The 72,089-nt window shown below is 38.6% G+C and overlaps 1 long non-coding RNA gene across 1 annotated transcript; it reads left to right on the top strand.

Annotated features, from left to right (window-relative positions):
* The first annotated feature begins 28,707 nt into the window (after nt 1-28,707).
* Nucleotides 28,708-67,674, top strand: LOC140524615 (uncharacterized). The gene is made up of 3 exons (XR_011973779.1): nt 28,708-28,790; nt 65,197-65,280; nt 67,356-67,674. It is a non-coding gene; the product is annotated as an uncharacterized lncRNA (long non-coding RNA).
* The last annotated feature ends 4,415 nt before the right edge of the window (nt 67,675-72,089 follow it).

Here is a 72,089-nt window from a genome sequence, read left to right as displayed (position 1 = left end):
GTCCTCATTGTACATAATTAAGTAACTATTGGTATCTACTGATCTGAGTGTGCTGTTATTGTAACAGTTTACTAAAAGGGTCGATAAGTGAGTCTATGGTTCCCAGGAGGTAGCCACAAACCCTTGGCAGGGTGGCAGCAAGGCAGGCAGCTAGCAGACACACGTATGTGTCAGAATTCTGAGCAAAGAAGCTAGGGGTCTGTGAAATACTAGTGACTCAGCAAGCCACTTATCTCCCGAACATCAGACTCAAAGCCACAGCCAGTTAACTTGGCTACGCTCTGCTTTTTGCCTGAAGGATCCAAGAGTTTCTGCAGTTTCACTCCCAGGACATTGCTACCAAAGCAGAATGAAGCCACTTACTTTGCTTAGGTCTGCAGAACCCAAGCCAAGCATTCTTGATGAGAGATATCGAGACATTGGAGGCCTTACTGGGTTGGACAATTAGGCTCCAAAGGAAAACCAAACAAGTCCAGGATGGATCCCATCTCTTTCTGTTGCAGTTCTCTCTTGTTCCTTCAAAATGCAAACTGTGAAATCTCCAACAAAGAGATGTAGTAGCATTGGACTTTTCTTAGAAACAGCCATGACTCCTCTGAGAATTTATTTAGCCCTTTATAGGGCTTAATGGGACAGGCAGTGTGAAAACGTGGGAGAGGACTCACCTTGGAACAAAAGAAGACTTGGGTTCTAGTCCTGATTCTAACATACTGGCTCCATGACTGAGAAAATTGCTTAACTTCTCAGTGCCTCTAGACAAGTCTAAGACACAGAATAGTTGCTAATCTGCATTGCATAAAAAAGGAATTTCTTCATCAGAAGTTCATAACATGTTTGACATTTCTAGATAACTCCCTAAAACTGTAGGTTTCAGAGACGGTACTAGCCTTCTGCCTCTGACAGAAAGAGAGGGAGAGGGAGAGAGAGAGAGAAGGAGAGGGAGAGGGAGAGAGAGAGAGAGAGAGAGAGAGAGAGAGAGAGAGAGAGAGAGAGAGAGAGAGAGAGAGAGAGTGAGAGACAGAGACAGAGAGAGACAGAGACAGAGAGAGACAGAGAGACAGAGAGACAGAGACAGAGAGACAGAGACAGAGAGAGACAGAGAGAGAGAGAGAGAGAGAGAGAGAGAAGGGGGGGGAGGGAGAAGGAGAGAGAGAATCTTACCAGGAGCTTGTAAACTGATGAGATCCCAGGCCTAGTCCTTAATTCTGCTAAAGGCCAAATGTTTCTCTGCACACAGTATCTGATCTCATCCTTAATAACCAGATACCCATTTTGCAGATGAGGAAACTGAGGCATAGAGCAGTTAAACTTCTATAGAATGTACTGTCTTTATTCATTGCCATCTGTTAGCAATAAAAAAAGAAATGTTTATGGACATTGCTCCAGGAAGAAGTCTCAGCAATCAATTGATTCTACTTCCCAGTCAGTATCAATCCTTTAACCTATGGAATGTTATGGTAGACTGGCTCTCAACTAAGAAAAAATAGGACTTTACAAAGGGGAGGGGAAAGTGTATTTAACAAGGTCTTTTAAAACACATGAGCTTTTGAAAAATGTTCTAACTAAAGTGCAGTCATGTAAACCAAACAAATGATTCTTAACAATGACTAAAGATACCCACATGCAAATACTCAGTCACGTTGGATGGAATTAGATTACAAATATGTACTATGCTTGTGGTCTATGGGGCCATCTCACATAACATGAGGCCTTGCAGATCAGTGCCTTGAACCAAGCAGAAGAGACGGGGAGAAAAAAGGGAAAGTATAGAAAGAGGGGGAGTAAAGGAGTTTTGATCAGTTCTGGCCAGCGAGGAAGATGCAAGACAGATGGAAATGGGCTGAGTTATCTCTGCTCAGAAGTGAAGGAGTCCAAAAGAATAGTTAGATGGTCAATAAGGATTTATCACGCACTTTCTGTGTATGGACCAGTCATTGCGCTAAGCCCTTGGGCTGTAAAGAAAGGCAGAAACATGGAACTCACATTAGAATGAGGGAGAAAACATGCAAACAGCTATGTGCATACAAGAAGTATAGTGTAAACAGGAGATTATTTGAGGGGGAAGGGCTGCATAAGGTAGTATTTGAGTTAAGTCTTTTTGCCTCTGTCTGCCTAAGAGGCAGTCAGGTGGCTCAATAGATAGAACACTGAGCCTAAGGTCAGGAAGACCTGAGTTCAAATCGGACCTTACTCTCTTACTAGCTGTATCACCCTGAGAGTCACTTAACTCTGTTTGCCTCAGTTTCCTCAGCTGAAAAATGATCTGGAGAAGAAAATAGCAAATCGCTCCAGTATCTTTGCCAAGAAAACCCCAAGTGGGGTCATGAAGAGTCAGTCTTGAATGAATGACAGAGCAAGTCTCCCTTGGTGATTTCATCAGCTCCTATGGGTTCAATTATACCCTCTATGCTAATCATTCCCAAATCTATATGTCTAGACCTCACTACTCCTTGAGATCCAGTCTTGCATGCCCATTGACATCTCAAATTCAGTATATATAAAAGTAAACTCGTTGTACTTCTCTTTCAAATCATCCAATCTTCTGACCTTCCTTATTACTATCGAGGGTACCAGCATCCATCTTCCCAGTTACCCAGACTCACAACCTTGATGTTATTCTTGAATCCTCATTCTTACACTTATCCCACAAAATCCAATGTCTTACAGCTTCTACATTTATAATAGCTTTCATATACATCCAATTGCCTTCAGTCCTACAGTCCTACCACCATCATACGAGCCCTAATCAACTCATGCCTGAACTATTGTAGTAGCCTTCTAATTCTTCTCCTTGCCTCAAGTCTCTCCCTACTGCAGTAGATGGTTTGGAATGGAAATCTAATGAGTTTATTTTTGGATATATTGAATTTGAGATGTCAAAGGGACATCCAATTTGTTCTGTTCAGGAGACAATTGGTAATGTAAAACTTGAACTTAAGGAGTAGTCAGGGCTAGATATATAGATTTGGGAATTATTTGCCTAGAGATGATAGTTGAACCCATGGGAGCTGATGAAATCACCAAGGGAGGGTTGTTCTGTCATTCAGTCATTTCTGACTCTTTGTGACCCAATGTACCATATTGTCCATGAGGTTTTCTTACATAGTGGAATGATTTGTCATTTTCTTCTTCAGTGGACTAAGGCAAACAGATGTTCCTAAAGCATAGGTCTGACCATGTCAACACTCCTCCTCAAGAAACTCCAATGACTTCCTATTACCTCCAGGATCAAATATAAAATCCTATATTTGGCATCTCGAGCCTTTAGTAAACTTCTTCTTTCCTAGACTCACCTAGACTTTTCTAATCTTCTTGTACTTTGCTCCCTTCCTCAGTGTCCTCCCTGCTCCTGGTACATGACAGTCTCTTACAGGCTTTCTTCCCATATGGAGAGTGTTCTCCTTCCTCACCTCTGCTTCCTGGCTTCCTTCAAGTTGTTGTTGAGTAATTTCAATCATGTTTGATTCTTTGTGATCCCATTTGGTGTTTTCTTGGCAGAGATAACGGACTGGTTTGCATTTCCTTCTCCAGCTCATTTTACAGATGAGGAAACTGAGGCAAAAGGGGTTAAGTGATTTGTCCAGGTCACACAGGTAGTAAGTGTCTGAGACCAGATTTGCACTAAATGCTTCTTGACTCCAGACCCAGCATTCTATCCACTGAGCCATCTGGCTGCCCCCAACCTTAGTGAAAGAGGACAGAATAAAAAAAAATAGGGTGCAGGCCATACCCTTGGGGGATATTTATGGTTAGTGAGCATTGCCTGAATGAAGGTGAGGAACCTGAGAAGAAATAGGCAGGAGAAGAGCTAGAAGAAAGGTGTCATAGAACCATGGAAAAAAGAAATTGAATCCAGGAGAATCAGATGAACAGTGTGCATGGTTGAAGATTAAGAGGATGCCACTTACTTTGGAGACAATAGTTTCTATTGAATGATGAGAATGGAAGTCAGATTGCAGAGAGTTAAGAAGAGAGTGAGAGGAGGGGAAATGGTAGCACCAAGTAGAGACCATCACAAAGGGGAGGACAGATGTAGCTAGCAGGGATGGTCAGATCAAGTGAGATTTTTTTTTTTCATTTTTTGAAATACATTTCTTAACATAATTTATTTATTTTCAGTTTTCAACATTCACTTCCACCAGATTTTTTATTCCAAATTTTCCCCCCATCTCTCCCCTCCCCAAACCTCAGGCCAGCATGCACCCAAACCAATATGCCTTTCCCAATATGCCCTCCCTTCTATCATCCCCAGCCCCTTTCCCATCCCTCTCCTCTCTATTTTCCTGTAGGGCAATATAGATTTCTATACCCCATGACCTATACAACTTATTTCCCAGTTGCATGCATAAACAATTCTTAATATTCATCTTTAAAGCTTTGAGTTCCACATTCCCTCCCTTCCTCTCTCCCCACTCACCCTCTTTGAGAAAGCAAGCAGTTTGATATAGGTCATACATGTGTAGCTGTGCAAAACACTTCCATAACAGTTACATTGTGAAGGACTAACCACATTTCCCTCTATCCTGTCCTACCCTCCATTTATTCCATCCTCTCCCTTGACCTGTTCCCCCACAATAGTATTTGCTTCTGATTATCCCTTCCCCCAATATGCTGTCCCTTTTATCATCCTCTTTCTCCTATCTACTTCCTGCAGGGTAAAAGAGATTTCCATACCCAATTGAGTATGTGCTATTTCCTCCTTAAGCCAAAAGTCAAATTGAGAGTAAGGCTCACTTATTCTCTCTTACCTCCCCTCTCTATCCCTCCATTGTAAGAGCTCTCTCTTGCCTCTTTTATGTGAGATGATTTACTACATTCTATATCTCCCCTTCTCTTTCTCCCAGTATATTCCTCTCAACATTTAATTGTTTTTAGGTATCTTGCCTTCATATTCAACTCACCCTGTGCTCTGTGTATATGAACAACACCCACGTATGCATGTATGTATGTTGTATGCATATATATATAGATATGTGCATATGTATATACACATGCATACATATACACACAATATATAAAACACATACACATATACTTACACATGTATAACATATGCACACATACATATGCACACATGTATATATGTTTTGTATATGTGTATATGTATATATTCCTTCTAACTACACTAATGTTGAGAAAGGTCTCATGAGTTATAGATATCATGTTTCCATGCAGGAATATAAACAGTTCAACTTTAATAAGTCCCTTATGGTTTTTCTTTTCTGTTTATCTTTCCATGTTTCTCTTGATTCTTGTATCTGAAAGTCAAATTTTCTATTCTGCTCTGTTCTTTTCAACGAGAATGCTGGCAAATACTCTATTTCATTGAAATTTCATTTTTTTCCTTGAAGTATTATGTTATTGGTAATAATTGGTTTTAATCCTAGCTCCTTTGACCTCTGGAATGTCATATTCCAAACCCTTCGATCCCTTAGTGTGGAAGCTGCTAAGTCCTGTGTTATTCTGATTATGTTTCCAAAATATTTGAATTGTTTCTTTCTGGCTGCTTGTAGTATTTTCTCCTTGACCTGGGAACTCAGGAATTTGACTATAATATTTCTAGGAATTTTCCTTTTGGGATCTTTCAGGAGGTGATCAGTGGATTCTTTCCATTTCTATTTTACCCTCTGGTTCTAGAATATCTGGGCAGTTTTTCTTGATACTTGTTTAAAAGATGATGTCTAGGCTCTTTTTTTGATTATGACTTTCAGATAGACCAATAATTTTTAAATTATCTCTCCTGGATCTATTTTCCAGGTCTGTTGTTTTTCCAATGAGATATTCCACATTGTTTTATCTTTTTTTTTCATTCTTTTGTTTCTGTTTCATAATTTCTCGATTCCTCATGAAGTCATTAACTTACATTTGCTCCATTCTGATTTTGAAGGAATTATTTTCTTCTGTGAGCTGTTGGACCTCCTTTTTAACATGGCCAATTTTGCTTTCTAAAGTATCTTTCTCTTCATTGATTTTTTTGGACCTCTTTTGACTTTTGGGTTACTCTATTTTTAAACATGTTATTTTCTTTGGCATTTTGGGGGGGTCTCCTTTAGCAAGCTGTCAACTCATTTTTCATGATTTTCTTGCATTGCTCTCATTTCTCTTCCCAATTTTTTTCTACTTCTCTTACTTGATTTTCAAAATTCTTTTTGAATTTTTCCATGGCCTGAGACCATTTCATATTTTTCTTGGAGACTATGAATGTGGGAGCCTTGACCTTATTGTTTTCCTCCAGTTATATGCTTTGATCTTCCTTGGCCTCAAGGATAGAAGAAAATATCTTTTCTATCAAGAAAGTAACCTTCTATAGTCTTATTCTTTCCCTTTTTTGGTAATTTTTACAGCCAATTATTTTGGTAAGTGGAGGGTGTACTGCCTCAAGTTTTGGGATTCTTTTGCAGCTGATATCTCTAAGGACCTGTAAATCTAAGTTTCTCCAAAGTGGCATGATCTAAAGCCTCTCCTGGCCTGTCCTCTGGTCTGTGAGCAACCGCAAGCACTCTTTCATGCCCTGGAACTGCAAGTAGGATTCCCTCTCCACAGCTACCATCAACTTTGCCACACCAGCACTCCTCCTTGCCCCAGGATTGCCACTGAAGACTGCAACCCAAATCAGTCACTCATTTCCCCCCACTGTCTATAGGCTGAGAGCTTCAGAAGCTCCAGAAGCAGCTGTTGCTGTAGCAGTGACTGCAGCCGCCCTTGGGCTGGGACCAAGGCTGGGGCTGGACCACATTCCTCTCTCACCTAGGTGAGAGAATTTTCCCACTGACCTTTGAAGCTGTCTTTGCCAGCAATTCAGAGCCTGGTGCCTGCTCCAGTCCCATCCACACCTTTAGCCTGGTAGAATAGACCCTTCCCACTGGCCTTCCAGATTATCTTGGGATGGAAATCTGTCCTATTCCATCATTTTGTGGCCTCTGCAGCTTTGGAATTTGTTTAAAGTCATCTTCTATAGGTATTTTGAGGGGTTAAGGGGGAGAGTTCAGGCAGGTGCCTCCACCCTTTTGACTCTGCCCCCAAGTGAGACTTTTTTAAGGATAGAGGAGACATGAGTATGTTTGTAGGAAACAGGCAAGGAGACAGCAGGTAAGGAGAAATTGAAGATTAGTGACAGAATAGTGATGACAGAGGGGGCAGTCCACCAAAGAAGATGATAGGGAATGGGGTAGAGTTCATGTAGAGGAATTTGCTTTGGAAAGAAGGGCTATCTTACTGTATGGTACAGGGTGAAGGGCAGTTCAATAGAGTGCTGGACCTGATGTGAGGAAGACTCACTTCATGAATTCAAATCTGACCTCAGATACTAGCTGTGTAACCCAGGACAAGTCACTTAACCCTGTTTTCTCAGTTTTCTTATCTATAAAATGAACTGGAGAAGGAAAGAGGAAACCAGTCCAGTATCTCTGCCAAGAAAACCCCAAATGGGGTCACAAAGAGTCAAACACGCCTGAAGTAACAACAAAAAATAGGGCTAAAGCAGGAAATAGTAGTAGAAGCCATATAAATGATATAAATTTTTTCTGATAAAGTATGAGGTGAGGTCCTCAGCTGAGAGAGTGAGGGGAGGATGTGTCTTGGGAGGCTGAAGAAGTATAAAAAGATTTGGAACTTTTACTGTGATAAGTAAGAAAGCAAATTGATTAGAGAGGTATAAAAAGATTGCCTTGCTGATGTGAGGGCCAAGTTGACATAATATAAAATAAATTTGTAGTGGAACAGGTCATCATGGTTTTCATTCCGTTTTCATTCAGTAGCAAGTAGTAAAGAGGAGTGAAGCTGGATGGCAGTTATCCAAGCTTGGAGAGAAGGGAAGAGCTACAGAGGATTCCTTTTTAGCTCTGAGAATAACTGAGGAAGGGGTGAGGTTCCAACTGTTTTAAGGACCCAGTGGTAATAGGGCAGAATTCCTTTGTGTGTCCTTCCTAATACTTCTATTATATGCTTCAGTGCTTCTCAGTTTGCCTTGAGAGCTGAGGGAAAAGCTACCCTTTCAGACTTTTAAGATTTGTCTCATATCTGAAAGCTACTTCATATATTGTGCCCCTTTAAGATTTAAATCACGACCCCGTTAAAAATAGATAACTTTCTTCATTCTGTTACAGAAACTATCACTGTGCCCCCCCTTTTCAAAATATATTAGTTTGATTGGATCTGAGTGTTAGCAGGTTATTGTTTCTCATCTCTTCCATAGACTTAAAATATATCGATGGGAAATTTCCTTAATAAAAATCTAGCAGCGACCACTTGTCCAAGGCCTTGAACAGAACTCTCCTCACTCCAAGTTCAGCATTCTTTCTATTAGATATTACAAGGACTCAGAAAGCCTGACAGTCAGAGAAGAAAATTAGAAGGAGGAAAAAAAAAATAAACTAGGGCTAGGATAGCTTTGAAAATCTAATAGCAACAAAGCAAAACTCTGGCATCCTAGCTCTCTGAGCTAACATCAGACTAGATCTGGGTGTTTGGTTTGGTTTGTTTTGTGCCATAGCCCCCTTTGCTAGTCTGATGAAGGCTTCTCAGAGTAGAGTTTTCAAATGCATTAAATAAAATACATAGGACTATAAAGAAAGCCAAAGGTTAGTGAAAACAAATATGTTAAGATATTCTATCCCAGCGTATAGACTCCTGGTTAAGAACCTCTGGTTTAGTCAGTCCTTATGAATGAAAGGAACCCATGGCTGCCTACAGAATATCATAGGAGGAGTGATGCATAAACTCACTTTCTCCAAAGCACCCACACTGTCTTTTTGCCTTGCTTGAAATTTTTACCTGCTATGTAACATAATATATGATGAAAAGAGTATTGAATTGGGAGTCAGGAAATTTGAGTTCCATTCCCAGGTCTGCTGATAATTAACTGAAGGCAAATTACTTCATTCTCTTGGCATCAGTTTACTTATCTGTAATATGAAGGGATTAGTCTTCAGGTCCCTTCTAATTCTAACATTCCTATGAGCCTAACTTACTCATTTTGGTACAGTCATGAAATTAGGTTATTGTCTTTAGAAAACCACAGTTAAAATGTTCATGGTACCTACTTTTGAAGGGAAGGTCTGCCCTAGCTTTCTCAGTAAATTAGCATGAACCAATTTAGTGTATTAATGATCAGTTTTGGAAGTCAGAAGACTAGCTTGTATTTTAAGAACGATATGTAGAGTGGGGCAAGAAGTAGGGCACAGTAGTAACATGCCCTTAATGAAAAGATAAGAAATGTGGGAGTATGGGGCATGAGGCCAAGGTGAGCAAGCCAAGATGGGGTCATGGGTACTTAGAAGACTTTCCATAGAGATATCCCTTAAGGCAGAAGAGGTTTCAAAGACAGGAAGACCTGGGTATGCACCTGGTAGTCTGGAAAAATGTATGGAACATGTGGGGAGGATGTAGAAAGCATCCCTCACTTCCTTCCAGTTTTGCCCAGGATCTGCCTTGCATCTGTCTCACTTTTTCACAACTGGCTCATGTCAGTTCAGAGCCCCTCTCGACAGCAGCAGATGCCAAGCTTATTCCAGGCTCAGATTGCATCAGGCCTTTGACTAAACCCACAGTCTGAAATCTGCGTGGGAAATCCTGAGAAACCTTCAAGTCCTGAAGCCACGTTAATCCCTACTCAGGAGTAAGAGCCTAGAAAAACCGCAGCACAACCACAGAGCTTTCTCTCTGAAGGACAGGCTGGATTACTGTTTCATTTAGAAATGTTCAAATGAATCATGCCCTTCCCCAACACTGTTTTAGAAGACCACCACATTGACATAGGAAGGTAGATGCTGGGCATGGGTAAGGGTCTGTATGCCTTATTTACAGATGCATTTGAAAATACACAGATGTCTGGTTCACTTTTGATCTCCCTCCTTACATCTGTCTTCTGGTTTCCTTCAAGGCTCTGCTCAAATCCTGTCTTCTGTAGCAAGCTTATCCCAATCCCTCTCACTGCTGATGCTTTCTGAGCTCATCTCCCACTCACACTGTATACATATTCTATATACATGTCTATATACATTATGTGTTGTGCCCCCTACTAGAACGTGACCTCCTTGAGGGCAGGGGCCATGTTTTCCCTTTTTTGTGTCACCAGGAGTTGGCACATTGCCCATCAAATAGTTGGTGCTCGATAACTGTTTGTTGATTGCCTGGAGTTTGATTATTCAGAAGATATGAGAAATGGTTAAACAAAGCGAGTAGCAATCTGTCCCCCAATCCTCTATCCACCAGTCCCTCCCCTTTGCGCTAAATAGTAGAGCATCTTTTAGGGCTGCTCCCTTCACTACTGGAGACATTATATCCTCAATCCATGCACAAAGGAACTGCTAAAATGGTCTCTAAAAGCCACACCTCCAGTGCCTTCTCTTAATTTCAGAAAATTCTTGGGCTATAGACAAAGCTGTTTTTTAGAGACTACATCTTTTTATTTTCAAATAATCGCTGTTTTTTTCTTATTTTCCTCTTCCTCCTGCCTCTTCCCCAATGGGGGAGAAATGGAAAAACATTTTTTAAAGTAATATGCATAGGTGAGTATAACTTCCTCTTTTAATTTTAGGAGGTCATTCTGACAGTTCTCTGATAAAGTTCTGGTCTGATTAACTTGCCTGGCAGGTAATGAGCCCTGGGAAGCTAACTCAAAGGTTATACCAGCATCATACGCATTTTTCCAGGGCCTAATCCAGGTGTTAACACTTTAAATACTGGCTCAATGTTGGCCTTGAATTTACATCTGTTGTCAGAGACTCAGAGGGGAGGGGAGAGAGGAGTCATCACCAGGTGGGTTGTAGGCAAAGGTGTACTGGGGCCAGTTGAGGAGAGCCGATTGTTAAATTTTCCGTATGAGCAGGGCTTGATTTATTGTTTTGTTCATTTCTAGACCTAATAAAATGATACAGAAAATGTTAATGATTCAGATGACCCTTAATACTGTGTCTACCTCCATTTCCCACTCCCCACCCCAGACTGGGTAGTTAAACATTTACTAGAACACCACTGGGATTCAAGGGGAAAGCATTTTCATCTGGATAAACTTGCAAAGATCATTAACTATGTCATCTGTTTACTATCAGCACTCATGAAACCGAAGATCCTTGAGTTATTGTGAGAAGCATAATAGAGAGCTATCCTCAGAGCCAAGAGGATGTACATTCAAATCCTGCCTTTGGTTGGGTGACCCTGGGCAAGTCATTTTACCTCTAAGTGCTCTGACCTACACTCTTAGACTACAAGTTACAGAAGAGGTGCTAACCTTCACTGGCAAAGGCAATTTCTTCACCCAAGAGTTCTCTATATAAAGGAAATCACAAATCCAATTACAATCCCCTATTGTAATATTATAATAACTTAACTGTAATAGCTTAAACAATATACAGATTTTATACAAAGAAACTTATGCAGATTTGTTCATCCATTTCATGAACATCTACCATGTGCACAGCGTTGCTGATCTTTCAGGGAATACAGAGATGAAGAAGACATGGTCCTGCCTGAAAAGAGCTTGAAGCCAAATGAAAGAAGTAAGACACACAGAAAAACTACAAAAGCTGTAAGAGAGATACAAAATGTTATGATAATTCAGGGAGGGAAAAAAATATAAGGTGGAGGGTATGGGAAGCAAAGAAGGTTTCCTAAAGTAAGTGGTCCTTGAGATAAGCTCCAAAGTATAAGTATGGGCAGGACTCCCCACAGGGATAGGCGGACATTAGCTGGGTGAGCAAGAGCAGGCAGAGTACTCTGAATTCAGGGAATGACAAACTGAGTTCAGTTGTTAATGGTTGATAATGACATAATGAGTCACCCTACTCGGAGATCCTTCCCAATGACATTGACATTCTAAGTGTTTATATTTATTTGACCCTGAATAAATACATTGCATCAGTCGCTTATAGAAATAAGATAATCAAAAGTAGAAAAATCACTTCAATAAAAAATTCAGAAGAAATGGGGATAAGGGAAATCTAGAACTAAAAGTCCTAGAGCTTGTCTGTAGAGTTTGTGATCATACAGGTAAATGAACATATTTGAGGTGGGTGGGGAGAGTACCTACTTCCTAAAAAAAAAACAAAAAAAAAACACTCCGGTGGCTCCCTATGATGTCTAGAAGGAAATATTAAATTATTTTTCTGTTTGATTTGTAAAACTCTTTGCAAGGTGTCATCTTTCTATCACTTTAATTTTATTATAAATAACATCTTCTGGCACCAGGTTTTCTTGCTGTTTTTCACGCATGATGCTCCATTGTCCCATCTCTATGCCTTTGTACTGGCTGTGCCTCCCACCTGTGCTCTTCTTTCTTATTTCTGCTTCTGGGAATCCCTGGCTTCCTTCAAGATTCAACTCAAGTGGCACCACCTTCTGAAGGAGGTCTTTCCTGTCTCTGTCCTCCCCTCTCACCCACCCCCACCCCCTTAACCTTAATTGTTAATGATTTCTCTTTGGTTAGGTTGTTTTCCCATTACGTCAAGGCCAAATCTGCCTCTGTGACTTCTACCCCTTGTTTCTAGGTGGGCTTTCTAAGGACCCAGCAGAATAAGGCTAAGCTCTCTTTTTCATTAGAGCCCCTTAAATGATTTAAGGTGGCTTAAGTGCTTTAAGACCAAGGTTAGTGCAAACCCCTGTAAATACCAGTCTCTAGTTTGATGCTGGTCCTGGTGCTGGTTTTCTCCTCCTCTGGTCTCAAGCACCCCCAGGGTGGTCAGCTCCCATCCTCCACCCCCACCTCCAAGTAGTACTGGTGAGTGGCAGCAATGGAAGTATCAGGTGTGTATGACTGAAGGATATGGAGGAAAAGAGAGATGTCCTAGCTTTCTAAGTGGAGATTTTAAGGTCATTGCAAGGGGAGTGGGAGGAGTACCTTCCCAGGCTACAGAGTAGGAACCATGGGTATTTTTGTGTAGTATTCACACACAGAGGATAGATGAGCATATGTTTGCATTCATCTGCCTACTTTATCCTACCATGGGTTTCATTTGTTTCCAGTGTGCAAATAGCTTGGCCTTGGCCTTGGCCATAAAAAGGCTATGCTTGATCCCCAATAGCTGAAGGATTTCTGTGACCCCCAAACACATTAGGATGCTGACAGGAGGAGGGGCACATTCAGCCGCTGTCACAGGTAACCTTCCGCACCTGCCCTCTTTGAAGACCAAATGCTATCATAAAATAACGTCATTTCAACTCAATCATGTTTTCCTAAGAAATGAGACTTTTAGACAGATGAAATAAACATTTGCTGATCACACAAATAGTTAAAAGAATGATGCGTTATTCAGAGCAAGACACAAAAATATTAATGTTTAGGTACAAATCTTGTGTCTCATTTCGTTGTTTTTCAGTCATTCCTGACTCTTTATGATCTCATTTGGGGTTTCCTCAGCCAAGATACTGGAGTGGTTTACCACTTCCTTTTCCAGATGATTTTCCAACTGAGGAAACTGAGGCAAACAGGGTTAAGTGACTTTCCTGGGATCCCACAGCTAATAAGTGTCTGAGGCTAGATTTGAACTCAGGAAGATGAGTCTTCCTGACTCCAGGTCCAACACTCTATCTGCTGAGCCACCTAGATCCTCCTTGTATCTTATTTACTAATCTTTAATAAGAGAGCCACTAAAACACAGAAGATTGACAAAGGCAAGGTCCAAGCTAGCCTGAGTCAAAATGCAAGAATAATAATATAAGGGAAAAGTCAAAATCAGGCTCTAAGCTGAATAAGTCTAAAAGCCCAAACTGATGGACACTTTATTTGGGAGCTGAACTGATAAATGTGTTCTGATGCTTTGGAATCAGTGGAAGCATTAAGTATTCTTGGATGAGTGCAGGGCCAGCTAAGTTCTTTCTTGGTGTGCGTGGACTGCTTGGCTCTTATCCCAAAGGGAATAGGGAGCCATTAATAGTTATTTTAATCTGGGAAGTGACATGATCTGTTCTAGGAGTATCATTTCAATAACTGTGTGAAGAATGCTTTGGAGAGGGAAGAATGTCCACTAGGAGCCCTGTCTTCTCTATCATTTCTTTCTCCCGTCTTTGAATAGTCTTTTCAAGAAGAGATTTTTTTCCTGGATATTTTATCTGTTCTTTCTCCTGTCTCATGAGTGTTAGGCTGCTTCAAGGGCTAGTACATTGTTTCTCAGTGGAGATCTCCAAGAGAAGGCACTGCTTGCCAGAAATGCCGTACAGCAGTAGCATCAACCTCAAATAGAAATGGATCCCTACAGCCACATATTGACTTAGAAACCCACAAATTAACATTATTTATGTTATTTTGTATTTTAATTTGTTTTGTTAAATATTTCTCAATTACATTTTAATCTGGTTCAGGCAACCCTCCAGAATGTTGTTGGCCAATTGTTTGGGACTTTTTACAGTATATCCTTAGTCAGATGTCAGTTGGACAAGATTACCTGTAAATTCTCTTCCAACTTATAAGTCATAAATTTATAGCTATAAAGGTGATGTTATGATTCTCTCTCTGATTCCTATCAACTGTTAGCTCTTTACAGTTATTTTTCAGCATCATTTCACCTGGATGCACTTTACCCTTTACAATACCTCCATCCAGTCATTCCTAATAGACATTTGCCTGATAGAGGCAGATCCCACTGATATCCACTAACTGTGAAATACCCAAAACTCACACTAATTTACTTCAACCTAGTTTAACAAATATTTATTAAGTGTCTGTTATTATATACAAAGTATCATGCAGTCATTAGAGATAGATGAGAAATGCTTTTGGTTAGTAAGAAGACAGAGAGCATGTGAATCCAAAGGACAACGCTGAGGCCAGCATTCAATGTCGAGCCAAACCATATGGAACAGGATCAATCTAGAGTCTGAGTTAAGTAGACCATGATCAAGGCCTAGAGACTCAGAATGAGTAAGTGGGGATGACTAAAGTTCAAGATCTTGGATTCAAATACAAAAGAATAGGTATAGATCAACATTCTGATTAGGATACCATGAAGCATCTCAGGTTCTAATCCCAATGGATGGGGCCACATAATTGTACAACCAGGGCCCAGAAGATATTATCAAAGATGCCATCAACTTAATTTCTACTAAATTAAAAAAAAATTACAAATTTTTATTCTGAACTTAACAAACATCAAATAAGAGGGACATTTGCACATTCATAGAAACATAGAAAAAAAGGATTGGAACTATAACTGTATGTATATAACCATTTGAACCAATAGCGTTCAAATCTGTCCTGCCTACCTGGCCTTCTTTAACAAGATGCTTCAGTGATACTCTTTTTGTTATTTTTCCTACCCCATTCCTATCTCCCCTTTGAGCTCTCATTCCCAAATCTCCATTGGAAAAAGAAAAGAAAACCCTCGTAAGAATTATACATAGAAAAGCAAAACAAACTCTCACACAGGTTATGTTCAGAAATGAATGTCTTATTTTACTTCTTGGGTCCATCACTACTCTGTCAAGAAGCAGATAGCAAGCTTCATCATTTGTTCTCTGGAATCATGCTTAGTCATTGTGTTGATCTGATTTCTCAAGTCTTTCAAAGTTTTTTTCCCCTTTTTTTTATGTGGTTGTTATTGTATAAACCATTCTTCTAATTGTCATTTCACTCCTCATCAGTTCATAAAAGTCTTCTCAGATTTCTCTGAAATTATTTCACTATTTTCATGGCACAAGTAATATTCCATAATATTTATAGAACATATAGAACTTTAGTCATTCCCCAATAGATGGGTGACCCCTTAGTTTTCAGTTCTTTGTGATTATAAAAAGAGCTGTTACAAGTATTTTTATACATACAAATCCTTTCACTATTTCTTTGACCATTTTGAGGTATATACCTAATAGTGGTGTAGATAGCTAGGTAAAAAAGGATACATGCACAGCTTAGTGATTTTTTTTTTTGGACATAACCCCAATTTTTTTCCAGGATGACTGGATCAATTCACAGCTTCATCAACAGTACATTGATATGCCTTTCCATCCTTGTCCCCTTTAATTCCTGTCAGTTTTTTTTCAATCTTTGACAATCAAATGGGTATGAAGTAAATGCATCAGAGTTGCTTTAATTTGCATTTCTCTAATTATTAATGCTTTGGAACATTTTTTTGCATATATGTTGATAGCTTGAATTTCTTCTTTTTGAAACCTATCTGTTCATATTTTTGATCATATATATGTACTGAAAAGATACCAGTAATTGCTACTAAAGCCACTTTCATTGACCTTGCATCACAGAGATACCACTGTCTAGCCTGTATCAAAGGCTTAAAGGCATTTAAGACACAGCCTAGGGCATGAGATTTCACAAACATAAAAGGAAAGTCATCTGGGTAACTATACTGCTCTGCCACATAGAAGTTTTAGGTGGTTTCCTTGTCCTTTTTTCAACAAAATCAGCTCTATAGTCACATTATGTGAACACCAGAGAACACCAGAGCAGAAGCCTGGGCTCTTTCTGGTTTTATATACTACCCATGGGGAACCTGAGTTGGGGGAGAGACTCATATTCTTGCTAGTACTCCTGGTAACAATAACTACCTTCCTGCTCTCACAGTTCCATTGTCTTGTCTCCTCCACTGTTTTAAGCACCTTTCTATTTTGGTGGCTAAAAGTTGGTAAATATGAACTGTTCCTTTTTCATTGTGGAGCAGAAATATATATACAGATGCCTTACTTATGGATAAGAATCTATTTCTGTAGAATACTCATAGTTCTAACACTTATGATAGACTGACCAGTGAATTTCCTTGAAAATAAATTTCACAGCTTGGGTTAGGGTTTGAGAGACATTTTGGAAGCAGAAAGGATCATCTTCTCAGGGCTGGTTGGAACCCAAGTGTCCAAAGGAGGTGGGCCTACCAGTTTCTTAGCCATCTGAGCAGTTTGTGCATAGAGACAAGGATACCCACATAAGTGTTCATTCCTTGACTTCAATCTGCTTGGCTCATCTCGTACATGGATTTGAACCAATTCTTTGGGACGAGCACTTATATTTCACTTGTCAGCTGTGGTCACGTAGTCATGAATTAAAATAATTAAAAGTTGCAAACTCAGCCAACATACAAGGTCTGATTTACTATCTCCTCTGAATACTCTTGCTGGGAAAATCTGTTGACTGGAAGATGAACTTTGCTCATATAAGTATGCTTGGCTCTTAAGCAATCTTTAGATTAAATAAGGGACTGAAAGCAATTGAATAAGAATCCCTATCAGTTTTAGATGTAATGGTGGTGGTGACTTAATGGTAGAATAAAGCCTACTCAATCTAAATCCAACTCCTTTACTCTTCTGAAATTCAGAACAGAATGTCAGCTTGTCTGGTTTGGTTTCTTCTTTGCTGCTGGCAAAAGTTGACTTTCTGGTTTAAAGTAGAAAATTTTAGCTTTAAAAAAATGTCTTATTTGAACACCAACTTCTTCTGGCAAAAATGGTCTTCTGATGAGTTTTGATGTCCATGAATCAAACATATGGACTATATTTCCTGGAAACAAACATCAGTTTTAAAGCAAAAGGGAAAATTATTTGGCAAGAAAATAAATAAATGTAATTCGAGTTTTGCCAAACTGCAAGTGTTGGAAAAGTAACTTGAGATATTTTGGTGAAATCAAGGAAGGGAAAATCTATCCCTCATCAGGAATTCTGGTAGTTGTCTTTCTTCCCTACGTTCTCCAGATTGAAGCAAGGCACAGTTATAGTTCACAACCAATATGAATGTGCTCTTCAGAGAATTAGGACCACCAAGTTTACAGATGTTTGTTTTTCATTTTGTATCCATTTTTTAGCATCATGTCCACCCAATCTAGATCAATCTGGCACTATTTCAGTGACTGGAATTCATTCATTGATTCAGCAAGCCCATACAACATTCCAAGCACTACTAGACACTCAGATTGCATAGACCAGAACGAAAAAAGACCCTCTCTTCAAGGAGTTTGCCTTCTATTGGATTAAAGCAGGATGTACACAATAAATAGGAAGTGTTTCGGGAGATGGCATTATCCACTAGGAGAATAAGGAGAGGACTCACAGGCAGCTAAGTGGTACAGTGGATAGGGTGCCACGCCTGGAGTCAAGAAGACTTCAGTTCAATTCTGGCCTCAGACGTTAACTGACAAGTCACTTAAGCTTTGTTTGCTTCAGTTTTCTCATCTGCTAAATGGACATAATATAGCACCTACCTCCCAGGGCCATTGTGCCCATCAAATGAGATAATAATTGGAAAGCCCTTAGCACAGTGCTTTACCACATAGTACACACTTTATAGCTTGTTAGTTATTACTTTTCATCTGTGAGGTAGCCTTTTAGCTCAACTTTGAAAAAGAGCTGTTTTCTAAGAGGTAGAAGTCAGGATCCCAGGCATGGAGTGCAGCTTGCCTATCGAGATTAAGTCTAGCTATCATGGAGGCCTGAGCTTCACTAGGACAGCTTGAGCAATGCTCCATACAAGACAAAATAATGACTCAATTCCTCTTTAGATTTATTCAGGCTTAGGTTAAAAACTTTTTGTGTACACTTAAGCAAATTATATGACTTCAGTCTCAGTTTTATCTGTAAAAAAAAAAGTAGAGGTTGGCTAGGTGATGGCTGGGTTTGGGTTATAATTGTCTAGGTGATGACTGGGTTTGGGTTATAATGTCCCATGATGGCATCGTTTTAGTCCTGACAAATACAACTTCCTCCTCTCACCTACTGAGAATGGTTTGATGTCTCAACAAAATTTGCCCTGAGGATCATGACCAAACATTAGAAATTTGCTGAAAACCTTGAACCAAGTGGGAAAAAGAAACAAACAAAAAACAGGTTTCATGGAGGAGAGTAATTGAGCCCTTATAAAAGTGGGAGTAAAAAAGTGGAGAACAGCCTAAAGAAATGGATAGAGAGACAACCTTGGGTCAAGAACATCTTGGTTGAAGTCATCATTCTGACATGCACTGGCAGTGTGATCCAGGGAAATTCAATTACTTCTCAGCACCCTAGGCAACTCTCTAAGACCATAAGTTGCAGAACAGTCTCCAATTTGCTTTGGAAGAGGGAGCTTCTTCACCAGGGAGTCCCTGGGAAGCAAAATCTCAGGTCCAGACCAACAAGTAGTGATCTCCATTCCTTTGATTTAGCATGGCAAAAAGTAGTGAGTTTTGAGTAGTGTCATCTCCCCAGAGGCAAGAACTGTGTCTAATTCTTCTCTGTCCCCTGCCCAGGGAAGGCACTCAACAACTACTTGTGTAAGAGAAGAATCTTAAGTAAAGCAAAAGGTACTCCAACCCCTGCAGAAACCCTCATCTTTGGACAAGAGTAGTTTCCTATGATCATAAATTCAAAGATGGAGGAGAACTCAGAAGTCATCCAGTTTGACCTCCTTGTTTTACAAATGAGGAAACTGAGGCTTAAGAGGTGAAGTAATTTACTCAAAGTCATACAGCAAATAGCAGAACTAGGATTTGATTCAATTTTCTTTTCATTTCAAAGCCAGTGACCTTTCAATTGTACTATACTGCCTTTACTTGAAAGAAAGTGTATAGAAAATGCTGAGGAGCCACGAAGGAAAAGAAAATCAGACCGAGCGTGTGTGTGAAGCTTGCCTTTGATCTCTGCAAACTAAAGAGCATCACATCCCCATGGCGAGAATAGCGGTCCTTCCAGTTGGCACTCACACCACAGTGCATGCTGTTCTGGAGTTGTGTTACACTGTTACTGAATGTGATTCTCCTAGACCACATTTCACTTTCACTTTACATCACTGTCACACAACTCACTGAACAGCTGTAGGGGTTGAGAGCTAACCGCCGAGTCAAAAGCAACTCATCCTCAGGACTTTGTAATCATGGACCCCTGGGCCCAGTGACATTTCCCTACACCCCCTCTAAAATGATACAATAGATTCTGTGATCCTGGAAATGGTTCATCCTGCCTCTGAACCCCAGTTTAGAGGGGTTTAGAAGGAAATCTTTGAGTCTCTCTAGCCAAAGTCCTATCTATGTTCAACGGAGTGCTCTGTTGACTGACATGGTGATTCCATGACATACCTGGCCAACCAAATTTCTGGGTTTGGCTGAAACCCTTCAGATTTTGGCATAAATTTGTTTCATGCAATGGAACATTTTGCTGACGACAGTGGAGCGTTCCACTGTGATTACTGGGGGATAGGGGTCGTTGGTAGAGGGAGAGTTACAGGAAACAGGTTCATTTGAGCCCAATTAGTGGATGAACTCTTCAAGCTCTGGGTTCCACAAATAGATTTAGCTATTTTTCAAATATTTCGGGTCTGGCAAATCTGAAATGTGTTTGGCTAAGCCCTTTCACTCCTTAATTTTTTAAATCCTGGTCTATTTTAAGGGAAATGTAAGCCGTATGTTTCTGATTCATTTGTGCTTGATTTGTCAAAACACTGTTTTGTAAGAGGGATTTAATGTCCAAAACCCCCTGTGACCCCCTCTAGAAACATTTTTTTTAAAGCACAGGAAATTGTCTATTGTTAACTCTCCCCAAATTTAACTGGCCACCACCTCCATTTCAATTTAAATTCAAAGTACAACCCTGTAAGAGTTCCAGGGTTCTAAATGTGGTCAATGTGGCTTTTCATCTTCGGGTACTAACTAGGGATCATAGAAAGAGACGGTCCGTTCTGTTTTCTGAAAGCGCTAAACCCTATGCCAGCTTGTCCCTAGAACCCAACTTTAGAAGACTAGCCACGAACCTTGGACAAAGAAGAGACTACTTAGGTTCTTGTAAAAGTGTGGGAGGGGTGTGTTCTTTTAACTTAATACTGTACTTTAAAATGCAGTATAGTAGATGAATATTTCTATGTGGTTTACCTCTATTTGGCCTGTGGTACAAGGAACCAAATCCTGGAGGTAGCCAGACATGACCACTCATCTTTGCCTCAATGTCTCTTGTTGCTTGTCATCACTGTGTGCCCTCCAGTTTTCTTGGCACAAATCACTGGAGTTTATAAGAATAGGGATATGGGATCTCTTGCCTTTGAAATTGTACCCAATTTCACTGTTGTCATGAAAAAGAAAAGTGGAAAACATTGTTCTTGCAATGGAACTAGTCCAGCCCCAATTCAGGAGACCCAGGGAAATTCTTACCACTTCACTCTCTTTACAGGAATCACCCTGAGCATCATTTTCTCCAGTTATTATTTTTTTCTTTTTTCACATCCTAGCCCTTAGCACCTTGCCTAGCATATAGTAGGAGCTTAATAATGCTTGTTGCCTTAACTGCACTCAAATATCATTTGATCCAATCCATACAAGATTCCCTCTGCCACATTCTCAACAAGAAGCCATTCAGCTTTTGCCTAAATACCCTCAACAAAGGGAAACACACCATGTCTCAAGACATTCCATTCTGTGCTGGTATAGACATATTTGTTAGGAGAGAGGCAGCTGAGTGTAGTAGGAGGGGAGCTGGCTTCAAAGTCAGGAAGACCAAGGTTCAGGTCCCTCATGACACATATAGGCTGTGTTACTCTGGGCGAATCACATAATCTCTCCATCTTCTAGGCAACTTTCTAAGACTGTAATTTGCAGGCTCTAAGTTGCCAACTTGAATTGGTAGAGGCAATTTCCTAAACCTTCTTCTCTTGTCATCCCCATCTGTTGGTCCTTGTTGTGCTACAGCCAGAGTCATGGGGAGTGAGCTAAAGCTCATGTCTTTCAGCATTTTCTTAAAGCACTCTTGAAGATTGAAATGCCTTGAGATCTTCCAAGATCCAAAGTATTAAATTTACAGCTTCAGGGAATGGACAGAAACACCTGTGGAGTGTAGGAAGGAGGGGTTTCCAGATGCTACTGAAATGATTACATGTAAGACACCCTGGAGACAACATAGAGAGCTGACCTTTGGAGGCAGGGAGACTTGTGATCAGATCCTGCCTCACACACAAGCTCTTGGATCAAAAAGCTGCACAAATCACTTAACCTCTCCTTGCCTCATGCAACACTCAAAGTGTAGGGTTCTTAGTTGTTTTCTTGACAACCTACCCTTATTTTTCTTTTATTCTGCAGACACTCTAAAGAATAACTCCACAAGAAAATCTTTAAACCATAAGTGCTCCCCAAATTTTATTGAAGTTTTAACTTTTAATAAATTAAAATTGCACTATGATTTTAGGGACACACTATAGAGTCTCTCCATGGGGGTCTGTGGATAAATTTCCGGAGGAGTTATGAATTTGGATGGGAAAAATTACATTTCTATTTTTTTAACCAAACTTTGATTTCCTTTGTAATCTTATACATTTTGTTTTATAAATTTAAAATTTGAAACCATCATTCTGAGGAGGGGTCCATAGGCTTTACCAGATTGCCAAAGGGGTCTAAAGAATACAAAAAGGTTGAGAACCTGTAATCTAAATCAATAAAATACAGAGAGAGTCATCTTCTCACTGAAATCACAGTTCTGGTCCTAAAATAAAGCAAACCAAAAATCCACTGCCATTCAATCCCACTGGGAACCAGTGTGGTTCAGTAGGGCCTGGAAGCCAGGAGACTTAGATTCTAATCTCATATCTCCCTACTAGACCTGAAGAGACCCTGGTCTCTTCATCTGTGAAGTAAAGGATTTAGTTTAGCTGTCCTGAGATCTCTTCCAGCTTTGAGGCTCTGAATCGAATTTCTAAATTCTTTTAAGCCAACTTTAACATTTACTTCCAGTTCTGAAATTCCACAATAATATATTCTCAAGGCTAGTATGGTCAGACAGCAGCCACATCAAGCAGATCATAGACCCTGAACTTGTCCAAGTTGAGCAGGGAAGGCTAGGGAGGGAGGGTTAACAGAACCTGCCAGGATGTGTGCAGTGAGGCCATAGTTCCCCCTTTTCAGGTTTACCCTGACTTATGTCATACCACTTTTATTTCCAAGTAAGGTTAATCATCAGTCTAAAATAATAGATCAGAGGAGAGCTTGGGATAACCCCAAATCGTAAATAACACAAAATCATTTACATTTGGCTTTGAGGTAAGATTTTGCAATTATGGAAGAAAATGGGGGTATGTGATGTTCTGGGAATTCATGTCAAACCAAAGAATGAAGCCATGCTCCGAAGACCTGTGTGAAGACAAACTGAGGTGGGGGGAGACTAGCCCAGTCCTGACCCTTGTTCAACCCTTCCTTGTAGTCAGTTTAAATTCACAAATACTTGTTAAGCATTTACACAAGGCAGTCCATGCTAGGAATAGATGGATTATTTTTTCAGAGTGATGCAAAACACCTACCTAAGCAGAACCGGTCCTTCTCAAATCTTCCCTGGACAAGTTCTATAGGGTGTCCCAAAAGTCTTAGTGCAGTTAAAAATTCTTTAAGTTTAAAACTGTTCTAGGACTTTGGGGGCACCTTGTATCTTATGGTCCCAAGGTTTTCCCACTGAGAGATCTAATAGGCTAACTAGAAAGTTAAAGAAAAGGATGACGTGTCAAGAAAGCAAGTTACTTAGTGGTAAGCCTTGTGCTACCATTAAACTTCAAAGCAGGGTTCATTCAAGATGAATCTTAGCCGTCTCTAGGGCAGGGCAGAGGGAAGAAAAAAATAGAAATTTATGCCTATTTGAAAGAAATAGCAAGTTATGTATAGTAGATTTGCAATTTCCTGTATAATCAACTTCTTTATTGTACTATGTTATAGAAATGCTTGTTTTATTTCACAAATTAAAAAAATATGTAAATCTAACATTTATCCATGGATAATTAAAAGCAAACCTCTAGTTACCTGCTGTTTGGCCACTAATAAGCTAGAAGTGGCCATCAGATTATCAACTCAATAGCCCTGACCAGGTAGATTACATGAACCATAGAATATAAGAACTGAGAGGGCCCTTAGAGCTCAGTCCAATTTCCTTTTCAGAGAAAAAAACTGGCCCAGCAAGGGGAAGTGATTTATGTGAGGCCATAGAATAAGCTAATAGCAGAGTCAAAATTAGAGCCCACATTTCAGAAGAGAGCCTCTTCTACCACACAATGCTGTTTCTCATGCAACCAAGATAAGAGGACTATAATAAACCAGTCAACCAAAAAGTCTTTATTACATGCCCTGTATATACCAAGTCTTGCTCTGGGCATCAGAGATACAAAGACAAAAGATGAAATAGTTCCTGGCCCCCAGGATTATGCATTCTATCATGGAGCTGGGGGGACACTTTTTACATAGATAAGTATTTATTTTATATGTATACTAGGTGGGTAGATAGGTAGTCCAGTGGATAGAGTGAAGAAGACTCCTCTTCATGAGATCAAATCCAGCTTCAGATACTTACTAGCTATGGGCAAGTCACTTAACCCTCTTTGTCTCAGTTTCCTCATTTATAGCTGGAGCTGGAGAAGGAAATAGCAAAATATTCCAGTATCTTTGCCAAGAAAACCCCTAATGGAGTTGTGAAGAGTCAGACGTGACTGAAAATCACTTAAGAACAAATAGTATTTGATGCTTTATCTAAAAGATGAAGGAAATCAGGGATCATGAGAGACAGAGGCGAGGAGGGAGAACATTCCAGGCATGGTGCAGCGTCTGTCATAAAGTAGTGAAACAGAATATGAATATCATGTGTGGGAGACGGTTAGAAGGTCAATTGGATTGAACCACAAAGTTTATCAAGAGGGTTAATGCCTAATAAAGTAGGCAAAGCAGTATGTCAACTCAGATTACAAAGAGTTTTAAATGAGTTGAATTGAAGCTGAATCTCTAATCACAATGGAAGGCCATTTACTAGTACAGAAGGCACTCTATATGAGCAAGCACATAATATGGGCAAAGTACTATGTGACTTCCCTCCTCAGCAGAACTGGTTCCCAGGAATCCCCCATCACCCCTCATGAGGCATCAGAAGCTCACGGGGCTCTAGATCCTCTGGAGACAGAGGATTAACCACTGATTTATATCTCCTCCAAATCTGTAGCTGCAACGAGTGTTCAGGAGGTTCTCCATTGTCTGATCTCTTCCTACCACTCCCATCTTTACATACAGTTACTTATGAAGCATTTTCCATGTACTTTCCCACTTCAGGCATCACAAGGTCTGCAAACAGCCTTCTGATCTGATCAGGTTTCCCATGTAGACTTTCCCACTGATAAGTTATGGCTGTTCAGTCATTTTATACTTGTGTCTCACTATGACCCCATTTGGGGTTTTGCTGGCAGAGATACTTGGAGTGGTTTACCATTTCCTTCTCCAGATCATTTTACAGATGAGGAAACTGAGACCAACAGAGTTAAGTGACTTACCTAGGTTCATGCAGCTGGTAATTACCTGAGGCTGAATTTGTACTCAGGAAGATGAACCTTCTCCATCCCAGACCCAGCACTCTATCCACTGTACCACCTAATTGAGAATATAATTCTGTAATCAAGTGATACCAGTTTGAATCTGTTTTTAGCTTTGTGACCATGGGCAGGTCATTTAATCTCTCTAAGTCTGAGTTTCTTTACCTGCAAAATTAGAATAAAACCAGAACTGTCTGGAGGAAAATGCTAGTCAAGTCTTAAAGTACTCTGTAAATGTGAATTACTATTCCTGGGAATGGAAAAAAGCTGACCTATCCCTTTGGCAGTTATGACTCTTGTAAATGGTTAAGTACAAATTGGTCTCATATGAGTAAATGTGATCTGGAGTCGTTTTAAGAAGGACATCGCTTCCAGGAATGAGGAAATGATACTCAATGTATTCTGCCCTGTTAAGAAAAATCATCTAGAGCCCTATGTCCAGTTTCTGGCAGGCCACTTTAGGAAGTATATCAATAAGTCAGAAAATATAGACTGGAGGCAACCAGGATGATGAAAGATCTCAAATTTTGACATATGAGAAACAGTTGAAGGATCCTACAGAAGAGTCAGGGGTTAAGTTCAGTCAATCAATCAAAATAAATCTTTATTAAGTACCTATTCTGTGCCAAGGGATACAAAAAGCTAAGTTCTGTGGATACAAAAAGAGGCAAAAAACCCCAAACTCTGCCCTCAAGGAGCTTACGATCTAATGATAACTGTCTTCATGTATTTGAAAATCTGTCGATATGAAGATGAACAAGACTTGTTCCCCATTGTCCTGCTGGACAGAAAGAGGCACAAGGGATGGAAGAGTCAAATAGATAAATTTAGATTTTATACATGGAAGACTGTCCTACCATATAGAGGTATCAAAAAGTGAAATGGGTTGTGATGGGAAATGGTAGGTTTGCTTTTAGTGGAAGTCAATAAGAAGAGGCTAGATGAAAGCTGTGGAGAATTGTAGGGAGAATTCTTTTGGGTGTGAATTGCATTCGATGACTACTGAGATCCTTTCCAAATCTAAAAGTGTGATTCTGTGAATTTAGATGGATGGATCCAGTTTTCCAAGACATAATCGACTCCTGACAAAGTTGACCAAGATATATCAAGTTATAAGATCAGTCCTAGGATTAACAAAGAGGAAAGTTCCTTGAGATTTTTCCTGTCAATCAATTATCAACCATCTCATTGCTACATAAACAATCAGTCATGGAAATTTCCTCATTTCTAGGTGGAATGATTTAACCATGTCAGATCAAGAGTTTGTATACAATGCATCCTTTACTGAGCTGTCAAATTGATCTTCCCAAGTAAAATAGATCATTTTGACTATATGAAATTAAAATATTTTTTATACAAACAAAACCAATGCAGCCAAAATTAGAAGGAAAACAGGAAAGTGGGGAATTTTTATTTACAGCAAGTTTCTCCTATAAAGATCTTATTTCTCAAATATATAGGGACTTGAATCAAATTTATAAAAAAATAAAACCTTCTCCCCAGTTGATAAATGGTCAAAGCACATGAACAGGCAGTTTTCAGAAGAAGAAATCAAAATCATTAATACTGATGTGAAAAATGTTCTAAATCACTGTTGATTAGAGAAGTACAACTTAAAACAACTCAGGTACCACCTCACCCTTATCAGAATTGCCAACCTTACAGAAAGCAAAAGGACAAATACTGGAGAGGATATAGAAAACTACATGGTAGAGTTGTGAGCTTGTTCAACCATTCTGGAGAACAATTGGAACTATATCCAAAGGGCATAGAACTGCATATTCTTTATCCCAGCAATATCATTACTAGATCTGCATCTCAAAGAGTTCCAAGAAGAAGGAAAACGTCCTATAAGTACAAAAATATTTATGATAGCTCTTCTTCTGGTGGCAAAGAGTTAGAAATTTAAGGGATGCTCGCTAGTTGACTGAACAAGTTATGATATATGATTGTGATGTAGTACCATTGTACCATAAGAAATGAGGAGGATGGTTTCAGAAAATCCTGAGAAGATATATAAACTGATGCAAAATTAAGTGAGCAGAACCAGGAGAACATTGTATACAGTAATAGCAATACTACAATGATGACCAATTGTGAAAGACTTATCTATTCTGAAGAAAAAAATGATCTAAAATAATTTTGAAGAACTAATGAAGAACTCTCTCTCCAGAGAGAGAACTAATGAGATTTGAAATAAAATTGAATTACATTTTATTCACTTTATTTTTCTTGCCTTTTTTTGCAACATGGTTAATATGGAAATATGTTTTGCATGATTTCATATGTATTGTTGATATCAACAGCTTGCCTTCTCAGTGGGTGGAGAAGGGACTGAAGGAAAGGAGTGATTTTGGAGCTCAAATTTTTTTAATGTTAAAATAAATAAATAATAATTTCTAAAAACGAACAAATCGATTTTCCTAAAGTATGTCTGGCCATTTTAACATCTCCCTCCTCACTCATTCAATAAACTCTAGTGGCTTCTTTATCACATACAGGATCTAATACAAAATTCTATTTAGTTTTTACAGCCTTTTATGACCTGGTCCCCTCCTATCCTTCCAGCCTTATTACATTTTACTCCTCTCCACATACTCCAGTGATCCTCCAGAGGCACTCAAGTGATACTGGCCTACTTGTTGCTCCTCTACATGAAGCTCCATCTCCCAAATGGGCACTTTCATTGACTGTACCCTGTTCTTGGAACTCCCCTCTATCTTATTGCTGTCTCCTAGCTTCCCTGGATTCTTTCAAGCATCAGCTAAAGCTTCATTTTCTGTAAGAAACCTTCCATAGCCCTCTCTAATCTTAGTGCCTTCCTATTGCCCAGTTTATCCCATCTATACTTTGTTTATACCTAGTTTGCACGGTGTCTCTCCTATTAGACTGTGAGATCCTTGAAAGCAGGAATGGATTTTTGCTTTTTAGTGTATTTCCAGCCTAGCACACAGTAGATATTTAATAAATGCTAACTGACTGACTGGGTCTTCCTGATTCTGAGCCCACTATGCCATGGTGACTACAGCTCATTACAAAGACTTCTCTAGGACGATTTATTGAATGCTTCATTAGATGGTGACATTTCAGCTGCCTTTGGGAATCATCCACACATCTGTCTCTTGTCACGTAGATGCAGTAGAAACTTGACACACAAAGCAAGCAAAGCAAAGTAATTTTATTTTTAATGTTTTCATGTCCTGGCCTCCTGAGTAGAGCTTCTTTCTTTGCCTGAATTCTGTACAGTGCAGAGCACCCTGTCAGCACTCAATAAATCCTACTGCCAGCCCTGAGGAATATGGGTCAAGAGCTTTACATGAAAGGGGTCAGTTGTTCAGCTTCTTGGCTCTCTTCTATGTCTTTAGCCCTATGGCCAAGCAAAGCTCATACTTCAGGGCACAAACCGATTGAGAAGTCAGATTTTCCACTTGGCTTTTTGGCCTTGATACAGGCTGAAAAGCCTCTGCCTCCCTCTGCAAAATAAAAATACAAGATATGGATGTCTGCTCAGAGGAAGCTCCATGCCTTGCTGCCAGGGAATAAATCAATACCAGGGAATCTGATGGAGCAGGGAGAGGTCACAAATAAGTATTGTTTTTATGATTTGTTCTTTGATTCACTTATTATTTAGACTTTATTGTTAAATGCACATTTGGGTCTCTGTCTTTTGTTTGTGCTCCCTGAACTTATTTCTATTTTCATTATGTTTTAATCTGTGAAGGATTTTTGCTTACTATTGTTGTCTTTTTACATTTAATTGTAATATCTTGGCACCATAATACATGGTCAATGTTTCTAAAAACTCATGTAATGCTGAGAAATATGCATATTCTTGGAGTAATAGTTGTAGCCCTTCTGACAGAATTTTATTTTGATTTTGAAAATTTTTGTCCATTAATTATTTTATTCTATAATTCTTTTTTGGTTTGTCTTTCCATGGTTTAAGAATTAGGACTATATTTGCCTCATAAAAGGAGTCTGGGAGAGTGCTTGCTTTCTTTGGTTTTTGAGAGTAACTTTTGTAATGTTGGTACTAATAGTTCTTTAAAAGTTTGATAGAATTCTCTTGTAAATCTATCAAAATCAGAATTTCTCAGCACCCATCTCCCCACCGCCTTCCATCCCAGTCCTTGTACAGTGCTTTTACAACTAGTTCTATTTCCTTTTGTCACATTGGATTGTTTAAGACCTCTATTGCTACAGCTATTTTATATTTTTGAAAGTTTTCTTCTATTTCTCCTTTCTTGAGTTTGTTAATATTTAACTTTTCAAAAGAGTTTCTGATCATTCTTCTTTTGCTTCCAGTTTTGTTTCATTCTACTCTTTTGTTGATTTTATTTTCTTTCCTTTTCCTTTTGATCAGGTTGGCTAAGAGTTAATCAACTTTGTTATCCTTTCAAAGGACTAGCTTTCAGATTTATTTATCATTTCTTTGGGGTTTTTTTGTTTCCAGTGTATTTATTTCCCCTTTAATTTTTAATATCTGCCTTTTAGGGCTATTTTGAATTTTTCCCTTTCTATTTAAAAATTAATATTTAGTTTATTTATCTCCTTTTTATTTTCTTAATGATTGTTTTTAAAGCTATATGGGTGAGGGAATTGCTTTAGCATTATGAAGAAATAATGAAGATTGCTTTAAGTAGCATCCCATAAATTTTGGTATGTTGTTTCATCATAACCAGTTTTCACATAATTATTGTTTCTCTGAATTGTTCTTTGACTCACTTATTATTTAGAATTTATTGTTAAGTGCACATTTGGGTCTGTGTCTTTTGTTTGTGTTCCGTGAGAAATTATTTCTATTTTTATTAGATTTTAGTCTATAAAGGATTTGTGTTTGTTATTTCTGCCTTTTGCAATATCTTGGCACTGTAATACCTGATCAATTTTTCTACAAATCCGTGGAATACTGAGAAATATGTATATTCTTTAGCAATCCCATTTAAAAGATGTCATGAGGGGTTTTTTAGCTTTAGTTTCTTTTAGCAATTTGTCCAATTCTATGTTTTTCCCTTTTCTTTATCTTTCTGGCAGACCACAATATCCTAAAACTATCCATTAATCAGACCTCTAAACAGTCCTCTGTCATATTCTGTGTCATTATGCTGTCATTATTATCAAATTTTAATAAGTAATAATTTTTTCTCTTTTCTCCTTTAAACTATCAAACTTTACATACAAATGATTTATCACTCTACATCCTTTACAAGATCATTTTTCTTATATATTTATTCTGATCATTTTCTGCCCCAAACTGATCAAATCCAAACTGAAAGTTATATTTCCTCAAAGAGATATTTGTAGCAGTATTTTCTCAAGCCAAAGTATTTCCCCTACTCTTTTTTAGGCTTATCATCTTTGAAAGAGTCACTATCTTATAGCCTTTGGCAGTTTATTTTTCTTTATAGAAAAGCACATTTTCTGTCCCTTCTAGCACTAAACTGTTCATATGAAAGGACAATATTTTACATTTAAACTATATCAACAACATTTCCATCATCTACTAATATGGTACGCCTATCAACAAAGGAAACTATTTATATGGTGTGACTTGTTGTTGCTAAAGCTATGAACTCTGCCTGTGCCTTGTGATCATCGATTTATAGATTTCACTAACTATACCTTTAATAATATTTTGTCACATATCTCCAGAAATATGTCAAGTTTACTATCCTCTAGTGTGAAAGCTTAATTTTCCTTCCTTTTATTCAAATAAGTATAATGTTTACTTTTTTTTGATTCATGTATTACATTTCTATTCTGTATAATCACTTCCAAGATCCCCAATAGTGGGTCAATAATCGCATCTACCAGTACTTTTTAGCATCCATGGATGTAATTCATCTGTGTCTACTGACATGAATGAATTCATGAAGGGTTTCTACATTATTTCTTAGTTTTTCCAGCAATTTTTTTGTACCAAATCTCTTTTAGCCATTTTTGCAAGATCATTCTTCAAGATCAGCAAAAAGACTTGAGCAGCTATATTTCTTTCTCTCCAAAAACCATCCGTTTTGGTCAGCCTTCACTTTCTTTGTCAGACACTGCTTGCTCTGATCTTGAGTATTGCTAACACTGTTCTTAGAGGACTCTGCCATATTTTTGTATTCAGTCTCAACTGAATACTCTTGTTTCTATTTTCTGTACATGTCTTTTAAAAAATCTAAATTGATTGATGAGTTTCTTCTCCTTCAACATTGGTCCCTTGAGGAAACTCCTCCCCCTTCCTTTTTCCTTCAGTGAAATTGTCTCTCATTGTTTCATCATAATGGCTAGTCATAAGAGTTTCTTTACAGTAGACAAGGGTCCTGCCTTCACTTCCTCTGTAGAATTTTAGTACATGGGATGCTACTGTACCCATTCTTCCTCTAAACATTTTAGAATCTGTCCTATTGGAATCTAAGGTACATATGAAATTATTTCTGACATTTCTTCTATTTGTCTAGGATGAATTCTAAGACAGACTGATTCCCTTTCTCTCTCTCCACTAACAAGAGATTTTTTATTACTTCCACACAGCAACCAATTCTTCTTGGTAAGTGAAAATTGGATCTAAAATGGAATTGTCCCTTGTTAGTTCTCCCTTTTGAAGGATGAAATTTTCTTGCATTATCATTATTTTCTCTGCTTCTGTTATTTGGAGAGCTCTAGCAGATGGCTAGATGACTGATATTCTTTGCCAGTATCATATCATGCCTCTTAGCTATGCTGGTAGTAAATTCTGAAATTCATGAAAATCAGGAAATTCAGATTCCTGAAATTCCCCTCTATTTCCTATTACTTTCCACATGTTCTATGGTATACTATGGTGACAATATTACATCTGTTCCCGTCTCCATTGCTCTTGACCCAAGTCCCCTCAATGATGTTTCACTCCTCAGGTTCTTAGGTTTTCTCATGTGAATGTATTTTCTTGATATTCAATGAAACTCTGCACTACTACTACTCCTTTCTTTTAACTTGTCTTTAACTTTTGAATAAAGTATAGTCCTCTAGGTCCATGTCATGGCTTTTATCCCATAAAACTGCAGTGACATTTATAATCAGTATGGGTCAATCAGGCTTTGTCCCCAGAGTGACAACCTTGGGTGTAGATAGTCCTGCCTAGGAATGTTTATTTCTTCTCAGGAGCTGACTGACTATACAAGTCACTGGACCTCCTGTCTCCTGGGTCAGTGAACCCTCAGGGTCTCTTTTCCTGGATCTGCCTTTCCTACTACCCACATGGATGAGCTAGTCCTCCCCCTCTCCCAGCACAACTGTACTCATGATTAGACTATTCTCCACACCATTGTTGAGGTGCATGTCCCCTCTTCACAGTGAGTTGCCCCTTTTACTGCCTTTCTGGGATCTCTAGTTCATCTTTCTTATTATTCATAGCATATACACATGTTTATAGACATCAGAAGGCATAAATTTTATTATATATTTCTTTCTTGGGTTTCCTCTCCTGTCAGTTGTCTCTACTATTATTCTTCCTTCCTTCATTATAGATTCTCTTTTTGATATTCAGCTTGGCAAATTACATAGGCAATTTTCTTTCTCCCCATTTCGTTTCTGCTTGAAGTGGTTTTCATTAGTTTTGCAAGATCCTAGGCAAGTATATTCATACCAACCGTTATTAGGTATGTTCCATCCTGGGTCTTCTAGGAATCTGTCATTTCTGAATTTTAAGCACTGATCCTAAAATCCAAATCCTATTCTTAGGCACCATCTTCTAAATAAACTTTTCATTTCCCAAATATGTCTTTCTTTTCTGAAACATTTATGAGGTTGTTGTCATAACATGGATTTATCCCCTTACAATACAATAAACCTATATATGTTGTTATTGCCTTGATGAATATCTGCCTCAATCCTTCTCAGTTCCCCTCAACAAAGAGTCACCAACTACCACTACTGGTCACTTTTTTTCTCTGACCATTACTGGATGAATATGCTCGACACAAATGTGCTATCAGCAACTTAAATTCTTCAGACTTGTTCCATTGCAATGACAAATAGAATTGGCATGGGAAAAATAAACCTGACAGCTAAAGGTTCAGCAGTAAGCTTTTTTCACCATCCTTTAGTCATTATTTCCTTACCCTATCACGATGTAGTTAATGAGTTGTCTCTTAGTTATCCATTCTTCTGAACTACTCACTTTGTTCTTTGAAGGCACAGAAGGTTACCCTAGTGAGCCAATCTTATAATCCAAATATTTATAGGATTTATTGGTGACTTGTCTCATAACAAGATGACTTTGCTTTGCCATAGAGGTAGAGCTGGTAGGGATCTTAGAGATCATCTAGTACTCAGCTTTCATTTTACGAAGTTTGGGATTCTCATCCACAAAGAAATGGCATGTGAGGTGGTGGATACCTGGGCGATTAAAATGAGAATGAAAAGTTAGGGTGGGTGGAGATAGTCAGTTTAGGAATCACAGGAAATACTTTTTGAGGGAAGAAAGAAATCAACTCACAAATCATACACCAGAACTAAGTCTGAAATAGATTGTATTTGAAACCAAAGAGATAAACTCTGAAACTCAAACTTAGAGTGCTTACTCCAAACCCATTTCAGCCCAGCTTCCTAAGAAAGCCACTCTAATCTATCTGGTTCTCTTGAGTGGGACTAAAACCAAACTGAGCCATGCTGAAACATTGACAAACCTCAGGAACTGTGGACAGAGACATCCACCCTCCCCACTCTAGCCAGAGTCCAATTCTGAATCTGTAACAAAGCTTAGAGCCAAGGAAATTTTGATTGGTCTCATATTTCATTACCAGAATGCCTGTGCACCTCAGTTTAATTGTGCTGGTAAATCGGCTTTGAAGATGACTTTTTCAAAAAAGCCAATGCAATTACTCTTGCTGAATCACTCCTTCAAAGAATCATGGGATCTTAAAAGAATGAACAGTTACTATTAACAGAGTCTTACTTCTTGGAGCTTTGTGCCCATTGAGGCCTGATCATTTTGGGGCTTTGAACCATTCCCAAGTGTTGGAGCTTGGTCATTACCCGATCCATGCACAATGTAGCTTCCTTTTCCTAAGAGAGAAGACATGAAATGACTTGCAAAATAATTTCAGTAACTGAAGGGTAAATGAATCAGATATATAAGGATTGCATTTCTTTGACATGAAAAGGAATTTTATAATTATGAGGGGCGAAATCATTGAGAAAAATGGACTTTGATGAGTCTGACTTTATTTTGTTGGAGTTCAACAAACCCAAACACAACTGGGTATAAGCCCCTTGACTTAATATGCAGTAGATCACACTTGTGAACTAATGGATATTCTTTCCATCTAAGGAAATAAAACAGGCTACAATCAAGTGTAAAAGAGCTATTGGAAAGAATTAGCAGAAGCATTTTCCTTAACATTTTCCTCTTAGGAGGGCAAAAGTATTAACATAACTTGCTGTCATGGCACTTTTGGGTATCACATGGAAGGATTTGACTTCAGGTCACAAGACCCAGAGAACCACAGGAAAAGGAACAATTGGTCCCACTGTGCCAACCCAGGAAAGGCAGAGCAGGCTGTCTATCAATGATCACTGTCTTTTTTCACACAAGAAACTAAAAAACAATTAGCTCAGGTTTCAAGTTATATGGGGATAAAAGAGTCATCGAGACACCTGCTATTTAGTAACCAGTCACAGAGTAAAATGCCTTCTGTCTCTGTGTGGTCATTATCTTCCCCGTTGGCCAAAAATCTTTCAGCACATGAATTTGTGTGTTACTATTGTCTATCCAAGCTTTATGGTAGGTTTCAGTGGCCTGAAAGTAGACATGTCATAGCTTGGTATCCAGTGACTACTACAATCTGACTCTGAACTTCATTTTCAATTTTGTCTTTTACAAATCTCCTGAACATATCCTATCTGACAGTTAAATTGAACCATTTTCCATTACATAGTAGAATTTTTTAAAAAGGTGATTGTACACGAAACTACAAATCTATTGTGTACAAGTTCCTGCTCCTTTGAAATATACAATAGAGCTATCATGCAGCTTTCTTTTTTTTCTTCCCTTCCCTCCCACCCCAAAGATGGCTACCCTTAGAAACAAATGTGCATGTATGTATGCATGCATACAAGTGTATATGTAAAATCATTCTTCTATACACACTTCTATTTTTCAGTTCTTTCTTTGGATAGAGATAGCATCTTCTTTCATATGTCCTTTGTAATTAACTTGGATATTTATAACATTTAAAATTATTTAGTCTCTCAATGTTGTCCTTGAAACAATATTGGTATTACTACACGTGACATTCTCTTGGTCCTGCTCATTGCACTCATTATTTTGTGTAAGTCTATCCATGTTTTTCTAAAATCAACAGGCTCATCATTTCTTACAACACAGTAGTGTTCCATCATAATCATATACCACAACTTGCTCAACCATTCCCCAGTTGATAGGTATCCCCATAGTTTTCACTTCTTTGCCACCACAAAGAGAGTTGCTATAAATATTTTAGGACATATAAGTTCTTTTCCTTTTTCTCTAATCACCTTTGGAAACAGACCTGGTAGTGGTATTGCTAGTCAAAGGGTACAGTCAGCTTAATAACTCTTTGGGCATAATTACAGATTGATCCCCAAAATGGTTAGATTAGTTCACAATTCCACCAACAGTGAATTAGTGTCCCATTTTTTCCACACTTGCTGCTTTCCCCTCCAATCATTTTAGCCATTCAGATAGGTGTAAAATAATCCCTGAGAGTTGTTCTTTTTGTATTTTTCTAATCAATAATGATTTAAAGTGTTTTCCCATGTCATTATAAATTTTTCATACATGACCTAGGTATAACGAAATATTACAAGAAAATTTAAAGAACATGGAACATATTACCTATTAGATTTGCAGATAGGAAAGCAATTTATGAACAAAAAAGAGATAAAGAGCAGTGTGAGGTATAAAATGGATGATTTTGATTACATTTAATTAAAAAGTATTTTATATAAATAAAACAAATGTTTCCAAGATCAGAAGTAAAATAGAAATTGGGGAAATTTTTAGTTTCTCAGATAAAGGTTTTATATCTCAAATATATAAAGAACTTTATCAAATCTATGAGAATACAAGAATATTCTTTATATTCAAGACACCCAGAAGCTTCATGATGGAGAAATAGTTCAGGGAGTCGAAGGAAGTACCTGAACTCATAGAAAAGATTTAAAATATGTGCCTCCATACCATTCCCTATTAGTGAAACAGCCAGAGTAGGTATAGAGTAAGAGCTCACAAATTCCTATGGATAAGGCAAGGAATGGGGGGAGAGTCAGGAAATGAGAATCCCCTTCAGTCCTATCCATGAGGATTTATAGGGAATATACTTCTCTAAAACCTAAAGTCATCTAGGTTAGAAGAAGTGGGAGCAAAGCTTACTAAAGAGACAAATGAATGTGAAGAACACTGTAGAGTAGGAAAAGGGAAAGTGAATGAAGCAGAGAAATGGAATCAGGTAGAAAAGTAAAAAGAAATTTGAAGATGGAATCTCCCTGAAAAATACTGTCCTCCCAATTCACTTAATGACAAGAAAGTGACTTAGAAAGTAAACTCAAGAAGGAAGAGAGAGACTGTTCTCCAAACTGGCAAGATTCATGGATCCAGGAAAAACAGCCTGCTTATATTCCAGTTATTGAGGGCTATAATCAGTTAACCACACAGTGAAGAAAGATGCCAGTAGGATAGACATAGGGCAAAGGACCAAAATGGAAGGAGTCATTGGATCCAAGAAAGATGGATATAATCTCTCTCAAGGCTATTTTTCTGATGATTATGTGACAGGAGACAGTATATTTCCCATCAAAATGGCACCAAAAAACATTTTCAATGAATAGTAAGTGACTTTTATTTTGAGGGTATAGTACAAAGGAAATGGCAGAAGAAGTCATGAGTAGGACTGTTGATAAAGAAAGAGAAGAGACTTGATTTTTCCTTAAGGAGCCCACTGTGATATCAAAGAGAAGCTCACTTTGGAGAATATAGAAAAGGTACGGGAGACATTGAATAATATCAACCTGGAACCATGGATTTGAAAACCTGACAAAAGGCCAAAATGGTCTTTGTTGGAGGAGTTATGGGGAGATGGGGAAAGCTGTAATTTGGTCCAACTCCTTTGGAAAACAATTTGGAATTATACTAGGAATGTCACTACTCTGTAAGTTCCAAATGCCCCAGTATGCTTAAAGACAGAGGGAGAGATCCCATATGTATACAAAATACAGCAGCATATTTTGTGGAAACAAAGTGGATGTCCGCCAATTGGAGAATAACTGAACAAAGTGAATTGTATGAATTTAATGGAAAATTTACATCAGTAGTGGGAGTTTCCTTCTGAGTTGGCTATATATGGAAACATAGGTCCAGCGCAAAAAACAAACAAAAATTAAATATGAAAAATTCAAAGGATTATGAGAAGTCTTGTAAGATTAAGGGAAAAGTAAGCAGAATCAAGAGAATAATTGATACAATGTGGTTGGAGAACAGACCTGTGATTTCATTGGTATAGAAACTCCAGGAACTCCCAGATGAGGAAATTTCCTTCACCAACATAAGTCAGCACCTTCTGATCTGCACTGAGATCAATTCTCTGCAACTTGGACTTTCTCTACAACTTCTAATTCTAAAATATGGCCCAAAATACTGAAAAGTTAGGTGACTTCACAGGACCATACAATTAGTACTTTCCAGATGTGGGTCTTGAACCCAGAAATTCTCAACTCTGAAGGTGACTTTCCTCTGTGCTAAACTCCTAATTTACACAATAACCACATTAATAGAAAGAAAAAACAAGACCAAAAGAAATCAGAACTGTCAAAACAAGTCCTTAACTACCCCCCTCCCCATCTTCCCTGTTTCTGTGGAAGACAACACCCTTCTCCCAGTCCCTCAAGTTCCCAACCTAGAAGTTATCCTGGATTCCATGCTATCTTTCACTCTCCCTCCCCACTCCCTTCCAAGCTGTTTCCAAGGCACATTGATTTCATCTTTGCAACATCTCTTACAAGAAATATTGTGGTGGTAGAGTAGATAAGAGTTTCTGACTTCAAATCTGGCTTCTACTACTTTTACTTACTATCTATGGGACCATGGGTAGTCACTTAACTCTGCCTCAGTTCCTCATCTGTAAAATGAACTGAAGAAGGAAATGGCACATCACTACAGTATCTCTGTCAAGAAAACCCCAAGTGTGGGGTCACAATGAGTCAGAAATGACTAACAAATGATTAAATAACAACATCTCTTCTCCCTTTTGACACTGCCACCTCTCTGGTCCAGACCTTTATCACCTCATGTCTTGATTACTGAAGTAGTTGCTGGTGAGTCTACCAGCCTCAAGTCTCTCCCCACTTCAGCCACTGAAGTGTTTTCTCTAAAATGCAAGTCTGATATTGTATTGGCCCCCCTCATCTCCTACTCAATAAGCTTTAGTACCTTCTCATTGCCTCCAGGACCAAATATAAAATGTTTTGTTTGGCATTCAAAGCCCATCACAATTTAGTCCCTTCCTACTTTTCCAGATTCTTATGCCCTACTCCCCAATGGGTAAGAGTCTTTCACCCAGTGCATTGACTTTCTGTCTGTTCCATCAAAAAGACACTCACTTCTCTGCTCTAAATATTTTCTGACTGTATACCATAACTGGAACATTCTTCATCTTCCACTCCAAATACTGACCTCTCTGACTTCCTTTAAATCCCAACTAAAATCTCACCTTCTACAGGAAGCTTCCCCAACCCCTGTTAATTTTCTCTGTTAATTATTTTCTATTTACCTTGTTTTACATAGCTTAGTTTATACAATTTGTTTGCATTTTACTTCTCCCTTAGATTGTTTGTCTTTTTCCATATCCTCAGTACTTAGCACAGTACCTGACACACAGCAGACATTTAATAAATGTTGACTGATTGATTAAACACAGATAGAGACACAGAATAATGTACTTTCAACTTTCAATGTAACGAATTCATGTATACTCTTGTTAATGGTTCCCAAGAGTAGAAGGAGTGGGAAGATGTAAGAAGATAGCTTTTACATAGGATAGAAACTCTCCTAGCTCCAGTTCTGTCCCAGGTAGGTGTAGCAGCAAGCTCCCCAGCATACACAGGAGAGACTGCTGTACTGGTTCATAGATCTGCATTTCTAAAAGGAAAGCAACTTTTGAGGGGTCAACAATCTACTTTAATTACATTCACCAAAAGAGAAAACATAAGCAGAGAAATAAAGACCAACAGACAGGGCTTCCAATTGTCTCAGCATGTACAATACATACATCACAGATCAGCACATTCAGATCCAGCTGTGTGACCATTACATACATACAAACTCCCAGAGAGAGAAGCACCAACATTTGGGGGGAGGGGTTTGGGGGGGGGTCACAGTTACCCAGAGTCTCACCTGGCACTAGAACCTTCTTCTAAGACCCCAAAGCAAAACCTCACCTCAGAGTATATGTATATATGTATATGTATGTGTATACACACACACACACACACACATACATATATATACTTTTCAGAGCCAGAGGGCACCACCCATGTGACCAAGTGCCTCATTAATTAGCAAAAGATATGGGCCCTCCTACAAAACAAGTCTCCCCTAATCAAGCTTCCCTTAAAGGGCTCCTCCTGAGGCCTATTAATGGATGGGGAAGATCTTTAACTCTTTAACTCTAATTAACATTACAGTAGGAGACCTGGGATGAAACCTGGAGAGTTCCATTTTCATCTCAGAAACACCATTTATTTAGAGCTCTAAGGTTTACAAAACACTCTACATATGTTATCTTTTTTGAATCTCAGTAATTCTTTGAGATACATGCTATTATCTCCTTTTTACAGATGAAGGTCCTGAGGCTAAAAAGATTTACATGACTCACCTAGGGTCACATAGATAATAAATCTCCGTGGTAAGATTCAAACTCAGGTCCTCCTAATGCTAAGTTAGACTGGTCATTATCCCACCTAGGTAACTACCTAGGTCATACTTGTGGCCTCCTAGCAAGGAGCACTATATGTGCCTGGAGTTACTAAAGCCTCTTTGGGTTGGTTTTGTAGACACAGAGAATTCAAGCAGTCTCTGGGGATGTTAGCCTGCTCCTTCCCCTCAACAAGCTTTTCCGCCTTGTTTAAGCAACAGCTAAATAGATTTGATTTCATTTTTAATTTAGCAAGGAAAACAAAACTTGGGTTAGATTTTCGTTTCCTTGTGGTATTAGCCTCATAATTATATATAAAAGCAAACAGTCCAACCACAAATAAGGCTACATAAAACAGGCCACATATCCTGAACAAAAGTGCTTTCAAATTACAGAGGCATGATTGAAAAGCTCACTGAAAATAACCACACTTCATAAAAAACAAAATCCCATGACTTAACCCAGCTCAGAGCTTCGCTGGAGCCACCAGCGAGGGTGGGAGAGAAGCTGGAGTCTTTAGTCAATCAGTCCTTTAAGTCTATTACCAAGAGAGAATCCCAGCAGCCAAGTTCAGGACAAAGAACATATTTGAGGGAGGGATCACTAGCAAGGGCTTCAGGATAATGGGCGTCCAAGGCTGATGGGATAGGACTGCTGGTTTGCCACTTTCACTGGGGAAGCTTGGAATGCTGCATGGAGCAGGCTGAATGAAACTTCATGAAATTTGACACATGATACGGGGATAAGCAGATGTCCTGCAGAGCTGCTTGGGAATTGTGGTCAATGAAGGCATTTGGGGGCTAGAAAACTCTAAGCATGATGCCAATTTGAAGAGGAAGGGGAGTCTATAAAACACTCTAGGGCCTCTGGCTTCTCAACTTGCCTTATGTTCAAGTATAAAAAGCAACGATGCTCTGGTTGGGCAGAGAAAGAACTCCCATTTCAAACCTGTTTTTACAAGTTCATGATCTCTTCAAATGATTGTTTTGAGACCAAGTACTAGACTGAGGTACAGATCAAGAAAGATTTCTAGTTGTCAAAATAAAAATGTGTTTACCTGATTCTAAGTTATGCTGGATATTTACAAGGAGCAGTTTTCAGCTCCCTCTTAAACTATTTTTTTTCCTTCTGTTCTAGTGGTTCCATTGAAACGACTTTAAAATTTCTGACATGGCGCCTAGGTGTGTTTGCCTGAAATCTGTACCTACTAAATAAAATTCTTAAATCCCAGCCGACTCTAAATGTCTTCCTAACTTCTAGACCCTCCTTCCCTTCCCACCACTTCCTTGGATATATTTGTGCAATATAGTTCATTAGAGGAAGGAGAAGACAATAAATGAAGGAGCAAGTCAAGGCAACAAGTCCACAAACATTTATTGAGCAGTTCCTATGTGTTAGGCACTGTGCCAAGTGCTTGGAAAGACACTATGTGCCCTCAATTAACTGCCATTGTAATGAGGAAGACAACACATAAGAGGAACTGAGAAAAAGAAGATCTAGAAGACCTAGACTCTGATCAGGAATGGCATCAGAGAGGAATAAACCAAGAAATTATAGGCCAAAGAGAAGAGATGAGGAAATGCATCACTTAACTGAAGAAGTGGAGGACTGAGTATGGTTATGAAATGTACATGCTATCAGATGGGTCTGTTGTGACAGGAAAAGCAAGAGAGAGGGAGGTGGAGAAAGAAGAGGAGGAGAAAGAGAAGAAAAAGAGGAAAAGGAGGAGGAAGAGAAGAAGAGGAAGAGGAAGAGAAGAAGAAGAGGAAGGAGAAGAACAACAACAAAAAGAAAAGGAGGAGGAGGAGAGAGACACAGAGAGAGTAGGCTGGGGGAAGAAGCAGAGAATGAGAAGGAAAGAGAGAAACAGAGAGAGAGAGAGAGAGAGAGAGAGAGAGAGGTGGAGACAGAGAGACACAGAGAGACAGGCAGAGTGCTTCCTTTGGTAGCTGTTTTTATTTTTTTGATGTGTTTACAAACCAAATATCTTCTCATCTTTTTTTTTCTTGATAGGAATGTTTTAAATTATTTTATTTTACTGAACACTTATCTTTGTCATAATTAGACTGAGCTTGGGTTGCGTCTTGAACTTCTTTGCTCTTCAGAACACATTATTTTATTCCTACTTGCATTTTCTTGTGGGTGCAGATTAGTTTTGTGTTATTCAAATTTCTTTTCAAATATATTTGAAAGTATCTCTTCTTGGTACTTGACTTGTTAGTCATTTAAATTATTAACTTGAGCCACTATGTGTCCTGTAGTTTTTAATATGGGTTTTTGTTGTGTTTTTGGAAGCATTTGCTGGAATTTCTGCATGTTGTTTTCTGTTTTCAGAAGTTTGGGAATTCTGGATAATTTTATTATATTACTTCTTGCATCATTCTGCACAAGTTTTTTGACTTGTATTCTTTAGGGAGACTTATGATGCTTAAGTTGTCTGTGCATCCTGTCGAGATCAACATACTTTGTTTACATAGAGAACATGTGTTCTTTTAATATTATTGCTTTTTGCTTCTTTTTTTTAACAGATTCTCTTTTACTTTTGCACATTTTTATTCCCAATGAGCTGTTCTTTCTTCTGTTTGTTTGGATAGACCATCACAAATTATAGGTTTTTCTATTCTGCCAATTACGTTTGCTGCATTGACCATACATTCTCTTTTCACAATTCTTATTACTCTTGAAATATTTGTGAACATCCTGTTGTGATTCCATGATCTGTTGGTAATCCGCAAAATCATCTACCCTCAACCAGTATTAACTTTGTTTTTGCCATAATATTTATTCAGAGTTGTTTGGACTCATTTAAATATCCTAGAGGTGATTAACCCTTCTCTTTTAATAGCTTACCTTTTGATTTATCTGCTTGGGTTTAAGGTTTTTAACTAAGTTTGCTTCATCCCAATATCTTGGATAATTTCAATCTTTTCTCCATTATATTCTCCTATCACTCATATTCTGATTCCTTTTCCCTTTAATTATGGATCTCCCAGAGCTAAACCTCAAAGCTGTCTGAGTCTCCTCAATTTTTAGGAATTTATTTTTCACTGGACTTAGTTCCTGTCCCAGGTGACTTCTGGAAAGATGCATGTGTATGTGTATGCACACTTGCAGAATTTGACCTAGATAGGTGCCCATACTCTTTCTTTAAGGCCTGATGTACCCCTCTTACCCACTGTTGTTCTTCTCCCTTCTCTCTTTTCTTTGGTTCTCTGATTGACAGCTTTTGTAGTTCATCACGCTACCACTTCAGGGTAAACAAGCATTGAGTTATCTCTACCTCTACTTCCTCCACATAAAGGGTTAAGGAGAGGGGGTAGGAAGAGTTGTATTCCTCTGCTTGATGAAGTATAGCACTTAGCAGAGTGCCTGGCATATAGTAGGCACTTAATATGAATTGAAAGGGGCAAAGTATATTGGTAGAGACTATAACAGTAGCAAAGAAACTGAGGAGTTGATAGTAGAGCACAAGTTCATGGGCCATGTCATATGGGCCTGACAGAGCATGGGGGCTGATTTGGGAGGGGTGTTGAGTGAGTATGTCAGAGATCAAAGATTAGTCTTGACTTGACATCCTAGGACAGAGCTGAAATGGTGAAGTAGAGAAAGCACTCAGCAGAGCACTCCCCTGCAAAATAAATTTAAAATAACTCCTCAAATTAAATTCTGGAGTGGCAGAGCCAACAAAAGGTCAAAAGTTAGACATACTTCCAGCCTAGCACGACTTAGGAGGTCAGAAAGAGATCTGTGACTTATGGGTGGAGGGTGACACAGAACATTAAAAATAGAATCTAATTAAAAGACATAAGTAGAGAAACTACATATTGCTAAAAGTCACCATAAACAATGAAGTAATATCAGTACTAAACATATATGATATAAATGGCATAACATACAAATTCTTAAAGGAAAAGTTAAATTAATTACAGGAGGAAACAAACAGTAAAATTAGAATATTAACTTTCTCCTTGCAAGACTAGATAAACCTAACCATAAAATAAATGATAAAGAAGTTAAGGAGATTATTAGAATCTTAGATAAATTAGATATGATAGGCCTCTGGAGAAAGTCAAATGGAAATTAAAAAAGAGTATAGATTTTTATTAGCTGTACATGTCACCTACATAATAACTGATCATGTATTAGTACATAAAAATCTAAACCAAATGCAGAAAAGCAGAGATATTAAATGCATTCTTTCCTGATCACAGTGCAATAAAAATTATATTTAATAAAGGGCTATGGAAACAGAGACCAAAAGATAATTAGAAACTAAATAACCCAATCCTAAAGAATGAGTAAGTCAAAGAACAAATTGTAGAAACAATGAATAATTTCATTAAAGAGAATTGCAACAACCCAACATTCCAAAATTTGTGAGTTATAGTAAAAGCAATACTTAGGGGAAAATGTATATCTTGAAATACATATATCAATAAAAGAGAGAAAGAACAGATTAATGAATTGGACATAGAACTGAAAAAAAAAACCTAGAAAAATAACAGATTAAAATTTCCCATTAAAGAGCAAAATGAAAATCTTGAAACTCAAAGGAGAGATTGATAAAACTGAAAGTTAAAAAACATTGAACGAATGGATAAAACTAGGAGCTGGCTTTATTAAAAAAAATAAACAATTGGTTAATTTGATTTTAAAAAGAAGAAAATCAAATTACTATTATCAAAACTGAATAGAGTGAATATACCACCAATGATGATGAAACTGTAGCAATTATTAGGAATTGTTTTGTCCAATTATATGCCAGTAAAATTGACAAACTAAGTGAAGTGGACGAATATTTACAAGAAATATAAACTGATTAGATTAACAGAAGAGGAAAGAGAATACTTAAGTAGCTCTATCTTAGAAAAAGAAATGAAACAAACCATCAATGAGCTCCCTAAGAAAAAATCCCCAGAACCACATGGACTTACAAGTGAATTTCACCAAACATTTAAGGAACAATTAATCCCAATTACTATATAAATCATTTTGAAAAATAGGCAAAGAATGAATCCTATCAAATTCCTTTTATGACATAAAGATGGTGCTGATAATCAAACCAGGGAGAGCAAAAACAGAGAAAGATATTTACAGACCAATTTCTTAATGGAAACCAATGCAAAAACTTTTCAATTAAATACTGACAAGGAGATTATAGCAATATAATCACAAAGATCATACATTATGACCAGATGGAATTTAAAGTAGAAATTTGAAGCTGGTTCAATATTAAGAAAAATATAAACATAATTGACCCTATAAATTATAAAATGACAAAAAATTATATGATTATCTCAATAGATGCAGAAAAAGTCTTTGACAAAATACAACACCTATTCCTATTAAAAACACCAGAAAGCACAGGAATAAATTGAGCCTTTTTACAATGCTAAGTGGTATCTATTTCAAACCAAAAGCAAGCATTATCTGGAAGGGGGATAAACTTGAAACCTTCCCAAGAAGATCAGGGGTGAAGCAAGGATGTCCATTATCACCACTATTTTTCAATATTGTATTAGAAATATTAGCCATAGCAACGAAAAGAAAAGGAAATTGAAGGAATAAAAATAAGCAAATAGAACTATCACTCTTTGCAGATGATATGACAGTATATTTAGAGAACCTTAAAGAATTAACTTTTAAAAACCTAGTTGAAACAACAACTTTAGTAAAATTTCAGGATAAAAATCAAACCCACAGAAATCATCAGCATTTCTACATACTACCAACAAAATCCAGCTGCAAGAGAAAGAAAAATTCGATTTATAATGATTGTAGAGAACATGAAATATTTGGGAGTCTACATGCCAAGACAAACCTAGGAACCCCATAAACACAATTACAAAACACATTTTACACAAATAAAGACAGTTCTAAACCACTGGTGGGACATTAATTGCTCATGGATAGGCTGAGCCAATGTAATAAAAATGACAATTCTATTTAAGTAGATTTACTTATTCAGTGCCATACCAATCAAACTACCAAAGAATTATTTTATAGAGCTAGAAAAATAGCAACAAAATTCATCTGGAAGAATAAAAGGTCAAGAGTATCAAGAGAATCAATGAAAAGAAATATGAAGAAAGACAGTCTAACAGTGACAAATTTCAAACTATATTGCAAAGTGGGAATCATCAAAGCAATCTGGTATTTGCTAATAAGTATATGGTGGATCAGTGGAATAGATTAGGTATACAGTACATAGTAGTAAATGACCATAGTAATCTAATGTTTGATAAACACAAAGATCTAAGTTTTGGGGATGAGAAGTTAACACTTGATGAAAAATACTGGGAAAACTGGAAAGCAGTTTGAAAGAAACTGGGTATAAACCAACATCTCACACCAAGATAAGGTCAAAATGGATAAATGATTTAGACAAAAAGGATGATATCAGTCAACTGGGGAGTATGACATGTACTTGGCAGATCTATGTATAAACGAAGAGTTTATGATCAAACAAGAGATAGAGAAACATGGGAAGTTAAATGTATAATTTTGATTATATGAAATTAAAAAGTTTTTGTACAAACAAAATTAATGCAGCTGACATTAGAAGGAAAATAGGAAATAGGGAAATACATTTTTATAGCAAGTTTCTCTGATAAAGGCCTCATTTCTCAAATATATGAGGAACTGATCTAAATTCATAAAAATAAAAGCCATTCCCCAGCTCATCAATTGTTAAAGGAAATGAATAGGCAATTCTCAGAAGAAGAAATTAAAACTATCAATAGTCATATGAAAAAAATGCTCTAAATTACTACTAACTAGAAAAATGTAAATTAAAACAATTACCACATATCAGTTTGGCTAACATTGCAGAAAAAATGACAAATGTTGTAGGGAATGGGGAAAAATTAAAAAACTAATGCACTGCTGATGAAGTTGTGAAATAGTCCAACTATTCTGGAGAACAATTTGAAAGTATGGCTAAAGAACTCTAAAACTATCCATACCTTTGACCTAGCAATACCATTGCTATATCTGTATCCCAAAGAAATCAAAGAAAAAGGAAAATGACCTATTTGCACAAAAATATATTTGTAACATCTCTTTCTGTGGTGGCAAACAATTGGAAATTGAAGGGATGCCCATCAGTTGGGGAATGGCTGATCAAATGCTATATGATTGTGATGGAATACTATAGTGCTATGAGAAATGACAAGCAGGATGATTTCAGAAAAAAGATGGAAAGATTTATATGAATTCCAGCAAAGTGAAGTAAAGAGAACCAGAAGAACATTGTACACTATAACAGCAGAATTGTAAGAATGAACAACTGTGAAAGACTTAGCTACTCTGATCTTGGATATATCAATCCAAGACAATTCTGAAGGACCCATGATGAAAATGTTATCCACTTTTAAAGAAAGAACTGATGAACTTTGAATGAAGATTGAAGCATACTTTTTACACTATTTTTCTTTATTTTCTTCTTTGTTTTCTTTTGCAGCTTGGCTAATATAGTTTGCATGACTTCACATCTGTAATTGATATGAGATTACTTGACATCTCAAGGAGAAGGAAGAAACAGAATTTGAAACTCAAAATTTTTAAAAAAATCAATACTAAAAAATTTTATGTGTAATTGACAAACTGAGCCAACTATGGAAAACAGAGGTTAAGTAACTGGCCCAGGATCACATAACTAGTAAATGTCTGAGGTTGGATTTAGCTGATGACTCATAATAAGCTTGAAGTCCTCTAAAAACCCCAGATCTTTTTCAAGTGAAGTTCTATCTAGCCTCCCCCAACTTGTATTTGCAAGGTTGTTTTTTGAACCCATTGCAATACTTTACATACATTCATAGCAAATTTGTGCTATTAAGATTTAGTCATACTTAGTAGAGTTCAGAAGAGTGGAGCCAGGTGTTTAAAACAGATGCATATTTGTGAGGAGAGACTTTAAATGAATTGTTTCCTTTGGCCCCACAGGGCAAAAATAGAAGCGATAGTTTAGAATTTAAGGTGGCAGATTTTGGTCATGAAAAGAAAACATCACAAAAATACAAGTCATTCGAGAGTGGAATGGACTGCCTCAGAATCATTGTGTCCCCCTCACTGGAAATTTTCAAATAAAAGATGGATGAATAATTTTAGGAGTTGCTTACATAGGAGATTTCTCTCCAGTGGTAGATTGGGCTATAGAACTCTGAGGTTCTTTGCAATTCTGAGATTCTATGACTTTATAATGAAAATAGACATCATAGCCCTCTGGGTGTAAGCGGGGATGAAAAACATTATTTTACTGAATTAGAAAAAATAATAAAGCTCATTTGGAAGAACAAAAAGTCAAGGATATCAAAGAAACTAACGTAGGTATATGTATACATATTTTCATGTGTATACATATGTGTGTGTATGTATATATGAAGTTTAACAGTACCAGAACTTAAACTATATTATAAAGCAAAAATTATCAAAGCTATCTAGTACTGCCTAAGAAACAGAAAGGTAGATCAATGGAACAGAGTAGGCATGCAGTTTATAGCAGCAAATAAATATAGTAACCTTGCATTTGACACGTGTAAAGGCTTAAGATTTTGTGATAAGAATTTAATATTAGGGAAAAATTGTGGGGGAAAATGGAAATCAGTATGGCAGAAATCAGGCATAGGATAATATCTTACACTATTTACAATACATAACCTAGATATAAAGGATATCTAACCTAGATATAAAGAGAGATATTACAAGAAAATTTGAAGAACATAGAACATATTACTTATCAGACCTACAGATAGGTGAAAAATATATGAACAAACAAGAGAGAGCACAGAGAGGTGTAAAATAGATAATTTTGATTACATTAAATTAAAAGGGTTTTGTACAAATAAATGTCACCAAGATCAGACGGAAAGTGGAAAATTGAGATGACTGAATCTTTAATCACCTCGGGCAATGAACACAATGCAAGAACACTGGGAGGAATTTTAGCTTCCAGGAGCCATCCAAACATCAGTGAGTATAGATGCATATTTAGTCAAAAATGACATTTCAAGTATATCCAAACCACTAGCTTAACTAAGCAAAGGAAAATAAATCCCCAGTTCAAAACTAAAGTCTGTATCAACTTAGTCATCCTCAATAAATATAAATCTTAAGAATAAATACAACAGTCTTCCTTAAATGAAGATTAATTTACTCACTGGTCAAGTGAGTCCTTTAGCACATGATCAGTCCACAGGATACATTTTCTTTTACAAGAGAAAAACTTGAAGCTTCCTGAGGCTATGTAGTAGAGGCTGATTTTGAACCCACGTCCTGTGACTGAAAAACCCAGTACTCTTTCCATGATAGCATTCTGACTTGTCACTGCTTTGTCCACTTCGCTCGAAATTCATTTCTTTCTTGGTTAATGGAATTCAGTGCATGGTAGTCAACATAACATTCATCCAGTGCTTTTTAGACACCTCAGTGACTTACAAGATCAGAGAGCCATGGGGTACTTTAGAGGTCATCTATTTGAATCCTCTCATTTCTCACCATCTATTACACTGCAATGCAACCTTGCTTAAATTGCAAAGTGATTGGTCCTGGCCAAGTCATTTCCCCTGTCTGTGCTTCATTTTTTTTCAAATGTAACCTGAAAGGATTGGATTATTTGATCCGACTCTAAGTTCTAACATTTCATGACACTGTAGTGAATACATAGAATGAATGAGTAAAGTAGAATGAATGGCCTCAAATCACTTAGAAGGGGGAGCAAAGTGGGAGACACCTAAGATTCTCTGAGGAGAGAGACCCAGATACACATTCTATAACAAGATGCTTGGACTCCATAAGACAGATATCAAGAGAAAAAAGGGATAGATCCAGGCCAAGGTAAAGATCATCCGTAGTAAGGATACTAGAAAGAAGTGCTCCATCTAGTAGCTTCTAAATTTAACTATTGTTTCTTGGTAATTAGGAACTTAGCTCGGTTGTCTCTATTGTACTTGAAGAAGTCAAGCACAATTGTAGATATGTAAATTTTGGCATCTGTGGGGCTTAGTTATGACTCTGACTAGAACCCAGGATTCCTGTCAGTCCAGTGGTTTTTCTGCTCTGTCGCATTGCTTCTCAAATGTAAATGGATGAGAAAAAATGGTCCATCTGGTTGTAGTATTTACCTTCAAGTCTTCCTATATATACATTACAGCAAATAGACTGAATTATACCCTTTCAATATAACTGATTTACTGTGACTGTTCTGAAACAAGGCACCACTCAGCAGGGCCCAGGCTGTATTCCCTGGCCCCTAAGAACCAGGAAAGAGGTCCAGGATATTTCAAGTTGTCTAAATATTTCAGTCCTGATCAGTGTGATTGGCCCATGGTACAGAAATCCAATTTTGGTCTCGGGGCTAATGGCTGTGCTATGAGAATCTGGCCCATTATCTTTCATTATTAAGGTATGTCTTGCCAACATGTGGTTCCTTTGGCAATGTAAACAACATTTTATTTCTTTAGTACTGTGTTATAAAGAGACTTTTAAAAATGAACTTGAGAACAAATAAACTGAGAAGTACAGACTGGGCATTTATGGATTCATGAGCCTTAGAATCTGCTTCCAGCCCATAGACAAAAAAAAAATTAATATGCTTCTTACACGGTGGCAATGTGATTTCATGGGACATAAAATGTGGGAACTGTCTCTCCCATGCCCCTTCTTTCACATTGCTATTGACCCTTCATATACATAACTGATGACAAATGTCTCCAGATGAAGCACATGGTGCAGTCCCAATGGAGTGTTTGACCACCTGAGATGTCTCTGTCAAAATAAATATTTGATGAGAGAAAGATGTACCATAACATTGAATAAGCTTGATATATCCTGATGAAGCTATCTTAATAGAAAAGTTGCTGTGTTTGGGCAGAGTTATTATTTTCCCATGATGGCCCACTCTTTTCTCATCTCATTTTCCAGTGAGGTGTTTCACACTTCATTGTGGTCATCAAGACAACAAAAACTTTTGGGTGGGAGCTGCTTTGCTTTGCTCTGATATTTGTGTGGCCTGAATGCCAGAGAAATCAAACACTGAGAGGTATTTCTTTTAGCTTTCTTGCTACCCTCCATCTTCCTAGTCCATTCATCATCCAATTGGCAAATAGATGGGAACATGATTCTTTCTGATCAAATGCTGGAGGTTAGTGGCTGGTGGATTAATGGAAATTATTGAGTGAGAAGAAGCTATTTGAAGGTATGTAGGAAGATTGCTTGTTCATCTTGAATTTGCCCTAGGCAGTACAATGTTATTTCAATAAGGCAACAGAAAAAGACAGAAACTGTGTGTAAGTATTTATTACCCTTTCATAAAGAAAAGGTTGGAAAATAACACCCTCAGCATCCTGACTTTGATGTACATGACCTGTGGCCCATCGACAACGTGTCAGAATGACAGGTCTAATCAAGGGCACACTGACCTCTCAGGGAGGATGATTGTTAAATTCTCACTGTGAGCATTTAACACTTTGGAAATCACAAAGCTGCAAATCATACCTCGATTTATTGTTTTGTTCATTGTTTAGACTCAAGGAAGTGCCAATAATACGTATAAAACTTACAAGTGTGCCATGGTTTTTAGAGAGATAGTTGTTAAAAATTTACTATCACATCCCCTAGTCCCTATTGATTATGGGTTTTGTTAGAATTATATGTATAATAGGGGTAATTGGGAGGGTGGGAATAGTGGAGGCAGAGGAACTCTTAAATTGTTCCTGTGAGTGTAATAAGATTAGAAACACTATAAGATTAGGAACACACACACACGCACAGACTCTCTCTCTCTCTCTCTCTCTCTCTCTCTCTCTCTCTCTCTCTCTCTCTCTCTCTCTTTCTCTCTCTCTCTGCAGTCAGGTATTTCAGTGAACAGAGTGCTAGGCCTGGAATCAGGAAGCTCTGAGTTCAAATCTGGCCTCAGACACTTAATAACTGTGTGATCCTGGGCAAGTCACCTAACCTCTGTTTGCCTTAATCGACTGGAGAAGGAAATGGCAAACCACTCCAGTATCTTTACTGAAAAACCTCCATGGGCAGTATGGTCCATGGGGTTACAGAGTCAAACATGACTGAACAATATGTGTATATACATAAACATACATGCATATAAATATACACACATGTATATGAATATAACTTGTGGTATGTACATATGCATAGTATACATACATATGTAAGTATGTATGTTGTGCATATATGCATATCTTTTTCTATTGTTTATCACATTTTATAGATGAGGAAATTGAAGTTTTGAGTGGTTGAGTGACTTTTTCAGGGTCACCTAGTAAATGTCTAAAGCAGGATTCAAACCAAAGTCTTTCTGGCCCCACATGCAGCATTCCTCCATTAGGTCACACTCACTCCTAGGAAACAGTTGGCAGACATAAAATGATCTCTCCCACCTCCAGACCCTTTATATTAGCCTTTCTAGATGGTTTGATCACTCCCTTGAGAGTCTCCAGCAAGTAAAATCATAGGGGACAAAAATCTTCATCTTCACCTAGGTAAGAATAATGACTAGATTGATTTAAGGAATTCCCATGTGAGGAAATTCCTCTACCAGTGTGGATCAGCACTTTCTGTGGCAATATATAGTCTTAGAAAGTTGTCTAGATTGCTGAGAAATTAAACGCCTTGTCTAGGATCAAGCAGCCAGTATTGCAGAAGTGACACTTCCTGGCTTCAAAGTTGGTTCTCTAGCTGTTTTATCATGTTATTTCTCAGCTAAAGCATAGAAGAGGAAAAGTATATTTCTTACCTCTCTCAACTCAGAAATGCCAGGAAAATCTCCACCTCTTCAGATAAAGCATCAGGTATAAATTTGAATACACTAGCAGTTCCACAGCCCAAAGGAGAAGCCTTGATCTTGAGAATAGTGGCAGAAGATTCTCAGTTTCTCAGGTGACAACTTCCTCTTGGCCATCCTGGGAGAACTCATTATTCTGAAACAGAGGGTACGGTAAGATAAGAAGATGTTATCTAACTTTTCCTGACTCTCTTTTTCTGTTCTTTGCCTCTACCTGATTCAGTTTTCTCATCTATAAAATGGGGATAATAATAGCACCTATTGAAAAAAAGATGAGAAGACATAGGGGAAGCAATGACTCATGGAAAAAACTCAGTCTGAACACAATGAGGAGGGATTGAAATGGCACCCTCATTCATCCTTTCACTTTCAGTCAATTTTACATGTTGCGATTGACCGTGCCTGGTAAAGTGTTATTTCTGTGTGTATGATAGTTTCTAGTTTTAACTAAAGTAAGCGTCACAAAATGGACAGGTGATTTTTAAAAATGACTGCAAGTAAGCTGCATTAAAGATAATATTAATAATGTGAGAACAAGCAAGAATAAGATAATGACAGAGAGGACACATCTCCCACTCTTAGCATGGACTGTCTCTCAACCACACTGAGAGAAAAACAACGCAACCTAATAGAACTCACAAGAAAGTTAGTGGGAAAAGAAAATGAAATGATCAGAAAATGTATTTGAAATATGGATTTACATCCTCTAATGTTAATGATGAATGTTAATGATGTTTTGAACTATTAACTAATGAAAGTAGAAGCCATCACAATTAAAGGAAACTTTGAAACTGAGTTTTTTGTTGACTAAACAACCTAAGTACTTAACCTGTAAAAACAAACAAAGAAACAAAAACCTCTCTTGCTGGGCATGGTAGTGCACTCCTACAATTCTAACAGGGTGCCAAGGCAGGGAGATCACTTGAACTCAGGAGTTCTAAGTTGCAACAAACTAAGCCAAACATTGACATCAATATGGTGAGCCCTGGAAATTAGGGGAGTGGGGTATTAGGGAGTCCCAGTCTCAAATCATCACCACCAACACCACCACAATAAACCTCTCGGATCTGTGCATTTAGAAAACACAATCTTCTTTAAAAATATTCAAAATAAGAGTGCGAGTGGGTTTTTAACCCCTTTGTTAAACATATAAAAAGTACAATATTTTTTGATTTGTTTACAAGAACAACTGACGGATAACAGGAAAGATGGAAATGAACTTTATTGAGATATTGATTTCTAAGACTTGGGAAAAGGTACCCTTTGCTGCTGATAGAGTGGACCAACCGTGATTCCTACGCTGATTCCCCCTACCTTTGAACCTATGTGAGCAAGTAGCAGGAGGAACAGAGGGGTGGAGAAGTAGACACTTAAGGAGCTGCCCCTTTGAAAAGTGTGTAAGAGGTTACTGGCCATGGGAATCCTGCTCCAGGTGGTGTGGACAGTGCAAGTGCATTCAGGCAGAACCTGGGCTACTAAAATCTGTTCAGACAGGACACACAGGGATCTGAGTTCCCCTGCTCTCTCTTTCCTTGGGAGAAGAATGATTAGCACAATTTGATAATGTTTTCACAATGGTTACGTTGCTCCCTAACTCGCCAAAATATGACATAGCAGATGATTAACAGAATTGCTAAACATTATATTCTATTGCATGACTTCAACATTGGCGGTGGGTGGGGTGGGGGTGGGGATTGGGAAACACCCAAAAAGGTAGAAAGATTTAAAACTTTTATATCTGTCTGAGCTCAGTTTCTTGTTAGACAGCCTGAATTTAAAGAAGCCAGAGAGAACTATTGATTTATCTTAATGAATAAGATAAATGTTCTGCATCCCAGAAGAAAGGGAATACATGTCCTAAGTTTTCTCTGGGCATCAGAAGGAGTTAATGCTATGGAAGTGGCCACTAGGTGAGCTAGGTAAAGCTTATGGCTTTTTGCTTCGTGGTCAGTTTGAAAAAAAATACTCCAGAAAGAAGGGATGAGTTAAAGGAGAGTCCAGTTCATTAAAAAGATATCAGTGGTGTTGGTGGGGGAGAAGAATCAGTCAACAAACATTTATTAAGTGCCTTCTAAATTCCAGGCGCTGAACTAAGTGCTAGGGATACAATGGCAGGCAAAAATTCAGTCCCTGCTTTCAAGGAGCTGACAGCCTAAAGGTGGAAAGAGCATGTAAATAACTACGTACAAATAAGATAGATGTATGTGTGTATAAATATATATATGTTTATATGGAAGTAATATGTAAATAACCTGGTGTCAGGAAGACTCATCTTCCTGAGTTCAAATCTAGCCTCAGATACTTACTAGCTGTGTGACCTTGGGCAAGTCATTTAATCCTCTTTGCCTCAGTTTCCTCATCTATAAAATGAACTGGAGAAGGAATGGCAAACCACTTCAGTATCTTTTCCAAGAAAACCCTAAATGGGGTCATGAAGAGTCATATTCAACTGAAAACAACTGAACAACAAAAATATACATGCACTCATACATATATATACACACACACACTCTCACACATATATACACATATAAATCTTTATATGCATAGACATATGTGTGTAATATGTATGTGTGAATATATGTATGTATGCATATGTATGTATATGGAGATAATCAACAGAGGGAAGGCAGTAGCATTAAGGAGGACCAAGACATCTTCTTGTAGAAGGTCAGGATTTGAAGGAGGCAGAGAAGGGAGAGAATTCCAGGCATGGGAACAGATAGTAACAATGCCCAGAGTCTAAAGATAGAATGTCCTATGTGAAGAACAGCAAGGAATCCTGTGTTACTGGATGGCAGAGTATGGTGGAGGAGCAGAGGGTAAAGTATAAGAAGTCTATAAAGGTAGAGGAAATCCAGGCTAACAAGGCTTTGGATGTCACCACATTTTATATTTGATCCTATTTAATAGACTAACAACTATACCTATTTACCAGCTCAAAAAGCAATGTTTCATACAGCAATACACAAAACAGTATTTTATATACAATACACTATTTGAACCTCTCAACAAACATGTGCTACAGGTGTTATCGTCCCATTTTACACATGGAGAACCTGGGGGTCCAAGAGAAGATCAGTGATTTGTTCGTGGTTACATGACTAGTAAGTATCAGAGGGAGGATTTGAATGTGCATATGCAGCACTCTTTCCACTACATCAAGGAGACTCTAGAATGGTAAATGTTTTGAAGGAAGGAGGAAAGGTATTACATCATTTGACCCTAACCCCTTTCTTAATTCTGAATTTAGTGAAACAGTCTAAACACAAAATAAATCATATGGTGATACTGAACTGAATCAGATGAGAATGTAGTAGAATTAAGAAAAATGAGTTATCTTTGTAAGTCTTCAAGAACAATTTCCCCTCCCATTTTCATTCTTCCCAAGACATTGACTACCTAGTTAAATCACTGTGATTATGGACCTTTTATTTCTCTTAGGCAAGACCTTTTTGCCACTGTTTGACTGGCTTATATTTCCACCCTCTTATCATAGCTTCATAGCCATACTGGGCCCAAAGTTTCCTTATTTTTTGGCCAAAGAGCTTGTTCTTTGCTAAAAAAGAAAGTTTAATCAGAGTAACTAGAAAGGATTTCTGTTCTTCCTGGACATCAAATAACTATAAACCATCCCCATCATTTGGAAATTGTATGGAGGGGATAAGAAACATATGTATGAAACCTTCTTGGAAAGCCACAAGTTTAATATTTAAGAGGAAAAAGCTTGACACAAAATGTGTTTTATGTTTGGCTGAGTCCAGAACATCTGAATATGCATTTGAGCTATTGGGATGACCTGGAACTTTGATGGATGACTCAGAGGATAGACTGCAGTCTGTCCATTGGCTCTTGCTGCTTTCTGGCATTGGGGAAAGCTTTGGCATTTGGAGAAACTCATCCAACTTTTAGATTGAGACCCCCAAGTCAGCAAACATGGGTCCTAAACTGGAAATGTGCCTGATTCCATCAGTGCAGCAGGTAATATATGTCTCCCTAGATTTACTACTGGATTACAACATCACAGACACGTGGGAGAACTGAAAGTTCATTCTCATCATTACCTGACATTTTGACTACATGGCTGAATGCACAGCAAACTTTTGTGACTTTCTTATCTGAAATGTCAACCTCATGTTGATGTCCCAGGTCAGTGCAAAAGCAGAGAAGGACTTCCTGGTTGTTACAAGCATGTGTGATGACTTGTGCTCTGGCAATAGGATTAGCCAAACTAGAAAAGATCCAGTTAAACTGAAGGAGCTGAGGGAAGGTGGAGGTAGCTTTAGGGATAAATACAACACCATCCCAAGGTACCACAAAGCTTAAGATAAACAATGCCATCTAGCAGCCTCTCAGTTTGGGTACTGTTACACTGTCATGTGAGTAAAGTAAATCCCAAACTGGGAGTCATACCCAGGAGGAAGGACAGGTCAAATATAAATTCAGAAGCTAAAGTGAAAACAGAGTCCAAAATCTGAGTATGATCCAGCCAAATAAGGGGAAAAGGGTCAAACGTTTCTCAGAGGAGATCAAGTTGACCTGACAGTAATTGACTAGGACCCAAATTCTCAGAGATTAGACAGTCAGTATCAGTCCTGCTCAAAAATGTGACGAGAAGATGAATGGCCAGGTCAGGAACCAAGTCAGTGGGAGCCAAGGATCACTCCAGTTAAAGTAAATATGAGGAGCCAAAGAGCTAGGTATACGACCCTGGGAAGCTCATTTAACTGCTCCATTTCCTTATCTTTAAAATAAGGGAGTTAGACTGAATGATATAGTTCTAACATCTAATGAATCTATAAAGCATAAAGCAGGGCTCAGCCTGGAGCTAGGACTTTTTCCCCCAGAGTTTTGGGTGGGATTGGGGAGAGATAATAATTATAATCACAATAATAGATACATTTAACTAGTGCTTTTAAGTTTTACAATACAAATATTAAATTATTTGATCCTTACAACAACCCCTTTCCCAGAGAGATATATTCACGTACTCATGGTCTTCAAAACAACAGAAACTTTTGGGTTTTACTTGGCTCTGACCTCAGGAGGGCATCAATGTCAATCCAAACAGTAAAGCTGAATTTTTCTAATCTTATTTTCATCAGAACTTAAATTTATTTTCCCCCTAAAGCATACATGCACTAATCACACCTTTGTCTTGTCATAGCTTACTAATCAACCCCTTCTTGGACAGTAAACAAATGCTGAGGAATCTGTGAAATCTGAAGTTTACTGTTGGCCAAAGGGAGGGCAAGGGTACGTGGGACAGCATACTTGTTGCTTAAGGAAGCCAGGTTATGAGAATTCTAGGCCCAAAAGAATGATTGATTGGAAGTGGGTCCCCTAATTTGTTATGTCAGTTTGTCTGAATACTGAGGGAGGCAAACTATAACCACACTGGAACACTGGATGATATATTTTTTTTTGGAGGGGGAGGTTGTTGAGGGAGGTGCTTAGAAGTGCTTCTTATAGGAGCATTGTCCTATTTTGTGTCTCCCCCTTTACCCACCCATAAAAGATAAGGTAGTAGTGGGCACTCTTTTTTTTTTTTTTAAAGAAACTATGCAGTCCATTCTTTAATCTCCTTTGTAACATTGTTAGATGTTCTTGGTGATTGCTTACATTCTGAACTCTTTTTATTTCATTCACAGAGAGTTTTTCTGGGTCATTTTTCCCCCTTAGGCTACCTTTCTGTCTTTCTTGGACATAGGGTCCTAGACAGTTTTGCTGTTAGAAAATTGTTATCCACCTCTTTTGCAGGGGCATTTAAATTTAGCATCAGCTCTAGTTCTTCATCCAAATGGTCCCCAGCTGGCTACAATGGGGGAGTGATGTTCTGACAAACCTCTGAAGACTATGGCAAGAGTCCATCGTTACCCCTGGGTACCAGACAGCTGGGCTGGCAGTATCAGAGATTACATCAGAGCCTGGCCCCTAGGGTCATCTTATTTGCATACCATTCCCTTGCCATCTTCTATTTTCTTTGGTTTCCTATGTATGTATGTTCTAGAGGGATTGTAACCTGAACTAACTCAACAACCACAAATAGCCAGAATGATAGGAAGCAGATTTCTCTCTTTCTTTCAATTATCAAGCATTTATTTTTTCTTGTAACCCTTGTAACAACATTAAGAGGGCAGTTAGGTGGTGCTGTGGATAGAGTGCCAGGCCCAACATCAGGAAGACTCATCTTTCTGAGTTCAAATCTGACCTCAGACATTTACTAGCTATGTGAACCTGGGCAAGTCACTCAACCTTATTTACCTCAGTTTTCTCATCTGTAAAATGAACATGAGAAGGAAATGGCAAACCATTCTAGTACCTCTGTGCAGAAATCCCCATATGGGGTCACAGAGAGTTGGAAACAACTAAACACCAACAACATACATAGGCAAGCAAAACAGCTTCCTCAACTGGTCATTTCCAAGGATGTGTCTCATTTTACACATTTAGTCCATTTCTAAATGGTGGGCAGCATTCTTTATCATTAGATTGTAAAAGATGTTGGGTAGCATTCTTTTCCCTGACCCTCTGGAATCATGGCTGATCATTGTGTTCATCACAGTTCTTAAGTGTTTCAAAATTGCTTGATTTTACCAGCAATTGGCTATTTTATTATAAATTGTTCTCTTGGTTTTCTTCCCATTATCCTGCATCAATTAATATAGTTCTTCTCATGTATCTCTGAAACTGTTCTTTTCCTCACTTCTTATAGGACAGTAGTATTCCATTTCATTCACATACTAAAATTTATTCAGCCTTTCTCCAATTGGTGGACATTCCCTTAATTTCCAATATTTTGCTGCCTCCAAAGGGGCTGTTATTAATACACATACACACACATATACACACACACATACATCATCTTTTCTTTTTCTTTGATCAAGAGAAGTAGCTCTTTTTTTAAAATTTATTTTTTATTTAACTTTTAACATTCATTTTCACAAAATTTTGGGTTCCAAATTTTCTCCCCTTTTGTCTCCTCCCCCCACCCCAAAACACCAAGCATCCTAATTGCCCCTGTCACCAATCTGCCCTCTCTTCTATCATCCCTCTCTGCCTTGTCTCCATCTTCTCTTTTGTCCTGTAGCGCCAAATAACTTTCTATACCCCTTTACCTGCATTTCTTGTTTCCTAGTAGCAAGAACAGTACTCGACAGTTGTTCCTAAAACTTTGAGTTCCAACTTCTCTTCCTCCCTCCCTCCCCACCCCTTCCCTTTGGAAGGCAAGCAATTCAATATAGGCCATATCTGTGTAGTTTTGCAAATGACTTCCATAATAGTTGTGCTGTATAAGACTAACTATATTTCCCTCCATCCTATCCTGTCCCCCATTACTTCTATTCTCTTTTGATCCTGTCCCTCCACATGAGGGTCGACCTCAAATTGCTCCCTCCTCCCCATGCCCTCCCTTCCATCATCCTCCCCACCCTGCTTATCCCCTTATCCCCCACTTTCCTGTATTGTAAGATAGGTTTTCCTACCAAAATGAGTGTGCATTTTATTCCTTCCTTTAGTGGAATGTGATGAGAGTAAACTTCATGTTTTTCTCTCACCTCCCCTCTTTTCCCCCAAACTAAAAAGTCTTTTGCTTGCCTCTTTTATGAGAGATAATTTGCCCCATTCCATTTCTCCCTTTCTCCTCCCAATATATTTCTCTCTCACCACTTAATTTCATTTTTTTAAGATATGATCCCATCCTCTTCAATTCACTCTGTGCACTCTGTCTCTATGTGTGTGTGCATGTGCATGTGTGTGTGTGTGTGTGTGTGTGTGTGTGTGTAATCCCACCCAGTACCCAGATACTGAAAAGTTTCAAGAGTTTCAAATATTGTCTTTCCATGTAGGAATGTAAACAGTTCAACTTTAATAAGATCCCTTATGACTTCTTTTTGCTGTTTACCTTTTCATGCTTCTCTTCATTCTTGTGTTTGAAAGTCAAATTTTCTTTTCAGCTCTGGTCTTTTCATCAAGAATGCTTGAAAGTCCTCTATTTCATTGAAAGACCAATTTTTCCCCTGAAGTATTATACTCAGTTTTGCTGGGTAGGTGATTCTTGGTTTTAGTCCTAGTTCCTTTGACTTCTGGAATATCCTATTCCAAGTCCTTTGATCCCTTAATGTAGAAGCTGCTAGATCTTGCATTATCCTGATTATATTTCCACAATACTTGAATTGTTTCTTTCTAGCTGCTTGCAATATTTTCTCCTTGACCTGGGAACTCTTGAATTTGGCCACAATGTTCCTAGGAGTTTCTCTTTTTGAATCTCTTTCAGGTGGTGATCTGTGGATTCCTTGAATACTTATTTTGCCCTCTGGTTCTAAAATCTCAGGGCAGTTTTCCTTGAGAATTTCATGAAAGATGATGTCTAGGCTCTTTTTTTGATCATAGCTTTCAGGTAGGCCCATAATTTTTAAATTGTCTCTCCTGGATCTATTTTCCAGGTCAGTTGTTTTTCCAATGAGATATTTCACATTATCTTCCATTTGTTCATTCTTTTGGTTTTGTTTTGTGATTTCTTGGTTTCTCATAAAGTCATTGGCCTCCATCTGTTCCATTCTAATTTTGAAAGAACTTTTTTCTTCAGTGAGCTTTTGAATCTCCTTTTCCATTTGGCTACTTCTGCTTTTGAAAGCATTCTTCTCCTCATTGGCTTTTTGAACCTCTTTTGCCAGTTGAGTTAGCCTATTTTTCAAGGTGTTATTTTCTTCAGCATTTTTTTGGGTCTCCTTTAGCAGGGTGTGGACCTGCTTTGCATGCTTTTCTTTCATCTCTCTCATTTCTCTTCCCCGTTTTTCCTCCACCTCTCTAACTTGATTTTCAAAATCCTTTTTGAGCTCTTCCATGGCCTGAGCCCATTGCGTGGGCTGGGATACAGAAGCCTTGACTTCTGTGTCTTTCCCTGATGGTAAGCATTGTTCTTCCTCATCAGAAAGGAAGGGAGGAATTATCTGTTCACCAAGAAAGTAACCTTCTATAGTCTTATTATTTTCCCTTTTCTGGGCATTTTCCCAGCCAGTGACTTGACTTCTGAGTATTCTCTTCACACCCACTTTGCCTCCAGATCAGCCCAGCCAGCGCTTGGGGTCTGAGATTCAAATGCGGCTTCCCAGCCTCAGGGCTTTTGGTGGGGGCAAGGCTGCTATTCAATGTGAGATTAAGTTCAGGTGCTCAGGTGGGGGCAGGGCCACCTCATGGGCTCAGTTCCCTCCAGGGGTTTATGCAGAGACTTTCAACAATGGATCTGAGCTCCTGCCTGCTTAGGGAGCCCAGGTCTGCTGCTGCCTCCCCTGCTGCCTCCCGAGGGGGCCTGAGTTATGGGGGCACCCCACTCCCCTCTCGGCAAATTGAGAAGACCCTCTCACCAACCTTTGGGGCCCGTGGGTGGAGGGACCCGCGTGGCTGCTGGAGATTGTGTCCCTGAAGCCTGCTTGGATCTGCTCCTCTCGGTGCCACGCAGCCAAGGCAGGGCTGGGCTCGGCTCTGGTCCAGGGCATGACAGACTTTTTGCAAGAGGTTTTCAGGGCTCTCTGGAACAGAAATCTCATCCGCTCAGTTGTTCTGTGGCTTCTGCTGCTCCAGAATTTGTTGGGAGTTCTTCTTTACAGATATTTTATGGGCTGTGGGTTCCGGAGCTAGCGTATGTGTGTCTTTCTACTCTGCCATCTTGGCTCCGCCCCAAGAGAAGCAGCTCTTAAAGGATGCAGACCAATGACACAGCTCACACAGGGGACTAAGCTCTTAGGAGATGAAGCTTTGGTATCTTGTACTTTTTCATCCACAAAACTAAGATGGTCTCATCTGAAATGCTGAAGACACTGAAATTTGTCCCAGAATTCTTCACCTTTGCTTTTATGCTTCTTTTTCAATATTTTGCTTGTGATCTCACTTGCTTACAATCTTCCTTTTGGATTGTCTTTTTCATGGATTATTTTCTTCTTCATTATTGTCATCTTCTACCAACACACTGGATCCAGTACCCCACCCCTTATGCTTTTGTGGATTTTCTCAAAAAACCCTGTAGAACTTGATACCTCTTTGACTTAGGGACCCATTACTCCCCTGACTTTGACTCTAGTTTCCTTGTCCAGTCATTCTACCACTTACTCCAGGTTGCCCTTAGCTCCTTGATCAAGTTGTGTCTTGCCCTGTCAGACCTTTTGTCAGCCAGCTCTTGGAGGGACATATGGACAGAGAGATGAACCAGCTCCAGTTCTTCATTGTGGATGCCCAGGAAGCTAGCCACTTTGGGGGCAGAGAAGTTCTAGAGCCCTTATTTTTAAAGATAAAAATAAATAGAAATAGAAGTCCTGATGTTTTATTCTGAAACCCCAATCTTGTATACTTCCTGAAGATCAATGCATCCCACTTGGAAACAAGGGATTTAGAAAATGGAATTAACCATTTGTTTCACTGAAGTGATGCGATAATTCCATCAGAATGATCAAAAGGAGCGCAATTCCAGAGAAACCAGGAATATTGTTTTTTCTGGAGCAGGTGATGTCTATCCTTTATTTTTCCTGAGAGTTCATTGCAGGATGATTTGTACAAATGTCCTTCTAGGCATCAGATTTCTATGAATGCCCATCATGTCCCTCAGTGTGTGGTGTCAGAGATGAGGGAAGATGAACTGTTCTCACCCATGCATCAGTTGGTCTGGTGGGCTTGCCTTTGTCACAGCAATATCCTTGGGCTAATCAGCTGCGTGGGAAGTCTTGCCATTTTCATTTGTACTAGATGCCTAGTGGTGTCCAGATGGATTGAATTGTGCCTTAATTGTTTTGTATCTGCTCAATATCTCACAAGGCAATCCACAAATTGCCTGCAGTTCTCTTTGCCAGTTCTAATTTTTGTTCCTTCTCTAGCTTCTATCCTGTCCCAACAGCTGGTAATCTTTCTCATTATTCCTCTTTTCGTGGTACCATTCAATGGAAACAAAATTCCTGGGAAATCTAGTGTGAGAGACAAGGTTATGGTTTGAATCTATATTCAAGCCCCCTCTCATTTGTAAAGCTTTCTCCACTTATTACAACCTAAAAGTCTTCCATAAGGAAAAGCCTGAAGAGTCTATCCCTGTTCAGTTGACTTTGGTCAAGTCACTTAATCTCTCTCAGACTTAACCCTCCCTTTCCCCTACCTCCACTTCTTCTCAGTTTCTTTTGTGTGTTGTCTTCCTGAGTTAAATTGTAAGCAAATGCCTTGAGGACTGGGACTATCTTTCATTTTCATACCTATATCTCTAGGGCTTACACTGCCTGGTATATAGTAGGTGCTTAATAAATGTTTATTGACTGATGGATAGGCTAGTTTCCTCATCTATGAAATAAATTGGACTAGATGACATTGGAGGTCCTTTGAAATTCTAGATTGGGGGGTGTGTGTGTGCATGTGTATGCGTGCATATATGTGTGCATGCATGTGTGCATGTGGCTGTGTGATAGTCCTCTTTGGCAGACTGCTGAAGCCTATGAACCCCTTCTCAGAACAATGTGTTTTTTTTAAATATGTTAAATTTAAAAAATAGGATTACAAAAGAAACTAATTATATTTAAATGTACTTGTCAACATAATTAAAATGGTTGGTTGGTTAGTGGTTGTTGTCCTTTTTTGGAGAGGAATAAAATGACATCGCTACATTGAGTCAAGATACAGCTTGTCCTACTGTGACTGATCAGACCAACATGAGCTTGGAAGGCTCTACCACAAGTTGGGCACAAATAGTCCACATGAACATTTGGAGTGGAGATGTCTCTAAATTTGTACATCTCTGATTTCTTTTGAGCTACTGCAATTCTGCTTCACTCATAGAACATAGCACCTTCATTAATGTGGGCATGCCATGATGTGCCAGTGTCTCCCATGTCATGCAATCAGTTCCAAAGTCCGCCAGAGAGACACTGAGACTGTCCTTGTATCATTTCTTCTGACCACCGTTGCAGTGCCTGCCTTGCCTGATTTTTCCATAAAAAGGTCTTTTAGGCAAACATATGTTTGGCATTTGTGCAACATGGCTAACCCATCAGAGTTGTGCTCTTTGCAGTAGAGTTTGAATTCTTGACAGTTCAGTTCTAGAAAGGACCTTATCTTGCCAGGTGATCTTCAGAATCTTCTTAAGACAACTCCAATGGAAGCAGTTCAGTTTCCTGGCATGATGCTGATGTACTGTCCAGGTTTCACAGGCATACAAGAATGAGGTCAGCACCAAGACTCTGTAGACCTTCAGTCTGGTAGGCAACCTAGTACCTCTTCTCTCCCTCATTTTCTTTCAGTCTCCCAAACACTGAGTCATGTCTGGTAATGTATGCATCAACCTTATCATGTATGTATACAACCCTGGAAAGTATACTGCCAAGGTAAGTGAACTTATCCACAGCATTCAACATTTCTTCAACAAGTTCACAGACCCCATAACCCACAGGTTACAAACCCTTACTCTAGCTCTGTAGGCCTGTAATTTCAACAAACATATATTAAGCATCTATTAGACATTTCTAAAGGTGTTGGATTTGAAGCCTGACTCAAGTCACATGTTTAACACCTCTGTTGTAAGGAATTCCACATGTGGAAATTCCCTTCACCTGTCCAGATCAGCAATGCATCTATAGCTTACAGACTTATTCAGTGGCTGGGGCAGAGAAAGTTTCAGGGATCTGTATATATCATCACATAGTATGTGTTAAAAGGCAAAATATAACCTCCAGTTTTTGTCCTCTAAGGCTGGCTTCACTGTTTTTCCACCTATTGCCAACCATTAATTGTTTAACTGGGACCATTTTAATGTATTTATCCCTTATCTGCCAGTGATCCAGGAACATAGATAGAAAAAGAAAACTTTTAATGACTAGAAGGAGGTGAGAAAAGAGTTGATAGCATAGGAGATTAGAGGAGTATAGGGTAAAGTACAACAGGACAACACTGGAGTCTGAGTAGCAGACCATAGTGTAGAGACTAGGCAGTTAGACCATAGAAAATGGCACTGGACACCTGAGATTGGGGAGGGGAAATGAATAGGTAAAGCAAACATAGCCATGGAGGCACACCCTAAACTATTATCACCTACTCCACAAATCTCTCCATACCTATCTATCACATCACTTACAGAACTTTTATGCCAGCCCTGAAATGACCTTCCTCCATCCCCAAGGGTTTACCCAAGTACTATGGGGCTATCTTGAGTCCGCAGATGCTGGGAGCCACTCCCCGCCTTGACAAATGATAGGAACTGGAGCTGAACCAAACCAATTTTGTGGTTGGCTTTCTAATTCGGTTCAACCAAATTCTGTTTTGAATTAGGATCCCTTGGTTTTCTTCTCAAGGGAACTGAATGTAAACAACCAGAAAGTTAAATGAAAGTCATAAGTCAAGTGATCAGGCTGATTAAGGACAGGCAGCTGATTTCCCAGGGGGCAGTGAGGTACAAGCAGGGGGAAGAACACAAACAGTCCAGTCCTCCCAGGTCCAACTCCTCAAAGGTACCTTCTAGAGCTAAGAAGTGGAAAGAAGACAATGCTTGGCCATCTTCACCTAGACTCTACCTCTACAAACCCATGTGGAGAATGGGGTCCCCAAGTAAGCCTATTTCATGTGTGTCTTTGATGGTAAGTGAAGGGAGGGTCCAGAGCAAAAGCCAAATGAAGAGGAGAAAGGTGTCACTGCCCCTCCCCACCCCAATACACAGATACACACACACACACACACACACACTGCTGTCCAGGTCAACCTTCCTGACTTTGTTATCCCTATCTGCCAGCAACTAAACCTCCTTTCTAAGCATACATAAGAAAGAGCATGATAAGGAGGAGGGGAAGGGGTTCTAACAAAAGACCTAAGTTCAAATCAGGTCTGCCTCTTACTAGCAGGTGAACTTGGCCAAATCCCTTTCCTTCCCTAAATCTCAGTTTCCTCTTATGTGAAGTAGGTTAGATTAGAAAATTTCTAAGGTCCCCTCTATTGTCATGATACTATGAAAATGTAACTCAACAAACATTTAAATAAGCCTTTTCTTGCACAAGTGATGGCCCCGGGAAGAGCTGTACCATGTAGAATGAGGCAGCAGGATCTGTGTTATTGAAACCCTCTGCCACTCTGGGATATGCCCATAAATCCGCACTGCTCCAAAGTCAGCAGAAACTCCAAGGCACCCATTATGTGGAAGGCAGAAACTGATTAAGAAGAGAACTGCACAAGCTGATCTCTATCAAAACTGCTGAGTCCCTGGCAATCTCAGAGCTGCATTGCCCTATAGCAATTAGATTAGAAGCAAGTCTTTCAGGCTTTTTTGGTTTGTGCTGACTTCCATGTTATTCTTGTTTCTCCTTCATTCTTGAAGAGGACATTCCATCAGGAAGAGAATGCCATAACTTGCAAGTGAATTGGGTTTAAGTGAGGCAGGGCTGTGCAAGATCACTAACCTCACTTTCTCCTCCAGATCCATTTGAGTCCAGTGGCAAGAGAAAGATCAGGATGACTGGAGATGACCCCATGAATTGCCTCCATGACGCCTCCAACAGGATAAATCCATCCACAGCATCTTGGATGAAGGAAACTCTTAATGGATGGAATTCAATCAAGTTGAAACACATTCTCTGCTGCCCACCACTCATGTAATGATCTCTACCTTAGCTCCCTGGGCTTCATGTAACCTGATCATTTTTTAAAATGAACCTGTGTACTTCTGTTATATACAAATTTTACAAGTGTATATTCAATTTAAACTGGTATTAACAAAACTGCCCTGCTTATCTGTATCCCTTTCCAAAATTTATTCTTCTTTCTTGTCAGTCTGACATCTTAAAGATCTGAATGAGTAGATGCAGCTCTTTCAGTACTGACAAGAAGTGATCAGGTAAGTCTAGTTAAGTCAATAAGCATTTCTTAAGCACTTTCTGTGTGCTGGGCACTGTGCTAAATGCTAGGGATACAAAGAAAGACAAAACAGTCTCAAGGAGCTCACCATCTCACAATGAAGACAGCACACAAACAATTACATAAAAACAAAGATATAGACAGAACAAATCAGAGATAAGTTAAATGACAATATGTATAAATATTCAAGTTTTGACTTCATATCACACACATTCCTTCTTTTAGCTGAGGAGGCAATAAGAGGAAGAGATAACAGTAACAACGATGATAATGATGATGATGGATGATGATGGTGGTGGATGATGATGATGGATGATGATAATGATGATTAATGAATATTTATATGGTACCTTAAAGTTTGTAGATCATGCTTCATGGTTTATCTTTGATCTTCATCACAACCCTGTAAGGCAGGTGCTATTTTATTCCTGTTTTACAGATGAAAAAAACAAGATTAGGAGAGTTACATGACTTGCCAAGGGTCACGTAGCCAGTAAATGTTTGTAGCAAGATTCAAGTCTGGCTTGCAGGCTTGTTACCCAGAAGTCACCACAACTTCTATCCAAATACTTACATGACTTTAGGGAAGCTTTCTAACACCTCGTGGTCTCAGTTTCTTTTACTACAAAATGAGAGAATTCAACTTTAAGTTTACTTGGGCCATCAGTATAATAGACTATTAGATTAGAAGTTGATCTAGTCCAACCCCTACATTTTACAGATGAGAAAACTGAGGCTTGGATTTATGAAGTCATATCCTACTTGGGAGTTATATCTGTATCCTGGGGATAACACCCTGCCTAAAAGAGAAGGAATTTGACCCTATGACCTAAACAAAACCAACAGCATACTGGAATGCCAAGCAATTGCCGGAGCTATTTGTGAAAATATGAATACGGAACATCATTTATCCATGAATCTTCCAGCTTTTTTCGCAGACCTTTACTTGTTAAGGAAAGAGACTATCAATACTTGGGGTGTATTGTACTTGAGTTTCCTTCCCAAGGAAACCTACATACTGGTATCCAAGATAAATGCTTTGACTTGGTCCAATGTGGCTAATGAGAAGGCAGGAATAAGGGGGAGAAGGGAGTCTGAGAACTGAAAATACAGGGAGAATTTTGTTTCATTTGGCCATCACCACAATATGTCCTGCCCAATTCACCATGCCCAAGGGGTTTCTCTAATTAGGATAATCTTCTAAAATGTTGGAAACCAGATATGAAATTGGAGCCTTTCAAAGGATCCACCATTTAAATGGCAAATAAGGGCATGTTACTGATAGTGGGCCAGATTTTCTTCTGATGTAACTCTGTGGGAAAATGCAAGCAATCACACTGTCCATAAATTTCCTCAAATTTAAACTCACCTGCAGCTTTGCCTAATCCTTTGAACTTTGCCTCAATGGCCAATGGAAACGATCTGTTTTTCAAAGAAGCAAGTTACTCTTTTAAAATACTTTTTTCAGTGAATTTCAAAAGTAAAAGACCAAGAATAACAACAAAATCCTGACTGTATTATTCCCTGCTTGTCCTTAGGTAAGTCACTCTATCTCTATGGGCTTTCATTTATAAAATGAAAGGATTAGAAAAGAGCAGCGGTCTCCAAAGTGAGAGAGTGGAGGGAGGGAAGAATGTTATGGCTCCAAGGGGTGTGTGATTCACTAACACAAAAGTGGGAAGATGAGTTAGTCCTCACCCTCCCAGTGGTACCCAACTACAGGTCTCAACTTCAACCCAAAAAAGAGCTGTCCTCCAACACTTGACCATTCCAGTCCTCTCTTTCTGCTTTACAAGCTCCAAATGTCCTCCCTTCTGAACTTGGAGACCACAGCAGTAATTGTGCCCTTGTCTCTGGGAAATCCTTCCCCCTTCAGCACTCTCTTCTTCCCCTCATGTGGTAGCTACAGCATGAACCCATTGGAGGGCAGGTTCTTCAGCGTGACTGAAGCATGACTTAAGAGCCCACGTCCTGCCGCCTTTCAACTTGAAGTGATGCAGCACGAGTCTTTGCATTATATCCTTCCCATTGTACCCACCTATCTTCCAAACATTCAAGGCACCGTCTTTCTGGTAATGACTCCACAACCTCAGGGCTATCTTCAACTCTTTACTTTTGCTTAGCTCACATATCTAGTTGGATGCCAGTGTTGGGCATTATGTTTCCCAGTCTCTTCCCTTGTCTCCACTCATATCACCATTGCCCCAGTTTAGGCTTTCCTCACCTCTGCCTAGACTACTGCAATGTCCTTCCAATTGGGCTCCTTGCTTCAAGTCTCTTCTCTTTCCAATCAGCCTTCATTTTTCTAAAGTACAGATCTGACCATGTCACTCCCCTACTCAAGAAACTCCAGTGGTTTCCTATTAGAATCAAATGGTATTTCATCCTTAACTCATCCTATTTTTCTTAAACCCCTTCACCTGGAATGGAAAAATGAGTAAATGAAAAGGCCAAGGAGGCTCTGTATTTTGGAACATCAAATGGATTCATCTTGAGTCTCATATAGACTGAGTTCAGTCCTGAAAGAGTTTGGCCTCTAAAAGGAGGGATCAGGTGTTTTTCTCCTGATCTGTTCAATACACATCTATAGGTGTTCAATATGCACCTATCCCAGATTAAAACTCACTTAAATTAAACTTACATTTTTCTTGTCTAAGGTGTCCCCAAATGGGATCAACAGAACTTTTTCTAGAAAGATACTCAAAGTAGATCTGAGATAGGACACGTATTTATTTCCTCCCTATAAGATATGCTTAAAATACAACAGACTCAGAAATACTCATTAGCAATTGACTCAAAACATGAAATGATCACTATAATTCCTATTATGCTTTCTGATGAGATTGATGAACAAAACATGAAAATAAAACATTTTAGAGGTGTACTGAACATCCTCTTAAACCTATACCTGTATCCTATTATCCCTATTGCACCATGTGTTATCTCTCTCAACCCTCTAACAATTAAGTAATCACTAAAATGAATGGACTAGCCAAAGCAAATTTTTGTCACTATGAGGACACAGGATCATAAAGTTATAGTTCTGCTGCCTTCAGAGAGTTCTTTCTAATTTTACAGATGAGAAAATTGAGGACAAAAAAGTAAATTATTTTGGCCAATGTCATGCTATCATAAGTGGTAGAGTCAGAATAAGAATTCAAGTCAAGTCAACAAATACTAATTAAGTGCCTACTATGTGTCATATACTGTGCTAAGTTCTGGGGACTCACAAAAAGGGCATCCTCCCATTACAAATTCAGCATTTCTTTCCATTGACTATGTTGTCCTTGTACAATATAGATGAAAAGGAGCAGGGCAAAAATGTACTAAGATAACATCAACAGTCATATCAGAACCAAGTTTGGATCTTTTCAAAGCACGATGAAATGGACAACACATTGACAGATTTAAGGAAAGAGAAGAAATTAGCTGCAAATCTCACACATTAGAATTACTTGCTTTATAGAAGAAGAAAGTAAAGCACAGAAAAAGACAAAATGACTTGCCTGGAAGGATGACAGTTTATTGTTGTTCAATCTTTTCAGCTGTATCTGACTGTCCCCATTTGGGGTTTTCTTGGCTAATTTCCTTCTCTAACTCATTTCACAGATAAGGAAACTGAGCAAACAGGATAAAATGATTTGCCCAAGGTCACACAACTAGTAAGAGTCTGCGACCAGATTCTAACTCTGATCTTCCTGACTATAGGGCCAGTGCTTTATTAACTGTGCCACCTAGCTGACACTTAAGAAAGTTGGCCCTTAAAGGAGCTTTTATTATTTCGTTGTGTCCAGCTCTTAGTGTCCCATTGGGGGATTTCTTGTCAAAGATATTGGAGTGGTTTGCTATCTCCTTCTCCAGCTCGTTTTACAGAAATGCCTTGATGACAGTTTGCCTTTGTGCAAGTTTTAATCATCCACAAAGCATATTGCTTAGAAGACCACACTGGGGTAGGCAGAGGTATTATCATTTTTCCTCCTTTATAGATTAAGCACTGAGAGGTAAAATAGTCCATGGCCACATAGCTAATAAGCATTGGAAATGACCTTGAAATCCTCAACCATTACTCAGTCTACCATTCCATTCACTGCCTCTCATAATCTTAGTCAAACAATGGAAAAATCAGTCTCTGAATTGATCAGATGATGCATTCTCAAGAAACCCCTGATTACTGATCATTACTGGCAGCATGAAATCTCTTTGTTCAACGGTCCTGTCGAATTTAGTGTTGGGTTCAACACCAAACTATCACAGAGAATCACAGGTTGTCCTGGCCCAACTCCAAAGGATAATCTTT

This window comes from Notamacropus eugenii, chromosome 1 (assembly GCF_028372415.1).
Source record: "Notamacropus eugenii isolate mMacEug1 chromosome 1, mMacEug1.pri_v2, whole genome shotgun sequence".
NCBI lineage: Eukaryota > Metazoa > Chordata > Mammalia > Diprotodontia > Macropodidae > Notamacropus > Notamacropus eugenii.
The sequence above is the reverse complement of the archived record's forward strand: the minus strand, read 5'-3'. Positions and strand labels throughout refer to the sequence as shown.